The 72,089-nt window shown below is 38.4% G+C and overlaps 3 non-coding genes across 3 annotated transcripts; 1 reads left to right on the top strand and 2 right to left on the bottom strand.

Annotated features, from left to right (window-relative positions):
• The first annotated feature begins 32,835 nt into the window (after positions 1 to 32,835).
• Positions 32,836 to 32,943, top strand: LOC148568134 (small nucleolar RNA R71). The gene has a single exon (XR_015882176.1). It is a non-coding gene; the product is annotated as a small nucleolar RNA R71 (small nucleolar RNA).
• Positions 32,944 to 50,744: 17,801 nt separating this feature from the next.
• LOC148568133 (small nucleolar RNA R71) lies at positions 50,745 to 50,852 on the bottom strand. The gene has a single exon (XR_015882342.1). It is a non-coding gene; the product is annotated as a small nucleolar RNA R71 (small nucleolar RNA).
• Positions 50,853 to 61,928: 11,076 nt separating this feature from the next.
• LOC148568132 (small nucleolar RNA R71) lies at positions 61,929 to 62,036 on the bottom strand. Its single transcript, XR_015882090.1, has one exon. It is a non-coding gene; the product is annotated as a small nucleolar RNA R71 (small nucleolar RNA).
• Positions 62,037 to 72,089: the final 10,053 nt, after the last annotated feature.

The raw sequence follows: 72,089 nt of genomic DNA, 5'->3' as shown, positions 1-72,089 counted from the left end.
TCCAACCATATTCTAGCTCTGTCTCTTACAGCAAATGGGAAAAGCATAAGCCTGTAGACCTCAAGATCAACCCCATTGGTCTTAACAGTATCACAGATCTGCAAGAATTCAGTCAAGAACTGAAAAGGATCTTCAGATGGAAGTCCATAAAACTTGTAGTTCTGTTGCATTAGAGAAACTAATTGAGGTTTAAGCTCAAAATTGTTTGCTCCAATGGCAGGAATTGAGATGCTTCTTCCATGTAAATTAGAATTAGGTGCAGTGAAGTCACCAAGCATCCTCCTTGCATTGTTATTATTTTCGGCCATATCTTCTTCTTTTTCGAAAATTTATGTCATATTTTCTCTAAAGAGTTGTGCTTTAGCTTCCCTTAGCTTCCTCTTCAGAGTTCTTTCAGGTTCAGGATCAGCTTCAATAAGAATGTTCTTATCCTTGTTCCTGCTCATATAAAAAAGAAGAAAACAAAAAATAATAGGGATCCTCTTTGCCTCAGTAGAGAGAGGTTCCTTTATGTGAGTAGAAGAAAGTAAGAATAGAAGAAGGAAAAGATGAGAATCCAAACACAAGGGTGAGGATAGAAGTGTTAACGGATGAATAAATAAATAGAAGGAGATTACAGATGAGAGAAGAATTCAAAAATTTAACAAAATAAAATAAAAATATTTTAAATTTAAATTTAAAATTCGAAAATTAAAATTGAAATTAAATTAAATTAAAATTAAAACAATTAGTTAATTAAAACGAAATTTTGAAAAAGAGGGAAGGGATTTTCGAAAATTAAAGGTAGAGAGTTAGTTGGGCAGTTTTGAAAAAGATATGATTGAAACAAAAAGATATGAATGAGTAAAAGAGATTTGAAATTTGTTTTTGAAAAAGATATGATTGAAATTGAAAATCATATGATTGAAACAAAAAGATAAGATTGATTGAAAAAGATTTGAAAGTCAATTTTAAAAAGATAAGAGGTTAGGGGAGAAGTTAGAAAGAATTTTGAAATTGATTTTGAAAAAGATATGATTGAAATTGAAAAAGATTTAATTTTTGAAAACTAAAGTTGATTACTTGACTAACAAGAAATAAAAAGATATGATTTTAAAATTTAAAGATTGAACCTTTCTTAATAGACAAGTAACAACTTAATAGTTTTGAATCAATCAAATTAAATGCTAATAAGATTTTCGAAAATTATGAAAAAGATTTTTGAAAATTAATTTTGAAAATTTCGAAAGTTATGAAAGACAAATGAAAAAGATTTAAAAAAGATAAGATTTTTAAATTGAAAATTTGATTTGACTCATAAGAAATAACTAAATTTTAAAATTTTTTGACTAAATTAAATCAAATTTTCAAAATTATGAGTGAAATAAGAGAAAGATATTTTTTTTTATTTTTGAATTTTAATGATGAGAGAGAAAAACAAAAAAAAGACTCAATGCATAAAAATTTTGGATCAAAATATGTGATGCATGCAAGAACACTATGAATGTCAAGATGAACACCAAGAACACTTTGAATGCCAAGATGAACACCAAGAACTTATTTTGAAAAATTTTCAAGAAAAGAAAACATGCAAGACACCAAACTAAAAAAATTTTTTATTCTTTAGACATTAACAAATTGAAAATGCATATGAAAAACAAGAAAAGACACAAAACAAGAAAATATGAAGATCAAACAAGAAGACTGGCCAAGAACAACTTGAAGATCATGAAGAATGCAATGCATGAAATTTTCGAAAATAATTTTTAGAAAATTAAAAAGATGCAATTGACACCAAACTTAAAAGTTGACTCTAGATTCAAACAAGAAACACAGAATATTTTTGGATTTTATGATTTTGTTAATTTTTTTTATTTTTCGAAAATTAATTGGGAAAGACAAAAAAGAAGAAAAAAATATTTTTTATTTTTTTGTATTTTTTGAAAACAAGAAATAAAAAGCTTAAAATTAAAATAAAATTACCTAATATGAGCAACAAGATGAACCATCAGTTGTCCAAACTCGAACAATACCCAACAGGCACCAAAAACTTGGTGTGCGAAATCGTGATCATTTCTTCCTTGGTAACGGCGCTACAAACTCAATACGCATGTTCATGTTCTTAATTCTGTTTCACAACTTCGTACAACTAACCAGCAAGTGCACTGGGTCGTCCAAGTAATAAACCTTATGTGAGTAAGGGTCGATCCCACGGACATTGTCGGCTTGAAGCAAGCTATGGACCTTGTAAATCTCAGTCAAGCGGATTCAACTGATTTTATGAATTGATAAGTAAAAGATAAATAAAATATAAAATAGGATAGTGGTACTTATGTAATTCATTGGTGAGAATTTCAGATAAGCGTATAGAGATGCTTTCGTCCATCTGAACCTCTACTTTCCTGCTGTCTTCATCCAATCCTTCCTACTCCTTTCCATGGCAAGTAGTATGTTAGGCATCACCGTTGTCAATGGCCACCTGTCCACTCAGTAAAAATGGTCCAATGTGCTGTCACTGTATGGCTAATCATCTGTCGGTTCTCGATCATACTGGAATTGGATCCATTGATCTTTTTGCGTCTGTCACTACGCCCAGCACTCGCGAGTTTGAAGCTCGTCACAGTCATTCAATCCCTGAATCCTACTCGGAATACCACAGACAAGGTTTAGACTTTCCAAATTCTCAAGAATGGTCATTTATCCTTAATCAAAGTATGGACTATTATATATTGCTGGAAAACCCTGGATGTCTACTTTCCAACGCAATTGAGAGCGCGCCATTTGGAGTTCTGCAGCTCCAGACAATCCACTTTGAGTGCAGGGAGGTCAGAATCCAACAACATCTACAGTCCTTCTTCAACCTCTGAATCTGATTTTTGCTCAGGTCCCTCAATTTCAGCCAGAAAACACCTGAAATCACAGAAAAACACACAAACTCATAGTAAAGTCCAAAAATGTGAATTTTAATTAAAAACTAATAAAAATATACTAAAAACTAACTAAATTTCACTGAAAACTATGTAAAAACAATGCCAAAAAGCGTATAAATTATCCGCTCATCAATAACTAAATAGAACAACCCCCAATTATCAGTTAATCTTGAAAGTACTGCAACAAGAATAGGGCTTCCAACTAATCTACTCCCAGTCAAGGCTTTTATTTAAATTACATTAATTCTCTGATTTAATTTCCTGTCATTCAACTCAAATCTTTTTGAAAACCATCTGATTAATAAAATAGCACACTTACCTACAACTCATTGGGAGACGACCTAGGATTCATACTCCCAATATTTTAATTTTAATTTTTATGACATCCTTTTTAAATTGATAAGCGGATTTCTGGTTGGTTGAGGACTATACTTGCAACGCATATCTTATAACAATTCTTCACTCGCCAATTTTCGCCACGTCAATTTTTGGCGCCGTTGCCGGGGAGTTGCAATAGAGTGCTAAAGTTATTAATTGGAATTTATTTATTTGCATTTTATTTTATTTTGCTACTATGAGATGCTTGTTTCTTTCGCTAGATGACGCGTTCACTTCCTGATCCAAGCTTGCCAGTATTCGATCCTGAGATTGAAAGAACTATTTCATGAATAAGGCAAGCTCGGCGTCGGTTAGTCCTCTCTGAGGGCGGATCTGAAACGTCATTTGAGGAAGAAACCAGCCCCCGTTCTACTGATTTGGTTGATTTACGTATAGGTGACATGGCAGCACCTAGGAGAGTTACTATCCAGGAGGCTGGAGCCCCTGATTTTACAATGCAACCGTTTCAAGCGCATCATCCAGCGGTGGCTACAGACTTTGAAATAAAGACCGCACTGCTCAATTTGATGCCCAAGTTTCATGGCTTACCTGCTCAAGAGCCTATTAAGCACCTAAGAGATTTTCAAGCAGCTTGTTCTACTGTCAGGCGTGATGGTGCAGATGAAACTTCAATTTTGCTGAAAGCCTTCCCGTTTTCTCTTGAGGAAAAGGCAAGAGAGTGGTACTACACTCAACCCGCTGCAACTGTATCCAACTGTGATACACTCAGAAGAGAATTTTCGAAAAAGTTCTTTCCAGCTAAAGTTACTGATAAACTGAGGAAGGATATTTCTATGATTGTTCAGGATGAATCTGAAACTCTCTATGAGTACTTGGAGCACTTCAATAATCTTCTGGAAGCTTGCCCCCGCCATATGATTGACAAGATAGTGTTACTCGGCTACGTCAAACAGGGCATGAGGCCCCAAGATAAGACCACATTGGAAAGTGCTAGCAATGGGTCTATGAAAAAGTACAAGACCACTGTGAGGTATGACAATTGATCAGCGACTTAGCTGAATCTACTAAGAATCACAGGCAAAAACAAGGTCGTGCAAAAGCCGTTGTAAAAGTATCCTCTAGCAGAGAGACTACTGCTTTAACTCAGAGTATCTGTGAAATGACCAACTTGCTGAAGCAGATGCAATTAAACCAACAACAAGTTCAGCAAGCTCAACCTTCTCCACCACAGCAAAACCAACAGTTAGTCCCACAGAGAGTTTGCAGAATCTGTACTGATTATAGCCACTATACTGATGAATGTTTGCAGCTCCAGCAGGAAGACAACACCATGGCAGCCACTCATAATTTCTATGACTGCCCCAACCAAGGATACAATCAAAGTGGCAATTACAACCATAGATGGCAGGACAATTCTAGCCAGAATTGGAGGGACAACAACAACAGAAGAGGCTGAGATAATCAGGAAAATCAGAGGTGGAATAACAACAACAACAGGCAGCAGAACCAGTACTAGCCTTACAGAGAACCTCACCTGAGGCAATCCCAAGGACCAAAGAATACCCAATAGCAGACCTCTCAAATTACCTATCCTTCTTCTTCTGCTAATGATGACTTACTACAATCTATTGATCGAAGACAACAGACCATAGAAAATAACATTAATGCCACTCTGAATGGTCTGAACGCTACTTTGCAAGCTCTTGTCTCCCAGATTGGATTAATGAATAACTCCAATAACCAACCTTTGAGCTCCAGTGGAATTCCCTCTCAACCATTACCCAATCCCAAGGGCGGTATTAATGCCATCACCCTAAGGTCCAGAACCACACTGCAGGAGAGGACACAGGAGGAGCCAAGCCCACCAGAACACACCTCAGCCGAAGAGGTAGTGGAAATAGAAGATGTTGAAGAGGAAGAAGATACAGGACATAACTGAAAAAGAAGAAGTTCAACCACAGGAGGAAGCATCAAAAGGCGCAGACACTGCAGAAGACACCACTCCTATTCCATTTCCACAACTTGCAAGGAAGCCCAGGAAGCAGCTGGAACCTGATCCAAAAATGGTAGAGATATTCAAAAAGGTTGAGGTAACTGTTCCTCTATGTGATGTTATTCAATAGGTACCTAAGTATGCAAAGTTTCTAAAAGATTTATGTATACATAAGGACAAAATTAATGAATTAGAAACTATTCCTTTAGGAAGTTCCATATCTGCTTTAATGGGTGGTTTACCTGAAAAGTGTAGTGACCCAGGTCCTTGTATGGTTAATTGTACTATTGGTGGTGTAGTATTTTCTGATTGCATGTGTGATTTAGGAGCATGTGTGAGTATAATGCCTTTGTCTATATATGATATTTTGAGGCTTCCCCCCCTAAAAAGGTCGGCAGCTCGTTTTGTGTTAGCAGATAAAAGCATTATTACAGTGGCTGGAGTTGCTGAAGATGTATTAGTGGCTGGAGTTGCAGATAAAAGCATCATCAATCCTACTCGGAAGGCCATTCCTGAAGACCTCAAAGTTTAAATTAGATGCTTTTTCAGGAACATACTCTTTTGAAATAGATGGCCAAGTAGTGATCTTCAATCTGAATAGAGTTATGAAGCATCCTCCAGAGGATCACTCTATCCTCAAGTGTGACATTATAGATGAAACCGTGGCTGAAGTCCATCAGGAGGAATTTGAAGAGAAGCACGCAGGACAAGGTCCAAGTGTGGGGACATTCTTAGAGGACAATGACAGTGCTCTACCACTGTTACCAGCTGCAGACAACCCAGAGCCTGACCATGATCAGAAGTTAGAATTAAAACCCCTTCCTCAACACCTCAAATATGCTTACCTTGAAGATGAGCAGAGGTTTCCAGTTATCATTGCAAGGAAACTTACTTCTCAACAAGAAGAGCAATTACTTAGTGTGCTGAGGAAGTACAAGAAGGAAATTGGTTGGAGTTTGGCTGACATAGTAGGCATAAATCCTCAAGTCTGTGAGCATAGAATATTTTTAGAAGAGAGAGCAAGACCTGTCCGTCAACCCCAGAGGAGACTGAACCCCACTATCTTAGAGGTTGTCAAAAAGGAAGTGACCAGACTACTAGAGGCAGATATCATCTATTCCATCTCAGACAGTGAATGGGTAAGCCCAGTACAAGTGGTGCCAAAGAAGTCTGGAGTCACTGCAGTGAAGAATAAGCATGGAGAGCTCCTGACAACCAGAGTTCAGAACGCCTGGAGGGTCTATATTGACTACAGGCGCCTCAACCAAGCAACCCGCAAGGATCACTATCCTCTTCCATTCATTGATCAAATGCTGGATCACCTATCAGGTAATTCACATTATTATTTTTTTGATGGGTATACAGGTTATTTCCAGATTCATATAGCTCCTGAGGATCAGGAAAAGACCACTTTTACATGTCCTTTTGGGACTTATGCTTACAAGAGAATGCCCTTTGGCTTGTGCAATGCACCAGCTACTTTTTAGAGGTGCATGATGAGTCTTTTCTCTGATCTTATTGAGGACTGTATGGAGGTTTTTATGGATGATTTTAGTGTATACTGCGATTCCTTTAGCCTTTGCTTAGATGGACTATCTAGAGTATTAGATAGATGTGTCAGTACAAACCTTGTATTAAATTTTGAGAAATGTCACTTTATGGTAAAACAAGGTATTGTACTAGGACATGTTGTGTCTAATACTGGCATTTATGTAGATCCAGCAAAGGTGGATGTTATTTCTAGTTTACCTTACCCCTCTTCTGTGAGGGAAGTCCGTTCGTTCCTTGGCCATGCAGGTTTTTACAGGAGATTCATTAAGGACTTCAGTATGGTAGCACTTCCCTTATCCAGGCTACTGTAGGAAGATATTTAGTTCGAGTTCAGTGAAAATTGCAAACAAGCGTTTGATAAGCTGAAAACCGCCCTGACTCAAGCTCCAATTGTGAGAGGACTAGACTAGAGCCAACCATTTGAAATAATGTGTGATGCTTCCAACCATGCCGTAGGAGCAGCACTGGCTCAGCGTGAAGGTAAGGATCCTTTTGTTATTGCTTATGCGTCTAAAACTTTAGATGCCGCTCAGTCCAATTACACTACTACTGAGAAAGAGCTTCTTGCTATTGTTTTTGCTCTGGATAAATTCCGAGCCTATTTACTTGGTACTAAAGTAGTAGTGTATTCAGACCACGCAGCTCTAAAGTATTTATTAGATAAAAAGGAGTCCAAACCAAGACTTATACGTTAGATACTGCTATTACAAGAATTTGATTTGGAAATTAGGGACAAGAGTGGTAACCAAAATTTAGTCGCAAACCACTTGAGTCGCCTTGAACATATTACAGATGACTCCACTCCTATAGCTGATAATTTCCCATTTGATAACCTGCAAGTAGTATCTGAGATAGTCCCTTGGTATGCACCTGTAGCTAATTATCTAGTTAGCCGCACCTTTCCTCCAAACTTTTCTAAGCATCAAAGAGACAAGCTGAAAAGCAAGTCTAAATTTTATATATGGGATGACCCATATTTATGGAGATGTGGTGCTGACCAGGTAATTAGACGGTGTGTGCCTCAATCAAAATTCCAGTCCATCTTAGAGGCCTGTCACTCATCTGAAAGTGGAGGATATTTTGGCCCTCAAAGAACTGCTAGAAAAATCATAGACTGTGGATTCTGGTGGCCTACTCTTTTTAGAGACGCTGCTGAATTTTGTAGATCTTGTTTCCCATGCCAGAAATTTGGTAATATATCCAGGAGGGATGAAATGCCTCAACAAATTATGCTTTTCTGTGAAATTTTTGATGTTTGGGGCATTGACTTCATGGGTCCATTTCCAAATTCTAATGGTTATTTTTATATATTGTTAGCTGTAGATTACGTTTCCAAATGGGTGGAAGCAATTCCTACCCATACTGATGATGCTAACACTGTTGTTTCCTTTGTGAGAAACCATATTATTTGTCGCTTTGGATCACCACGAGCAATCGTGAGCGATCAAGGCACCTATTTTTGTATCAGGAGACTAACCTGATTAATGAAGAAGCATGGGATAATTCATAAGGTTGCAACAGCATACCACCCACAGACTAATGGGCAAGCTGAGGTGTCGAACAGAGAAATAAAGCGTATCTTGCAGAAGATAGTCAAACCTCATAGAAGAGACTAGAGCACCAGGCTACATGATGCACTTTGGGCGTACAGAACCGTATACAAAACACCCATTGGGATGAGTCCTTTCCACTTAGTTTATGGAAAAGCTTGTCATCTCCCTGTTGAAGTAGAGCACAAAGCCTTCTGAGCAGTAAAGGAGTGCAACATGGGAATTGAGAAAGCCGAAGCGGAAAGGAAATTGCAACTGCAAGAATTGGAAAGCCTTCGCCTGGAAGCTTATGAGAACTCAAGACTATACAAGGAGAAGATGAAGGCTGCACATGATCAGCACATCAGGAGGAAAGAGTTCCAACCTGGAGATTTAGTCCTCCTTTACAAATCTCGACTGAGGCTCATGCCAGGCATGTTGAGATCAAGATGGGAAGGTCCATACAGAGTAGAGAAGGCCGAACCGTACGGAGTTTATCACCTAAGCCATCCTTCAAGCTCTGAACTTATTAAAGTTAATGGACATCGTTTAAAGCTGTACCGTGGCGAGCAGCTGAAGAAAAACAAGGAGCTCGAGATCTTCCTCTTGGAAGATCCCCATATAGCCGAAGACTGAGCTAGTAGAGCATCCAACTTACGAACGTTAAAGCAAAGTGCTAGGTGGGAGACAACCCACCATGGTATGATCGTTCTCTTCTTTATTTTTAATTTTCCTATTCAATAACTCTTCTCTTTATTAGTACATTTCGTGCATCTGCATTTACATACCTTTAAAAAAAAAAAAGTTACGCGACGCGACCGCATCGCAAAGAGATGAGAGAAAATAATAAACGAACAGAGAGTCACGCAGGAGCGTGGCTGGAGGCGTGCCAATGGCACAAATTGCCTCACGCGACCGCGTCACCGATGCGTCCACGTCGAGTGGGAATACCGGCCTCCCATGCGACCGCGTGCCCCACGCGACCGCGTGCTCCACACGGCCACGTGACCTGGACTTCGACATAAAAAGGGTGCACGACTGAAAGTTGTGCTAGAGTGGTGCTGGATTGGTGCTGAACGCATAATTCTTTCCACGCGGCTGCGTGACCGACACGACCGCGTCACCTCGCAACAATTGACCACTCACGCGATCGCATGTCCTACCCGATCGCGTCACCCAATATTTGGCAATTAATGATTTTGAACAGAGAGTTGTGCGAGCGTGAGGCTGCCCTCGCGCCATTAGCCTAAAACGGGTCACGCGACCGCGTGACCGACGCGACCGCGACAATTAGTTTCAACGCAAGTTGTGCGACTGCGTGCCTCACGCGACCACGTCACTTGCGCCGCACAGTTTTCCTGATTTGCCAATTATCTTATCTTTTTCTCCCCCAATCCTATTTTCTTTTTTCCCTCCTTATTTCTTTTTCTTCCCTTCCCCCCTTCTTCCTTCTTTCTCACTTTTTACACTTTCTCTCTCTCTCTCTCTTACCCCATTAACAAGGTTTTTCTTTTTCTCTTTTCCCCCTTAATTTTCTATTATTCCTCTTATTTTTATATGTTATCTTCTTTTCTTTTCGTTTTACCTTCACTATTCATATTTTCTTTTTCCTTTCTTTTTCCTTTTTATTTGGTGTTATAAATTTATGTGAGTCATTATATGCTTGTGGATTGTTATAAATTTGTTTGACAATTATATATTACTTTTTCAAGGGATGCTTGCATGTTCAAATTCATGCTTTCAATAACTTAACTATCATGCATGCTATGTCTTTGTGAAAAGGCCCATATGGCATTAAGCATTTTTTTCTACTTTATTCTACTTTTCAATGCTTGCTTTTCACAAAACCCTTTTTATATTTTATTAATTTAATATAATTGTTATTACAAATAAATTGTTAGTTTGAAAGACTTGGTAATCTCACTTGGACATTGAATGCTTGATCTATGCTACTTATGCCTTTGCTTGCATGCCAATAAACCCCTTGCATTTAATTGTCCCCACATGCACTTGCTATATTTTCATTGATGAACTTTTCACATGTAGTCATGACCATGTGTTAACGTCGTTCTTCTTTATTGTGCATTGATTACCAACCCTGCAGTCTGTCTACATCCACCAGAAGCAAGTCCCCATTACAGAAGAGGCCATTCAAAAAGCTCTAGGTTCCCCCTATTCTAGCAGGATTGGACGCCTTTCAAAAAGCCGCACTCAAGCGCCAGATGTACCAATTTGACTGGGACGCTGTTCTCAGAGTTATCGCACTACCTGGCAGCCGTTGGATCTACGGATACCATCGCACCCGCCCTAAGGGAATATCGGCTTCAGCACTTACCATGGAGGCTCGCGTATGGGCACAGATCATGTCCCATTACATCTTTCCGAGCACTCACGAATCATCCTTCACTGCGGACATGGCCGTTCTTCTATGGTGCATCCTTACAGACCAACCTCTGAATCTACCTAGACATATCCAGAATGCCATGGGACATGTACAAATCGCGGGCAACTTACCTTTCCCCGCCCTGGTCTCAGATCTTGTCTCAGCAGCCGGAGTCTCCTACAGAGCTGGGAACACCAAAGCCATACTTCCACGGGATGATCAATACGTCCCTAATAGGAAATATATCAGACCTCCAGCCACCACTATCAGCTAGCCTACTGAACCAGTTGAAGATATTCCTTCTTCAACACCACAAGCACCTACTACAGACCAACTGCTCCAGCAGATACTTGCAAGGTTGGATCGACAAGAACAGAAAGCTAAGATGAGAGAGCGCCGTAACAAGCGTCGATTCACATACCTCAAGGAGCTGATTTTGGGAAAATTCAAAGACTCAGACACCCCGGACTCCACTTCCTTTACCAGTACAGGGAGCCATGATGGCTCCGACGATGGAGATACTGCTACCAACCCACCTTTGTTCCTGACAGATGGCACCGAGAACGGTGGAAAGCCTTAAGTGTGGGGAGGCCGGTCAGTACCTGACTTCCGGAGGTAATTTCTCTTCCCTAAACACCAATAAATTAGGATATTTAGTTAGATTTTTCTTATGTAGAATAGGATAAATTGCATAGTAATAGGTTAGTTGCATGCATGTTCTGGTTGATTGAAAAGGCAATAAGTTTCTTCTAAGACCCTATCTTTGGAACAAAACTTCACTAATTTTAATTAAAACTTTTATGTTAAATTTGCTTGAAGTTGTATTTGGAACATGATTTTTGAGCTAAAGAACACACAACCTGTGAGAATTGAGCCTTTATGAATGGTTACATTATTTAACCATAATTGTTTTATTCATGTGTGTTTACTTCTCTATGATTGTAATCTATATTTTGTTTCATCCTCTATGTCCAATGTTTATTATATTTATATGTTTGCATATGATTGAGGCTATTATTTGTTTATCCCACTTATCCAAATTAAGCCTACCCTCTCAATTACCTTTGTTAGCCACTTTGAGCCTTTAAATCCCATTTGTTTTATATTTTACCACATTACTAGCCTTAAGTGGAAAAATAATTATATATCCCAAATTGAATCTTTGGTTAGCTTAAGATAGAATTGCGTGTGTCAATCAAGTATGGGAAATTGTGGGAACAAAAGATAATAAGGGAATGTGTTATGATAATATAATGGGAATTTGGGTACCTACTCATGTGAAACTATAAGAATTAAAAATCTATGTGCATTGATAAGCTATGTTATTTTTATGTTTTTATGTTTATCAAAAAAAAAATTTTAAAAATAAATAAGGGGACAAAATTACCCCAATGTTAAGTTAAGAATTCAAGGATCAATGCATGTATGATAAAATTAAAATAAAAAGTTGAAACATGAGTATGGAATGTGAAAGAGATTTCTGGGTAGCTAGGTATGAATTCTAAAGTTATATAGAATATACATAGAGGTTAGGTGAAAGCTTGGGTTAAATAAAGATTCAATTTATAAGCTTACTTAGCCATATATACATCCTCACCCTTACCTTGGCCCCATTACAACCTTGAAAAGACCTCATGATGTTTGCATTGGTATATTAAATGTTGTTGATTGGTTAGGAGAAGAACAAAAATTAGAAAGCATCATTAGAGAAGAATAGAGTAATAACCCTATACACTAGAAAGACTAGAGTGTACATACATCTTCAGTGAGGGTTCAATGCTTGAAATTCTATGTTCCCTGCTTTCATGAGCTATCTTCTTGCATTTTTAGCTGTTCTTACTATATAAGAATTGAATTAGTGGAATTTGATTTGTAATTGTTTTGAAGAGCTTATTTACTTTTGATCAAGTGGACAAGAATCATATAGTTGCATTCACATATATAGGTTGCATTGCATTGCATGAGTTCTACATGTTCCTACTCGTTCATATTATCTCCTTCAACTAAGCATGAGGACATGCTAATGTTTAAGTGTGGGGAGGTTGATAAACCACTATTTTATGGTTTATAATGTGTTTAATTGTGTGGTTTTATCATGATCTTTACCCACTTATTCTTATAATTAGCATGCATTTATATTTCCTTCCTAAAATTATTACATGATTGAAAACTTGCTTCCTAGAGACTTTTAATTATGTATTTTAATTCTCCTTTATTCCATTCGATGCCGTGATCTGTGTGTTAAGTGTTTCAGGCTTTATAGGGCACGAATGAGTTGGAGATTGGAAAGGAAGCTTGCAAAAATAGAAGGAACACAAGAAATTAAGGAGATGACCAGTGAGAAATGACACGGCCGCATGGCTCACGCGACCGCGCGGATGGAATAGCACAAGCGACGCGGAGGCGTGGACGACGCGCCCTCGTGGAGAAGCAAAATGCCGAATGATGCGTCCGCATGAATGACGCGATCGCGTGACGTGCGCGATCTGCATAATCTGCAGAATCGCTGGGGGCGATTTTGGGCCCTGTTTTGACCCAGTTTTCAGCCCAAAAAAGCATACTAGAGCCAGAGAACATGCAGAAACTAACAACAACATTCATTCAGCAGAGTTTTAGTTTTTTAGATCTAGTTTTTCTCTCCTCTAGGTTTTCTTTTCTCTCTACACATTCATAGTTCTTAGGATTTTTATTTCTATTGCTTTTTGCATTGGGATTTTGAGAAGAGTTATCACCTCATCAAGACTTCGTCATTCTAGTTCGTTTTCTTTACTTGGATTTACTCTTCCTTGTCCTTTAATTTACTTAATTTTACTATTAAATTATTTTAGAATTTATCAATACAAGAATTACTTTTATCTTTAATTGATTCCTCGAGTTTTATTTATCATGTCTTTCTTTAATTCCCTTTCCTATGTTATGAATTCCACATTCACAATGAGTGAGTAGTTTCCTAACTTGATAGGGAGTTGATTGAAAGGAACCCTTGAGTTGGAATGCTCAAAGGAGAAATTGTAATTGGGTTTATTGTTGGATTGCTCTCTAGTCACTAACGCTAGTCCTTCCAAGTAAGCGGACTGGGACTTGTGAATAGAAATAGCATTCCAACTTGTTTGACTTTTCCTTACCTAGTAAGGGATAACTAAACAGAACAACCCCCAATTATCAGTTAATCTTGAAAGTACTACAACAAGAATAGGGCTTCCAACTAATCTACTCCCAGTCAAGGCTTTTATTTAAATTACATTAATTCTCTGATTTAATTTCCTGTCATTCAACTCAAATCTTTTTGAAAACCATCTGATTAATAAAATAGCACACTTTCCTACAACTCGTTGGGAGATGACCTGGGATTCATACTCCCAGTATTTTAATTTTAATTTCTATGACATCTTTTTTAAATTGATAAGCGGATTTCTGGTTGGTTGAGGACTATACTTGCAATGCATATCTTATAACAATTCTTAACTCGCAAATTTTCGCCACGTCAGCGGTTCAGATTTTCCCTCAGATGAGACTGGTGAATCGATAACAATCACTTCACCACCCTCAGAGGCTAACCGACGCCGAGCTCGCCTAATACATGAAAGAGTTCTTTCAATTTCAGGATCAAATGCGGCTAAGCTCGGATCAGGCAGTGAACGCGTCATTCAATGAGAGAAACATATAGTTCATGGTAATAAAATAAAATAAAATACGCAAATAAATAAAATTAAAAATATTCACACCAACTAATAATTTAGCACATAATTGCAACTCCTCGGCAACGGTGCCATTTTGACGAACGGGATTCTCTGCTAGTAAAGAATTTCACAATATATTCTCGTTGTACGTATAGTTTCTAAACCAACAGAGAATCCTTTTGTACAAAATTTTTTGTTGTCACTAAAGCAAACCCAATAAAATTGATAACCGAAGTATTTAAACCTCGGGTCATCTCTCAAGGAATTACAGGGAAGTATGATTTATTATTGGTTATGGAAAAGTATCTTTTTGGGTTTTTGAAATTGGGAACAAGGAAATAAATTGGCAAGAAAGTAAATTAATAATCATGAAAACCCTTGCAAGGTATAAGAACTGGAAATCCCATCCTAGTTATCCTTATCATTTGTGATTAGATTTTTTTATTGCTCCCACTTAGTTAACCCTTACTAAATAAAGGAAAGTCAAGTGGACTAATTAATGGGATTCCTTAAGTCCTAGTCAACTCCTGAGAAAAGACTAGCTTTAGAGGGATCCGAATCAACCAGCAAATTCCAATTATCAATCAACAAAGGAGTTTGATAACTCATGTGTCACCAATTACTCAACCAAAGCCATAAGGGGAGAAATCTAAATTAAATTGAAAGCATCAATAATATAAATTGAAGAAAACAATCATAAATTTGAAATACCACAAATTGCATTAAATATAAAATCAAATCTAACATTGTAAGGTTCATAAACCAAATTAGGAAAATAAGTAATTAACAAGTGACATAGATAAACCAAAGTGCTAGAATAAATAAAAGGAGAAGAGAAATTAAATTAAAGGAACATTGAACCTGGAATGGAGAAGAAGTAAACCTAACCTAAGAAAAATCCTAAATCCTAAAACCTAGAGAGAGGAGAGAGCCTCTCTCTCTAGAAACTACATCTAAAACCTAAATTGTGAATGAATGTTGTGTGTATGAATGAATTGATTTTCCCACTTTGTAGCCTCTATTCTGTGTTTCCGGGCTTAGGTTTGGGCCGAAAAGGAGCCCAGAAATTGCTGGGGGCGAATTCTGCAACTTTCTGCACATGGCGTCTATCACGCGTATGCGTAGGTCATGCGTGCGTGTCATTTGGCAATTTTCCTTGTCACGCGTATCGTCACTCATGTTCTGCGCTAGGCACGCATCTGCGTCGTCCATGCCTGCGCGTCGCTGCTCGTTTCTCAAATACTTCATTTTTCTCGTTCCTTCCACTTTTGCATGTTTCCTTTCCATCCTCTAAGTCATTCATGCCCTATAAAGCCTGAAAATACTTAACACACAGATCACGGCATCGAATGATAATAAAGGATAATTAAAATTAACAGTTTTAAGGCCTAGGAAACATGTTTTCTACTATATCACAGAATTAGGAAGGATTTGTAAAAATCATGCAAATTATATAAATAAGTGAGTGAAGAATTGATAAAAATCACTCAAATTAACACAAGATAAACTATAAAATAGTGGTTTATTAGTCTTCTTCCGGAGAAAGATGTTGGATATATCCAATCAAGCTCTAGAAGCTGTTAGGGACATCTCCCATATTCCACTTAGAAAGATGAATATTCCAAGATAAAGGTGGATGTCTTCAAAGGAAGAGTATCTCTGACTCCCATTCTTGAGAGAATAGGCCGTCCTAGTGCATCTTGGGAGTATAGCAACGGGAGAAATTCTGTTCCCACTAGTATTGCATACTCTGATTTGAATGTTGAATCGCGTATATGGCATCAGATTATGGTGGACTACATCATCCCGAGCACCGGCACTACCCATGTGAGATTTAGAACTGCTTTGCTACTTTGGGCTATTATGCAAGGGAAGCATATAGCCATCTTGCCTTTATTGCACAAATCGATTTGGAAATTGGTTGAGAAGAAGAATATCAACATTTTATTTTCATCGATGGTGATGCGCTTAGCAAACGCAGCGGGGGTAGAAAGGCGACCAATGGACATTATGTTCCGGATTCCTAGAGGCAACAAGTTCATTTCGAGGGGAGATTTAGAAAGATCGACGAATATTACACCCTCCAAGAGGAAGACACCCACAACACTACCATCAACTCTACCAACTTCATCAACTGCTTTACCCTTTCTCCAACCTCTTCTGGATTTATTCTGAGACATCTTGCACGATATCCACCATATGGAGCATTTGGAGCACAAACGTTTTGAGTGGATAGCGGCAAAGCTAGAAGGAAGAGACCCTGGCCCGATTCCTAGAGCTTCATTCGAGCTAGCTGGGGAAGAGCATGATGTAGTTAACCATCCCACTCCTGAGTCCACCAGCTGAAGGTGGCCCCTCTTCATCCTCCCAGATTGTGAGCATGCACGGAGGACCGTGTACAAATTAAATGTGGGGGAGGATCGATGACTTCAAGCGGGGTAAAAATTTCTCTCTTAAAGACACTTTGCAATGTTTCTTGTAGTACTTTTTCACCATTTTGAGTAGTTTTATTTCTATTGTATCTTGTTTGGTTTGCTATAAATATTTCTTTATCGTTTATGGATATTTAGTAGTTAATATTTGCATGTTGCATGATAGAACAAATAAGTTGGTGAAATACCAAGGAATTTCCATGAAACCTTTTTAGGGGCATACCATTGATTGAATTGAAGAAAAATTATGTTTACGAACTTGCTTGGAGTATTTTGTTTGTAGAACATGGAAACGAGCTAGAACAACATACCTCGTGAGATTTGAGCTTTAATAGATGGTTGCACTTTTCAGCCATAATGTTGTTCTTGTGTGTGATTATACTCTTTTTTTATTGTGATCATTGATTTACATGATTCTTTATGTCCTGTATTTGTGTTTGGATGCATTTAGTATGATTGAGGCAATCCTTGATGATAAACTCACTAACCTATATGGCCAACCCTTGCATTCACCTTTGTGAACCCCTTTGAGCCTATGAATCCCCTTTTGTTCTGATGATAGCACATTACTCCCCTTAAGCAAAAAACCATTGATGTCCCTGAATTACTCTTTGATTAGCTTGGGTGGATTAGTGTGTAAATTCTAAGTGTAGGGAAATTTTGGGAAGCATTGGTGATAAAGGCATGAACTCTTTGTGAAAAATCTTTTGGGCAATTAGGTAATGCTCATGCATTTCACTAATTAAAACATATGCATTCATAGTAAAAAAAAATTATGCATAACAAAGTATGAATAAAAAGAGTAAATAAAGGATGCATATGCCATGCTTGAAAAGAAAATGCATGAGTGAAGTGAGATAAAAAAATGAAAATGGGTAGAAAGGTTGTATTGTTATGTGTACATAGGTGATGTAGGATTAGGTGGACACTCAAGCTAATCAAAGAACTAATTCTTTAAGTCCACTTAACCATATTTCATCCTACCTAACTGATGATCAAATTTTTGCTAGTATAGAATTCACAATAAATTCTCGTTGCTAGTATAGTCTCTAAACCAACAAAGAATCCTTTCATACAAAAATTTAGTTGTCACCAGTAACAAACCCAATAAAAGTAATAATCGAAGTATTCAAGCCTCGGGTCATCTCTCAAGGAATTGCAGGGAGGTGTAGTTATTATTGGATATGGAAAAGTATCTTTTGGGGGTTTTAAATAAGGAACGAGGAAAGTAAATTGCAAAAATTAAACTAATAGCTAATAAAGCTCTTGGCAAGGTATGAGAACTAGAAGTCCTATCCTCATTATCCTTATCAATTGTGATGAGAATTGTCCATTGCTCCCATTTAGTTAACCTCTAACTATGAAGGAAAGTCAAGTGGATAAATTAACCTGATTCCACAGTTCCTAGCCAAATCATGATGAAAGACTAGCTTTAATGGCATTCAAATCAATTAACAACTTCTAATTATCAATCAACAAAAGAGTTTGATAATTCAAGAGTCTCCAATTACTCAACCAAAGCCAAGAGGAGAAAAATCTACTCTAACATGAGAATTCATAAACTAAAGTGGATAAATAAATAAATCACATGGGAAATAGATAAACTAAGGTGCTAGAAATAATAAGAATAGAAGAAAACTAAATTAAAGCAAAGTAGAAATTTGAGATTAAGAAAGCTAAACCTAAAATCCGAAAACCTAGAGAGAGGAGAGAGCCTCTCTCTCTAAAAACTACATCTAAAACCTAAAATTATGTGTGTGAAAGTTGTATGAATGAATGAATGATTCCCCCCACTCTGCAACCTCTATTCTGTGTTCTCGGGCTTGGAACTGGGCCAAAAAGGAGCCCGAAAATCGCTCCCAGCGCTTTTTGCAATTTCTGCACGTGGCGCATGTCACGCGTATACGTAAGTCACGCGTACGTGTTGCTTCGCAAAATTCCTTGTCACGCGTACACGTCAGTCATGCGTACGCATCGCCCATGCATACGCGTCACTGCTAGCTTCTCAAAACTTCATTTTCTCACGTTCCTTCCCCTTTTGCATGTTTCCTTTCCATCCTCTAAGTCATTCCTGCCCTATAAAGCCTGAAAACACTTAACACATAGATCACGGCATCGAATGGTAATAAAGGGTAATTAAAATTGACAGTTTAAAGGCTCAGGAAACATGTTTTCAACTATATCACAAAATTATGAAGGATTTGTTAAACCATGCAAATTATATGAATAAGTGTACAAAGACTTGATAAAAACCACTCAATTTAGCACAAGATAAACCATAAAATAGTGGTTTATCAATTTCCCCACACTTAAATATTAGCATGTCCTCATGCTAAGCTCAAGAGAACCAAAAGAGTGAAGGCAGAATGGTGGAACTTATGCAATGCAACCTATTTAGGTGTGAGCCACCTACATGCATCATGCTATTCTAATTACTATATATATATATATATATATATATATATATATATATATATATATATATATATATATATATATATATATATATATATATATATATATATATATATATATATATATATATAAGCATACATGTGGTCAAATTGAGTCAAATCTCCAAGAAATCATATACGCACAATCAAGGGCTAAATCAATCTATCAAAACACATTCACAATTGAGTTGAGTTATTCAAAAGAGTTCACAAACTTGCAAGATAAGCAATGATCAAATATGGACATATGGAAATGAGCCATTGAACACTCATTGGATTTGTATATGCACTCTAAAAACTCAAGTGTTTGGGGTTAAACAATTCAAATCTCCTCTGGTTATGCTTTCTAGAACTTTGTTCTTCATCTAACTAATCAACAATTATCAAGTATACAAATGCAAATATCATGAGGGCTTTTCAAGGTTGTAATGGGGCTAAGGTAAGGGTGAGGATATATATATATATATATATGGCCAAGTGAGCTATCATATGAACCTTTGACTTACCTAAGTTCTCACCTAACATACACACATACTCTATACAATTTTTAAAATTAAGCTTAGCTACCCAAAATATCACCTTTACATATTTTCATACATTCATGTATCAAAATTTTTTTTCATCACATATGCATTGATCTTTTATTAAACTTAATATTGGGGTAATTTTATCTCCTATTTATTTATTTATTTATTCATGTATATTGTAATAATAAAGTTTTTTTCATTATTATCAATGCATATGTTTCTCTAATTTCACATGAGTAGACACCCAAATTTCCAATAGTTGTCAATATAAGCAAAAACACATTCTCATTAACCATAGGTCCCACATTTTTCCACACTTAGTTGACACACAATCTCTATCTTAAGCTAATCAAAGATTCAAATAGGGTAATTAATTATTTTTCCACTTAAGACTAGTGATGTGGTAATATAAAGAACAAAAAGGGGGTTAAGAAGGCTCAATGTGGCAAACAAAGGTAAATAGAATGGTAGGCTATTTGGGATAAGTGAGCTAATATCAAATGATGGCCTCAATCACATATAAACATGAACATACACTAAAAAATGGACATATAGAATGGAACAAAGCAAAGATTTCAATCATAGAGAGGGAAACACATAAGAATAAAATATTATGGTTCAATAATGCAACCATGCAATTAAGCTCAAAAACTCATGGGTTGTGTGTTCTTAGCTCAAGACCATATTCCAACTATATATGTATCATGCAAGTTACAAAAGGTTTTAACTCAAATCAATGTGAATCTTAAATGCCCTTTCTAAGAAAAAGATACATTCCTTGAAATTTCATCAATTGACCAACATTTATTATATATATATATATTAAATGAGATGTTGTGATTACGAAAAGCCAAAATATTTTAGTTTATCCCTATTTTCAATCAAACCAAATGCTCATATGCAAAAGGGTAAACTAAGCTCAATAATCCACATTTTTCCATATCACAACTAATAGACTAAAAGTGCAATTCAAGCTGAATATCTAAGATATATACAAGCCCAAAGTGCAAAATGCAACAAAGTAAAAATAAACAAGAGTACAATAAAATAGAAATGTGCAAGTACTAAAAGAAAGATAAAATAAAATAAAGCAAAATACAAAATAAAGCAAAATAGGATAAAAAGTCTGAAATGGTTCACCAAAATATAATCCGCCAGAGAGAGCGACCTCCCCACACTTATATCATAGCATCGTCCTCGATGCTCTAGTCAAGCCGGGTGTGAAGGGTCATCACCTACTGAAGGGTGTGCTGCTGGCTCTGTCGGCGGTAGCTGTGCAGGTGCCTGAGGCTCTGCAGGCTGCTCAGGTTGAGTCTCCTCGTGCTGTGCCTGCTGTTGGTCCTCGTCCTGTGCATCCTCATCTTGCTCATCCTCCTCCTCCTCAGAGTGCTCCGAGGGTGTATCAGGCTCAGAAGGGATGTCAGTACGCTCAGTAGTCACAATCAGATTCAGATGAGAATAGCGTCGCTTGTTGCGACGCTCCAACTGCTCATAACGCCGCTGATTGCAGTGTTCCATCTGATCAAGGCGCTCAAAGAGGCGGTGCACAAGATGGTAGACTGGCTGAGAAGCGGATGACGGTGCTACGGAAGTAGGTGGTACTGCAGGTGTTGAAGGTGCTGCTGAGGATGTGGCTGCATTAGTAGAGGTGGTAATAGCAAGTAGTTTGTGCCCTAGAGGTCCGAACCGCTTGCCGTACGGAATAACCTTTTTAAAGTTGGCAAGCGGTGGTCTCTCATCCTCTAGTTCCCATGGCACCTCAGCTCGGCGAGCCATCTGGGTGATCAAATAAGGAAATGGCAGGGTGCCTCGAACATGAACTATAGCCATGTACTTTCTGATGAACTGTGGAAGGTACAGTTCCATCCCTTCCATAACGCACCAAATAAGGATGATCATGGCAGTTGGCACTTCAGACTCATGAGTACTAGGCATAACATAATTACTCAGTATCTGTTGCCACAGTGGTGCACGAAATTGTGATGTCAATGTTCACATTACTCTCTCACAACTTCGCACAACTAACCAGCAAGTGCACTGGGTCATCCAAGTAATACCTTACGTGAGTAAGGGTCGATCCCACGGAGATTGTTGGCTTGAAGCAAGCTATGGTTATCTCGTAACTCTTAGTCAGGATATAATATCAATATTAATTTTTTTAGTTTGAATTGTAAAAAAGTAAAAAGGGCAGAACATAAGTTATACTTGTATGCGGTAATGGAGAATATGTTGGAGTTTTGGAAATGCTTTGTCTTCTGAAATTCTGCTTTCCTCTGTCTTCTTGTTCACGCACGCACGTCCTCCTATGGCAAGCTGTGTGTTGGTGGATCACCGTTGTCAATGGCTACCATCCTTCCTTTCAGTGAAAAAGGTCCAGGTGCGCTGTCACCGCACGGCTAATCATCTGCAGGTTCTCAATCGTACCAGAATAGGATTTACTATCCTTTTGCGTCTGTCACTACGCCCAGCACTCGCGAGTTTGAAGCTTGTCACAGTCATCCAATCCCTGAATCCTACTCGGAATACCACAGACAAGGTTTAAACTTTCTGGATTCTCTTGAATGCTGCCATCAATCTAGCTTATACCACGAAGATTCTGATTAAGAGATCTAAGAGATATTCATTCATTCTACGGTGGAATGGAAGTGGTTGTCAGGCACGCGTTCGTGGGGGAATGATGATGATTGTCACGTTCATCACATTCATGTTGAAGTGCGAATGAATATCTTAGATAGGAACACGCATGTTTGAATGGAAAATAGAAATACTTACATTAATTCATCGAGACACAGCAGAGCTCCTCACCCCCAACAATGGAGTTTAAAGACTCATGCTGTTAAAGAGTACAAAGTTCAGATCTAAAATGTCATGAGATTCAAATTAAATCTCTAAAAGTTGTTTTTATACTAAACTAGTAACCTAGGTTTACAGAAAATGAGTAAACTATGATAGATAGTGCAGAAATCCACTTTTGGGGCTCACTTGGTGTGTGCTGGGGCTGAGACTAAACCTTCTCACATGCCTGGGCTGTTTTGGGTGTTCAACGCCAGGCTGTAACCTGTTTCTGGCGTTGAACTCCAACTTGTAATGTGTTTCTGGCGCTGGACGCCAGACTGCAACATGGAACTGGCGTTGAACGCCAGTTTACGTCGTCTATCTTTGAGCAAAGTAAGGACTATTATATATTTCTGGAAAGCCCTGGATGTCTACTTTCCAACGAAATTGGAAGCGCATCAATTGGACTCTAGTAGCTCCAGAAATTCCATTCCGAGTGCAGAGAGGTCAGGATCCAACAGCATCAGTAGTCCTTTTTCAGCCTGAATCAGATTTTTGCTCAGCTCCCTCAATTTCAGTCAGAAAATACCTGAAATTACAGAAAAATACATAAACTCATAGTAAAGTCCAGAAATATGAATTTTTCCTAGAAACTAATGAAAATAAACTAAAAACTAACTAAAACATACTAAAAACTATATGAAATTAACCCCAAAAAGCGTATAAAATATTCGCTCATCACAACACCAAACTTGAACTGTTGCTTGTCCCCAACAACTAGACAAATAAAATATAATACAAATGAGTCAAGAGACAATAATATCTCAGAGTTTTTGAGTGAAGCTCAGATTCTAATTAAATGAGCGGGACTAGTAGCTTTTTGCTTCCGAACAGTTTTGGCATCTCACTTTATCCATTGAAGCTTAGAATGATTGGCATCTATAGAAACTTAGAATTCAGATAGTGTTATTGATTCTCCTAGTTCAGTATATTGATTCTTGAACACAGCTACTTTTATGAGTCTTGGTCGTGGCCCTAAGCACTTTGTTTTCCAGTATTACCACCGGATACATAAATGCCACAGACACATAATTGGGTGAACCTTTTCAGATTGTGACTCAGCTTTGCTAAAGTCCCCAATTAGAGGTGTCCAGGGTTCTTAAGCACACTCTTCTTTTTGCTTTGGACCTTGACTTTAACCGCTCAGTCTCAAGTTTTTACTTGACACCTTCACGCCACAAGCACATGGTTAGGGACAGCTTGGTTTAGCCGCTTAGACTAGGATTTGATTCCCTTAGGTCCTCCTATCCACTGATGCTCAAAGCCTTGGATCCTTTTTATTACCCTTGCCTTTTGGTTTTAAGGGTTATTGGCTTTTTCTATTTTTTTTTTGCAAGCTTTGTATTCACTGCTTTTTCTTGCTTTAAGAATCATTTTTATGATTTTTCAGATTACCAATAACATGTCTCATGTTTATCATTCTTTCAAGAGCCAACATATTTAACATTCAAGAACATCAAATTCCAAAGACATATGCACTATTCAAGCATTCATTCAGAAGGCAGAAAGCATTGCCACCACATGTAATTAATCAGAATTTCTTGTATTAAAAACTCGAGAAATATTGCCTCCTTATCCTAAAGAAAATCTTCTATTTTATTCATGTTTAATGATGATGAGAAAAATAAATTATAGCTTAATTGGAGATAAAATCAAAATATAGATACTAATTACTACTACTTATATGTAACTTCTAAGGTAAAGCACAAATAAGAGCAATTATCACAGGGTTAAGGCTAAGATTAGAACTCAACAACCTTGAGGTTGGGAAGTGGATGTTCCTCTACTCTGTGGGGTGCTTGGTCCTTCAAGAGATAACTTCTGACGCTTCAGTTCCTTGAAGTCACGCCCTTGCTCTTCTTGTTCCCTGAGCAGTTTGCAGAGCATGCTATGTTGATTTTGCTGTTCTTCTTTTATTTGGTCCATAGCTTCTTGCAACTTAGTAACAGATGCTTCAAGATGTTCCCAGTATTCAAATTGAGGGAGTTCTGGTAGAAATTCTTGCGCCCTCCTCTTGATGGGGTCATCCTGCATTTGTTGTTTTTCCATTGTGATTTTAGTGATTGGTTGCTCCACTGAGATATACTCTGTTATTCCCATCTTTACTCCAGCATCTTTGCAGAGCATAGAGATTAGGCTTGGATAAGCCAACCTAGCATCCTTGGAGTTCTTGTTTGCGAGTATGTAGAATTCAGATGGAATCAGTTGATGAACTTCTACTTCTTTTCCTAACATAATGCAATGGATCATCACTGCTCTTTTAACATTGACTTCAGAACGGTTGCTGGTGGGCAATATAGAACGCCCAATGAAGTCTAGCCATCCTCTGGCGACTGGTTTGAGATCTTCTCTCTTGAGTTGATTTGGGACACCCTTCGTGCTGGTGGTCCACCTGGCTCCAGGGATGCATATATCCTCTAGAATCTTATCCAGGCCCTTGTTTGTTCTCATCATTCTCCTATTGAAGGAGTCTGGGTCATCTTTCAGCTGAGGTAGCTTAAAGATCTCCCTGATTTTGTCAGGGTGGATGTGAACAATCTTTCCTCTGACCGCAGTCCTATAGTCATAGAGGGCAGTTCCAGATATTCTCTTCCTGTCTGTTTGCCACAGATTAGCGTAAAATTCCTGAACCATATTCCTTCCCACTTTCGTTTCAGGATTAGCTAGGACTTCCCAGTTCCTGTTTCGAATCTGCTCTTGGATCTCCGGATATTCATCTTCTTTCAGATCGAACTTGACTTCCGGGATCACTGATCTTAGACCCATTATTTTGTAGTAATGGTCTGAATGTTCTTTGATTAAGAACTTCCCTTGATTCCAAAGTGGTTTTGGAACACTCTCTTTCTTGCCTCTTGGAGTGGGTTGTTTTTCTTTAGGAGCCATGATCTTAGTGGGTATGGTTTAGTGATCACGGATAAACACACCAAACTTAGAGGTTTGCTTGTCCTCAAGCAAAAGAAAGAAAGGAGAGGGATAGAAGGAGAGCGAGTGTTGAATGGTGGATGAGAGGAAGGAGGCCGAATGTGTTTTTTAAAAGGGAGGGGGTGGGTTTTTTTCGAAAATAGGGAGAAAGATAAGATAGAAGATATGATTTAAAAAGAAATAAGTATGATAAGAAAATATATAATTTAAAATTGAAGAGATATGAAAGATATTTGAAAAAGATAAATTTGGATTTTTGAAAAAGATAATATGAAGATTTAAAAAAGATATTGATTAGTTGAAAAGATTTTAGAATGAAAAGAGATAGATTTGTTTTGAAAATTTGAAAAAGAGTTGAATTGGATTGAAAAAAAAAAAGGATTTGTGCTTATGGATTAAGATACATTTGATATTTTTAAAGTAGGGTTTTTAGAAATTAGGGATTTTAGAAATCAGGGTTTGTAACATGTTTATGCAAGAAATCATGAATTGAAACATGAAAATTAAAATTAAAATGAAAGATATGAAGTAAAAACGAAATTACCTCCTCCCCACTATCCTGGCGTTTGAACGCCCAAACGCTGCATATTTTGGGCGTTCAACGCCCAACTGCTGCTTCTTCTGGGCGTTCAACGCCCAGCTGTTGCTTCTTTCTGGCGTTGAACGCCAGAAACTCTTTTGTCACTGGGCATTTTTCTGAACGCCCAGGACGCTGTAATCCTGGCGTTAAACGCCCAGATGGCTATCCTTACTGGCGTTTTCTTGCCAGTGAGCTCTTTTTCTCTATTTTGTGTGCAGAATCCTTTTGTAACCCTGTAAACTTATACAATTGACTCTTTACCTTAGTATCAATGAACTCTATATAAATAAATAAAATCAAGAATAGGGCAAAATGCTTAGAGGAAGTGATAACCATGGCTGGGTTGCCTCCCAGCAAGCGCTTCTTTATTGTCTTTAGCTGGACCTTGCTGAGTTTTTAATCTAGTCTCAGCCTTGAGCACTCTTGCTCAACATTGCCTTCAAGATAGTGCTTGATTCTCTGTCCATTAACAATGAACTTCTTATCAGAATCAATATCTTGAAGTTCCACATAACCATATGGTGATACACTTGTAATCACATATGGTCCCCTCCACCGGGACTTCAGTTTCCCGGGGAATAGTCTGAGCCTAGAGTTAAACAACAAAATCTTTTGTCCTGGTTCAAAGATTCTAGATGACAGCTTTCTGTCATGCCACCTTTTTGACTTCTCTTTATAAAGCTTGGCATTTTCGAAGGCAGTGAATCTGAATTCCTCTAGCTCATTCAGCTGGAGCAATCTTTTTTCTCCAGCTAGTTTGGCATCAAAGTTTAAGAATCTGGTTGCCCAGTAGGCCTTATGTTCCAGTTCCACGGGCAGGTGACAAGCCTTACCATACACAAGTTGGTACGGAGAGGTCCCTATAGGAGTCTTGAATGCTGTTCTGTAAGCCCACAGAGCATTGGTGCACGAAATTGTGATGTCCAGGCTCGAACAATCCCTGGCAACGTGAGCAACTTGGTACGCGTAATCGTGATTACACTTTAATTATGTAAAATTCATGGCTCCTTCTTTCCCTGGCATTGGCGCCAAGAACATGGTGCCAATACGATGGTTCACAACTTCGATACAACTAACCAGCAAGTGCACTGGGTCGTCCAAGTAATACCTTACGTGAGTAAGGGTCAAATCTCACGGAGATTGTTGGTATGAAGCAAGCTATGGTCACCTTGTAAATCTCAGTCAGGCAGATATAAAATAATTATGGAGTTTTCGATTAATAAATAATAGAATAGGGATAGAGGTACTTATGTAAATCATTGGTAGGAATTTCAGATAAGCGAATGGAGATGCTTTTCGTTCCTCTGAACCTCTGCTTTCCTGCTCTCTTCATCCAATCAGTCTTACTCCTTTCCATGGCTGGCTTTATGTGATACATCACCACTGTCAATGGCTACTTTCGGTCATCTCTCGGGAAAATGATCCAATGCCCTGTCACGGCACGGCTAATCGTCTGGAGGCATCACCCTTGCCAATGGCTTCATCTTATCCTCTCAGTGAATAATATGTTCACGCACCCTGTCACGGCACGGCTATTCATCTGTCGGTTCTCGATCATGCTGGAATAGGATTTACTATCCTTTTTCGTCTGTCACTAACGCCCTGCAATCGCGAGTTAGGAGCTCGTCACAGTTATTCAATCATTGAATCCTACTCGGAATACCATAGACAAGGTTTAGACTTTCCGGATTCTCTTGAATGCCGCCATCATTCTAGCTTATGCCACGAAGATTCTGGTTAGGAGATCTAAGAGATATTCATTCTAGCTTATTTCATGTAGAACGGAAGTGTTTGTCAGGCACGTGTTCATAGGGGAGAATGGTGATGAGCGTCACACATAATCATCACCTTCATCACGTTCTTGGGTGCGAATGGATATCTTAGAAGCGAAATAAGATGAATTGAATAGAAAACAGTAGTACTTTGTATTAATCTTTGAGGAACAGTAGAGCTCCACACCTTAATCTATGGAGTGTAGAAACTCTACCGTTAAAAATACATAAGTGAAAGGTTCAGGCATGGCCGAGATGGCCAGCCCCCAAAACGTGATCACAGGATCAAAATACAATCCAGGATGTAGTATACAATAGTGAAATGTCCTATTTATAATAAACTAGCTACTAGGGTTTACAGAAGTAAGTAATTGATGCATAAATCCACTCTCAGGGCCCACTTGGTGTGTGCTTGGGCTGAGCTTGAGTGTTACACGTGTAGAGGTCCTTCTTGGAGTTGAACGCCAGTATTTGTGCCAGTTTGGGCGTTCAACTCTGGTTTTGGATCCTTTTCTGGCGCTGGACGCCAGAATTGGGCAGATAGCTGGCGTTAAATGCCAGTTTGCGTCGTCTATTCTTGGTCAAAGTATGGACTATTATATATTGCTGGAAAGCCCTGGATGTCTACTTTCCAACGCAATTGGAAGCGCGCCATTTCGAGTTCTGTAGCTCCAGCAAAATCCACTTTGAGTGCAGGGAGGTCAGAATCCAACAGCATCAGCAGTCCTTCTTCAACCTCTGAATCTGATTTTTGCTCAAGTCCCTCAATTTCAGCCAGAAAATACTTGAAATCACAAAAAAAACATACAAACTCATAGTAAAGTCCAGAAATGTGAATTTAACATAAAATCTATTAAAAACATCCCTAAAAGTAACTAGATTCTACTAAAAATATACTAAAAACAATGCCAAAAAGCGTATAAATTATCCGTTCATCACAAAACCAAACTTAAATTGTTGCTTATCCCCAAGCAACTGAAAATCAAAATAGGATAAAAAGAATAGAATATACTATAAATTCCAAACTATCAATGAAACATAGCTTCAATCATATGAGCGGGACTTATAGCTTTTTACCTCTTGAATAGTTTTGGCATCTCACTTTATCCATTGAGGTTCAGAATGATTGGCATCTATAGGAACTCAGAGTTCAGATAGTGTTATTGATTCTCCTAGTTCAGTATGATGATTCTTGAACACAGCTATTTTATGAGTCTTGGCCGTGGCCCTAAGCACTTTGTTTTCCAGTATTACCACCGGATACATAAATGCCACAGACACATAATTGGGTGAACCTTTTCAGATTGTGACTCAGCTTTGCTAAAGTCCCCAATTGGAGGTGTCCAGGGTTCTTAAGCACACTCTTTTTTTGCTTTGGACCTTGACTTTAACCGCTCAGTCTCAGGTTTTCACTTGACACCTACACGCCACAAGCTCATGATTAGGGACAGCTTGGTTTAGCCGCTTAGACCAGGATTTTATTCCTTTAGGCCCTCCTATCCACTGATGCTCAAAGCCTTGGGATCCTCTTTATTTGCCCTTGCCTTTTGGTTTTAAGGGTTATTGGCTTTTTGCTCTTGCCTATTGGTTTTAAGAGCTTTTGGCTTTTTCTGCTTGCCTTTTTTTTTTTATTTTTTTTCGCCTATATTTATTTTTTTTTCTGCAAGCTTTGTTTTTTGCTCCTTTTTCTTGCTTCAAGAATTATTTTTATGATTTTTCAGATTATCAAATAACATGTCTCCTAGTCATCATTCTTTCAAGAGCCAACATATTTAACATTCTTAAACAACAACTTCAAAAGACATATGCACTGTTCAAGCATTCATTCAGAAAACAAGAAGCATTGTCACCACATCAATATAATTAAACTAAGTTCTAGGATAAATTCGAAACTCATGTACTTCTTGTTCTTTTGAATTAAAACATTTTTCATTTAAGAGAGGTGATGGATTCATAGGACATTCATAACTTTAAGGCATAGTTACTAACTACTAATGATCATGTAATGAAGACACAAACATAGATAAGCACATCACATAGAAAACGAAAAACAGAAGAAATAAGAACAAGGAATGAATCCACCTTAGTGATGGTGGCGTTTCCTTCTTGAGGAACCAATGATGTCCTTGAGCTCTTCTATGTCTCTTCCTTGTCTTTGTTGCTCCTCCCTCATTGCTTTTTGATCTTCTCTTATTTCATGAAGGATGATGGAGTGCTCTTGATGTTCCACCCTTAGTTGTCCCATGTTGGGACTTAATTCTCCTAGGGAGGTGTTGATTTGCTCCCAATATTTATGTGGAGGGAAGTGCATCCCCTGAGGTATCTCAGGGATCTCTTGATTTGCAGCCACATGTTCTACCACTGAACTATAGACCCTTGAGATGAATCTTTCCATCTCTCATGACTCAGAGGTGGAAGCAATTGTCTTCTCTTTCCTCTTTCTTGAGGTTTCTCTGGCCTTAGGTGCCATTAATGGTTATGGAAAAACAAAAAAGCTATGCTTTTACCACACCAAACTTAGAATGTTGCTCGCCCTCGAGCAAAAGAAGAAACAATAGAAGAAGAAGAAGATATGGAGGAGATGGAGGGATGTGTATATTCGGCCATATGGGTGGGATTGGGTGGGAAAGAGATGTTGAATTTTGAAGATAGGTGGGTGTATGGATGTGAGTGGTAAATGGAAAACAGAAGGGATGACCATGAATGGAGAGAGAGAGGGTGAGGAGAAGTGAGTGGAAGTAGGTGGGGATCCTGTGGGGTCCACAGATCCTGAGGTGATCCTGTGAGGTCCACGGATCTTGAGGTGTCAAGGCATTTACATCCCTGCACCAATTTAGGCATGCAAAATGCCCTTGCACACAACTCTGGGCGTTCAGTGCCAGGTTGGTGCCCATTTTGGGCGTTCAACGCCCATTTGTTGCCATTTCTGGCGTTGAACGCTAGAACCATGTTTGTTCTGGGCGTTCAGTGCCAGAATGCTGCCCATTTTGGGCGTTCAGCGCCAGAACCATGCTCTGTTCTGGCGTTGAACGCCAGGCAGATGCTCCTCCAGGGTGTGATTTTTCTTCTGCTGTTTTTGACTCCATTTTCAATTTTTATATTTATTTTGTGACTCCACATGATCATGAACCTAAGAAAACATGAAATACAAGAATAATAGAGTTAGATAAATAAACATTGGGTTACCTCCCAACAAGCACTTCTTTAATGTCAATAGCTTGACAGTGGGCTCTCATGGAGCCTCACAGGTGTGCAGAGCTTTGTTGAGACTCCCCAACACCAAACTTAGAGTTTGGATATGGGAGTTCAACACCAAACTTAGAATTTGGTTGTGGCCTCCCAGCACCAAACTTAGAGTTTGACTGTGGGGGCTTTGGTTGACTCTGCTTTGAGAAAAGCTTTTCATGCTTCCTCTCCATGGTTGCAGAGAGAGATCCTTCAGTTTTTTAAACACAAGGGAGTCCTCATTCATTTGGAGGACTAATTCTCCTCTGTCAACATCAATCACAGCTCTTGCTGTGGCCAGGAAAGGTCTTCCTAGGATAATGGATTCATCCTCTTCCTTTCCAGTATCCAGGACTATGAAATCAGCAGGGATGTAAAGGCCCTCAACCTTTACTAACACGTCCTCTACTTGTCCATAAGCCTGTTTTCTTGAATTGTCTGCCATCTCTAATGAGATTTTAGCAGCTTGCACCCCATGGATTCCCAGTTTCTCTATTACAGAGAGGGGCATGAGGTTTATTCCTGAACCAAGGTCACACAGAGCCTTAAAGATCATGGTGCCTATGGTACAAGATATTATGAACTTTCCAGGATCCTGTTTCTTCTGAGGTAATGTCAGTTGATCCAGATCACTTAGTTCATTGATGAACAAGGGAGGTTCAACTTCCCAGTTATCAATACCAAATAATTTGGCATTCAGCTTTATGATTGCACCAAGAAACTTGGTAGTTTGCTCTTCAGTAATATCCTCATTCTCTTCAGAAGAGGAATACTCATCAGAGCTCATGAAGGGCATAAGGAGGTTCAATGGAATCTCTATGGTCTCTAGATGAGCCTCAGAGTCCTTTGGTTCCTCAGAGGGAAGCTCCTTATTGGTCACTGGACGTCCCAGGAGGTCTTCCTCCTTGGGATTCACGTCCTCTCCTTCCCCTACAGGTTCGGCCATGGTGCTTATGTCAATGGCCTTGCACTCTCCTTTTGGATTCTCTTCTGTATTGCTTGGGAGAGTACTAGGAGGGATTTCAGTGATCCTTTTACTCAGCTGGCCCACTTGTGCTTCCAGATTTCTAATGGAAGATCTTGTTTCATTCATGAAACTTACAGTGGCCTTAGATAGATCAGAGACTAAGTTTGCTAAGCTAGATGGGTTCTGCTCAGAATTCTCTGTCTGTTGCTGAGTGGATGATGGAAAAGGCTTGCCATTGCTAAACCTGTTTCTTCCACCATTATTAAAGCCTTGTTGAGGCTTTTGATCCTTCCATGAGAAATTTGGATGATTTCTCCATGATGAGTTATAGGTGTTTCCATAGGGTTCACCTAAATAATTTACCTCTGCTATTGCAGGGTTCTCAGGATCATAAGCTTCTTCTGCATAAGAAGCCTCTTGAGTACTGTTGGATGCAGCTTGCATTCCATTCAGACTCTGAGAAATCATATTGACTTGCTGAGTCAATATTTTATTCTGAGCCAATATGGCATTCAGAGTATCAACTTCAAGAACTCCTTTCTTCATAGGCGTCCCATTACTCACAGGATTCCTTTCAGAAGTGTACATGAACTGGTTATTAGCAACCATGTCAATGAGTTCTTGAGCTTCTGCAAGCGTTTTCTTTAGGTGAATGGATCCACCTGCAGAAGTGTCCAGTGACATCTTAGATGGCTCAGATAAACCATCATAGAATATATCTAGGATGGTCCATTCTGAAAGCATGTCAGAAGGACACTTTTTGGTCAACTGTTTGTATCTTTCCCAAGCTTCATAGAGGGATTCACCTTCTTTCTGTCTGAAGGTTTGAACATCCACTCTAAGCTTGCTCAGCTTTTGAGGAGGAAAGAACTTGGCTAAGAAAGCCGTGACCAGCTTATCCCAAGAGTTCAGACTGTCTTTGGGTTGAGAATCCAACCATAATCTAGCTCTGTCTCTTACAGCAAAAGGGAAAAGCATGAGCCTGTAGACTTCAGGATCTACTCCATTAGTCGTAACAGTATCACATATCTGCAAGAATTCAGTTAAGAACTGAAAAGGATCTTCAGATGGAAGTCCATGAAACTTGCAGTTCTGCTGCATTAGAGAAACTAATTGAGGTTTCAGCTCAAAGTTGTTTGCTCCAATGGCAGGAATGGAGATGCTTCTTCCATGTAAATTGGAATTAGGTGCAGTAAAGTCACCAAGCATCTTCCTTACATTATTATTATTTTCAGCTGCCATCTCCTCTTCCTGTTCGAAAATTTCTGAAAGGTTATCTCTGGCTTGTTGTAATTTAGCTTCTCTTAATTTTCTCTTCAGAGTCCTTTCAGGTTCTGGATTTGCTTCAACAAGAATGTTCTTGTCCTTGCTCCTGCTCATATGACAAAGAAGAGGGCACAAAAAAATAATAATAATAATATGGATCCTTTATATCACAGTATAGAGGTCCCAGTGTGAGTGGAAGAAAAGAGGGGGAGACAAAGAATGTAATATAATAGAAGAAACACAACTGTGAGGATGGCAGAGATGTGAGATGAGATGTTAGTAGATGAATAAATAAATAGAATAAGATGAGAGAGAAGGGATTTTCGAAAATAGTTTTTGAAAAAGAGTTAGTGATTTTTGAAAATAGTTTTTGAAAAAATGTTAGTAATTTTCAAAAATTAAGATTTAAAAATTAAAATAATTAATAAATTAAAAAGAAATTTTGAAAAAGGGGAAAGATATTTTCGAAAATGAGAGAGAGAGAGTTAGTTAGGTAGTTTTGAAAAAGTTAAGAAACAAACAAAAAGTTAGTTAGTTAGTTGAAACAAATTTTGAAAAGATAAGAAGTTAGGAGGTTAGAAAAGATATTTTGAAATCAAATTTTTGAAAAAGATAAGAAGATATTTTTGAAAAGATATGATTGAAATTATTTTTGAAAAAGATTTGATTTTTTAAAATCACAATTAATGACTTGATTCACAAGAAATCACAAGATATGATTCTAGAACTTCAAGTTTGAATCTTTCTTAACAAGCAAGTAACAAACTTCAAATTTTCGAATCAAAACATTAATTGATTATGTTATTTTCAAAAATTTGATATAAAAATAAGAAAAAGAGTTTTGAAAAATATTTTTGGAATTTTCGAAAATAACTAAGAATTTTGAAAAAGATTTGATTTTTGAAAAAGATTTTGAAAAAGATAAGATTTTCAAATTGAAAATTTGATTTGACTCATAAGAAACAATTTGATTTTAAAAATTTTTTGAAAAAGTCAATCAAATTGTTGAATTTGATGAGAGAAAAAGGGAAAGATACTTTTTTTTTTGATTTTTTTTATGATGCAAGAGAGAAACAAGAAAAATGATGCAATGCATGGCAATTTTAGATCAAAACTATGAATGTGTGCAAGAATGCTATGAATGTCAAGATGAACACCAAGAACACCGTGAATATCATGATGAACATCAAGAACATATTTTTGAAAAATTTTATATGCAGAGAAAACATGCAAGACACCAAACTTAGAAATCTTTCATGTTTAGACTCTAATAAATAAAAAATGTACATGTAAAACAAGAAAAGACACAAAACAAGGAAAACATCAAGATCAAACAAGAAGACTGACAAAGAACAACTTGAAGATCATGAAGAACACTATGAATGTTTGAAATTTTCGAAAAATGCAAGATGCACATGCAATTGACACCAAACTTATAACATGACACATGACTCAAACAAGAGACACAAAAATATTTTTGATTTTTATGATTTTCTAATTTTTTTTGTATTTTTACTTTTATTATTTTTTTTTTCAAAAATTATTTTGAAAAATAAAAATAAGGATTCCAAAATCTTTAATATGAATTCCAGGAATCTTGTCATGTTAGTCTTAAAGCTCCAATCAAAGGGTCAGGCATGGCTTAATAGCCAGCCAAGCTTTAATAAAAATATGAGTGTAATTCAGACATGACAAGCCTGACATACCCTATCCAGAAGGATTGGGCATGACTCCACTGAGGTGATTAGCCAATCCCAAAGCAGTTTGGGTATAGCTTTACAGCCAGATAGGCTTCAACATACTTCATGAAACACTAGAATTCATTCTTAAAAATTTTGAAGCCATAGAATAATTTATTTTTGAAAACATTATTTTTAGTAAAAAAATTTTTTTTTTTCGAAAACAAAAGAAAAATTTTTTTGAAAGATTTTTGAAAATTTTTTGAAAAGAAAACAAAAAGAAAATTACCTAATCTGAGCAACAGGATGAACCGTCAGTTGTCCAAACTCGAACAATCCCCGGCAACGGCGCCAAAAACTTGGTGCACGAAATTGTGATGTCCAGGCTCGAACAATCCCTGGCAACGTGAGCAACTTGGTACGCGTAATCGTGATTACACTTTAATTATGTAAAATCCATGGCTCCTTCTTTCCCTGGCAATGGCGCCAAGAACATGGTGCCAATACCATGGTTCACAACTTCGATACAACTAACCAGCAAGTGCACTGGGTCGTCCAAGTAATACCTTACGTGAGTAAGGGTCGAATCCCACGGAGATTGTTGGTATGAAGCAAGCTATGGTCACCTTGTAAATCTCAGTCAGGCAGATATAAAATAATTATGGAGTTTTCGAATAATAAATAATAGAATAGGGATAGAGGTACTTATGTAAATCATTGGTAGGAATTTCAGATAAGCGAATGGAGATGCTTTTCGTTCCTCTGAACCTCTGCTTTCCTGCTATCTTCATCTAATCAGTCTTACTCCTTTCCATGGCTGGCTTTATGTGATACATCACCACTGTCAATGGCTACTTTCGGTCATCTCTCGGGAAAATGATCCAATGCCCTGTCACGGCACGGCTAATCGTCTGGAGGCATCACCCTTGCCAATGGCTTCATCTTATCCTCTTAGTGAATAATATGCTCACGCACCCTGTCACGGCACGGCTATTCATCTGTTGGTTCTCGATCATGCTGGAATAGGATTTACTATCCTTTTTCGTCTGTCACTAACGCCTTGCAATCGTGAGTTAAGAGCTCGTCACAGTCATTCAATCATTGAATCCTACTCGGAATACCACAGACAAGGTTTAGACTTTCCGGATTCTCTTGAATACCACCATCACTCTAGCTTACGCCATGAAGATTCTGGTTAGGAGATCTAAGAGATATTCATTCTAGCTTATTTCATGTAGAACGGAAGTGTTTGTCAGGCACGTGTTCATAGGGGAGAATGGTGATGAGCGTCACACATAATCATCAACTTCATCACGTTCTTGGGTGCGAATGGATATCTTAGAAGTGAAATAAGATGAATTGAATAGAAAACAGTAGTACTTTGTATTAATCTTTGAGGAACAGCAGAGCTCCACACCTTAATTTATGGAGTGTAGAAACTCTACCGTTAAAAATACATAAGTGAAAGGTTCAGGCATGGCCGAGATGGCCAGCCCCCAAAACGTGATCACAGGGTCAAAATACAATCCAGGATGTCAAATACAATAGTGAAATGTCCTATTTATAATAAACTAGCTACTAGGGTTTACAGAAGTAAGTAATTGATGCATAAATCCACTCCCGGGGCCCACTTGGTGTGTGCTTGGGCTGAGCTTGAGTGTTACACATGTAGAGGTCCTTCTTGGAGTTGAACGCCAGTATTTGTGCCAGTTTGGGCGTTCAACTCTGGTTTTGGATCCTTTTTTGGCGCTGGACGCCAGAATTGGGCAGATATCTGGCGTTGAACGCCAGTTTGCGTCATCTATTCTTAGCCAAAGTATGGACTATTATATATTGCTGGAAAGCCCTGGATGTCTACTTTTCAACGCAATTGGAAGCGCGCCATTTTGAGTTCTGTAGCTCCAGAAAATCCACTTTGAGTGCAGGGAGGTCAAAATCCAACAGCATCAGCAGTCCTTCTTCAACCTCTGAATCTGATTTTTGCTCAAGTCCCTCAATTTCAGCCAGAAAATACTTGAAATCACAGAAAAAACACACAAACTCATAGTAAAGTCCAGAAATGTGAATTTAACATAAAATCTATTAAAAACATCCCTAAAAGTAACTAGATTCTACTAAAAATATACTAAAAACAATGCCAAAAAGCGTATAAATTATCCGCTCATCAAGCATCATCCAAGCTTCGTGCCCAATCCTTTCTACGGGTACTTACAGTTCGTTCCAGGATTCTTTTTAGTTCTCTGTTAGAAACTTCAGCTTGCCCATTTGTCTGTGGATGATATGGAGTCACCACTTTGTGGCGAATCCCATACCGGACCATGGCAGAGTAAAGCTGTTTGTTGCAGAAGTGAGTGCCCCCATCACTGATTAGTACCCTAGGGACACCAAACCTGCTGAATATATGTTTCTGGAGGAACTTCAACACTGTTTTAGTATCATTGGTGGGTGTGGAAATGGCCTCAACCCATTTTGATACATAGTCAACTGCCACCAGAATATAAGTGTTTGAGTATGATGGTGGGAAAGGCCCCATGAAATTAATACCCCATACGTCAAACAACTCAATCTCCAAGATTCCTTGTTGAGGCATGGCGTAACTGTGAGGCAAATTACCAGCTCTCTGGAAACTGTCACAGTTACGTACAAACTCTCGGGAATCTCTGTAAAGTGTAGGCCAGTAGAAACCACATTGGAAGACCTTGGTGGGTGTTCGCTCACCTCCGAAATGACCTCCATATTGTGACCCATGGCAATGCCATAAGATCCTTTGTGCTTCTTCCTTAGCCACACACCTACGGATTATGCCGTCTGCACATCTCTTAAAGAGATAGGGTTCATCCCACAAGTAGTACTTTGCATCAGTAATTAATTTTTTCTTTTGTTGCCTGCTGTACTCCTTGGGAATGAACCTTGCAGCTTTGTAGTTTGCAATGTCTGCAAACCATGGTAATTCCTGAATGGCGAACAATTGCTCATCCGGAAAGGTTTCAGAGATCTCAATAGAGGGGGAGGACGCCCCTTTCACTGGTTCTATCCAGACAGATGGTCAACCACTTGGTTCTCTGTCCCTTTTTCTGTCTCTTATTTCTATATCAAACTCTTGCAGAAGCAATACCCATCTTATGAGTCTGGGTTTTGAATCCTGCTTTGTGAGTAGATATTTAAGAGCAGCATGATCTGTGTACACAATCACTTTTGATCCTACTAAGTATGATCTAAACTTGTCAATGGCATAAACCACTACAAGCAATTCTTTTTCTGTGGTTGTGTAATTTTTCTGGGCATCATTCAAAACACGGCTAGCATAATAAATGACATGCAGAAGCTTGTCATGCCTCTGCCCCAGTACTGCACCAATGGCGTGATCACTGGCATCACACATTAATTCGAATGGTAATGTCCAGTCTGGTACAGAGATAACTGGTGGTGTGACCAGTTTAGCTTTTAGAGTTTTAAACGCTTGCAGGCACTCTGTGTCAAACACAAATGGCGTGTCAGCAACTAGCAGGTTGCTTAGAGGTTTTGCAATTTTTGAAAAATCCTTTATAAACCTCCTATAGAATCCTGCATGCCCCAGAAAGCTTTTGATTGCCTTAACATTGGCAGGTGGTGGTAATTTTTCAATTACCTCTATTTTAGCTTGATCCACCTCTATTCCCTTGTTTGAAATTTTATGCCCAAGGACAATCCTTTTAGTCACCATAAAGTGACATTTTTCCCAGTTTAAAACCAGGTTGGTCTCTTGGCATCTTTTCAAAACCAGTGTCAGGTGATCAAGACAGGAGCTGAATGAGTCTCCATATACTGAGAAGTCATCCATGAAGACTTCCAGAAATTTTTCCACTATATCAGAGAAAATAGAGAGCATGCATCTCTGAAAGGTTGCAGGCGCATTACACAGCCCAAAAGGCATCCTTCTGTAAGCAAATACTCCAGATGGACATGTGAATGCTATTTTCTCTTGATCCTGGGGATCTATTGCAATTTGGTTGTAGCCTGAATAGCCATCCAAAAAGCAGTAATAATTATGACCTGCTAGTCTTTCTAGCATCTGGTCTATGAATGGTAAAGGGAAATGATCCTTTCTGGTGGCTGTATTGAGCCTTCTGTAATCAATACACTTGCGCCACCCTGTAACTGTTCTTGTAGGAATCAGTTCATTTTTTTCATTATGAACCACTGTCATGCCTCCCTTTTTAGGGACAACTTGAACAGGACTCACCCAGTGGCTATCAGAAATAGGATAAATAATTTAGTGACCTCATTCTGCACCACTTCCTTCATGGCTGGATTTAGCCGCCTCTGTGGTTGAACCACTGGCTTAGCATCATCCTCCAATAGGATTTTATGCATGCATCTCGCTGGGCTTATGCCCTTAAGGTCACTTATGGACCACCCAAGAGCTGTCTTGTGTGTCCTTAGCACTTGAATTAGTGCATCCTCTTCCTGTGGATTTAAAGCAGAGCTTATGATCACTGGAAAAGTATCACCTTCTCCCAGAAATGCATATTTCAGGGATGGTGGTAATGGTTTGAGCTCGACTTTAGGAGGTTTTTCCTCTCCTTGAGGAAATTTCAGAGGCTCTTTCAATTCCTCTGAATCCTCTAGGTCAGGCGGAACATCTTTAAAAATGTTTTCCAGCTCTGATTCGAGACTCTCAGCCATGTTGATCTCCTCCACTAGAGAGTCAATGAGATCAACTTTCATGCAGTCTTTTGGTGTGTCTGGATGCTGCATGGCATTGACGGCATTCAACTTAAACTCATCCTCATTGACTCTCAGGGTTATTTCCCCCTGTTGGACGTCAATGAGAGTTCGTCCAGTTGCTAGGAAAGGTCTTCCTAGAATAAGAGTAGCACTCTTGTGCTCCTCCATTTCCAGCACAACAAAGTCAGTGGGAAAGGCGAATGGCCTAACCCTGACAATCATGTTCTCAATCACGCCTGATGGGTATTTAATGGAGCCATCAGCAAGTTGGAGACATATCTGGGTTGTTTTAACTTCTCCAGTTAAACCAAGCTTTCTGATGGTGGATGCAGGTATTAGGTTGATTCTTGCTCCAAGATCACATAGGGCTGTCTTGGTGCAATTACCCTCTAATATGCATGGTATCAGAAAGCTTCCGGGATCTTTAAGCTTTTCAGGAAAGCTTTTCAGAATGACTGCACTGCATTCTTCAGTGAGGAGAACTCTTTCAGTTTCTCTCCAATCCTTCTTATGACTTAAGATCTCTTTCATGAACTTGGCATAAGAAGGTATTTGCTCAAGTGCCTCTGCAAACGGAATCTTAATTTCAAGAGTCCTGAGATAATCTGCAAAGCGAGCAAATTGCTTATCCTGCTCCTCTTGGCGGAGTTTTTGAGGATAAGGTATCTTAGTTTTATATTCCTCAACCTTGGTTGCTGCAGGTTTATTTCCTATAGAAATGGTTGAAGAAGCCTTTTTAGAGGGGTTGTCATCAGCAGTTGTGTGTGTCTGATCCCTCATTGGCATTTGAGTACCAGAGTTAGGAGTTGGAGTGACGTTAGACGCCAACTCCTCATCTGTTCCTGGCGTCTGAACGCCAGAACTGTGCTTCTTTTGGGCATTCAACGCCAGTTCCTTGCTTGTTTCTGGCGTTGAACGCCAGTCCTGAGCATGGTCTGGGCGTTTAGCGCCAGCCTTCTACCCAATTTCTGGCGTTTTAACGCCAGAAGTAATTTTCCCCGGGCTCTTACTGTCCTCAGATGGATTTTGGGTGGTTTGCTCATTTCTTGGCTTCCTGCTGCCTTGAGGTAGGATATTTAATGTTTTCCCACTTCTTAATTGAACTGTTTGGCATTCTTCTGTTATTTGTTTTGATAGCTGCTGCTTTGTTTGCTTCAATTGTTCTTCCATATTTATATTAGCCATCCTTGTCTCTTGTAGTCTATTTTTAAATTCGGCTAACTACTGTGTTAGAAAATCCAATTGCTGATTGAATTCAGTAGCTTGTTCTACAGAACTGAATTCAGCAGTTACTGTTTTGGCCTCTTCTTTCATGGAAGGGTCACTGTTTAGGTACAGATGCTGATTTCTGGCAACTGTATCAATGAGCTCTTGAGATTCTTCAATTGTCTTTCTCATGTGGATAGATCCACCAGCTGAGTAATCTAGAGAGATCTAAGCTCTTTCTGCAAGCCCATAATAGAAGATGTCTAGCTGAACCCACTCTGAAAATATTTCAGAAGGGCATTTTCTTAGCATCTCTCTGTATCTCTCCCAGGCATCATAAAGAGATTCATTATCTCCTTGTTTAAAACCTTGGATGTCCAGCCTTAGCTGTGTCATCCGTTTTGGAGGAAAGTATTGATTCAGGAATTTTTCTATCAGCTGTTTCCATGTCTTTATGCTAGCCTTAGGTTGGTTATTTAACCACCTATTAGCTTGGCCTTTTATAGCAAATGGGAACAGTAATAATCTGTAGAAATCCTGATCCACTTCCTTATCATGTACTGTGTCAGCAATCTGTAAAAATTGTTCCAGAAACTCTGTAGGTTCTTCCTGTGGAAGACCGGAATACTGGCAACTTTGCTGCACCATGCCAATGAGCTGAGGATTCAGCTCAAAGCTACTGACTCCAATGGAGGGTATACTGATACTACTCCCATATGAAGCAGTAGTGGGGTTAGCATAAGACCCCAGAGTCCTTCTGGACTGTTCATTTTCACTTAGATCCATGATGGAGAAAGGGAGATGATGTAAAATAGAGAAAAAAATATTTTTATTTATTTAATTAATTTATTTTATTTTTGAAATAAATAAATTAAAATAAAATAAATAAAAATAAGTGAAGATTTTCGAAAAATGAGGAGAGAGAAAGTGGTTAGGAAGTTTTGAAAAAGATATGATTTTTTTTTTGAAAAGGGTTTTAAATTTTGAAATAGAAAAAATCTGAATTTTAAAATTGATTTTCGAAAAATTACTTTAAAATAGAGGGAGAAAATATTTTTGAATTTAATGAGGAAAGAGAAAAACAATAAAATAACACAAGATCTAAAATTTTTAGATCTAATGCTCCTTGTTTTCGAAAATTTTGGAGGGAAAACACCAAGGAACACCAAACTTAAAAATTTTAAGATCAAGACACAGGGAAAACTCAAGAACACCTTGAAGACTCACAAGAACAACAAGAACATGAAGAAGGAACACCAAACTTAAAATTTTTAGAAAACCAAACTAAAATTTTCGAAAAACAAAGGAAAATCAATAAGAAAACACCAAACTTAAAGTTTGGCACAAGATTTAATAGAAAAATTATTTTTGAAAAAGAAGATTTTGAAAAGAAAATAAAAGACTCTGACCCAAAAGACAAAAATTTCCCAATCTAAGCAACAAGATTCACTGTCAGTTGTTCAAACTCAAACAATCCCCGGCAACGGCGCCAAAAACTTGGTGCACGAAATTGTGATGTCAATGTTCACATTACTCTCTCACAACTTCGCACAACTAACCAGCAAGTGCACTGGGTCGTCCAAGTAATCCCTTACGTGAGTAAGGGTCGATCCCACAGAGATTGTTGGCTTGAAGCAAGCTATGGTTATCTCGTAACTCTTAGTCAGGATATAATATCAATATTAATTTTTTTAGTTTGAATTGTAAAAAAGTAAAAAGGGCAGAACACAAATTATACTTGTATGCAGTAATGGAGAATATGTTGGAGTTTTGGAGATGCTTTGTCTTCTGAAATTCTGCTTTCCTCTGTCTTCTTGTTCATGCACGCACGTCCTCCTATGGCAGGCTGTGTGTTGGTGGATCACCGTTGTTAATGGCTACCATCCTTCCTTTCAGTGAAAAGGGTCCAGGTGCGCTGTCACCGCACGGCTAATCATCTGCAGGTTCTCAATCGTACCGGAATAGGATTTACTATCCTTTTGCGTCTGTCACTACGCCCAGCACTCGCGAGTTTGAAGCTCGTCACAGTCATCCAATCCCTGAATCCTACTCGGAATACCACAGACAAGGTTTAGACTTTCCGGATTCTCTTGAATGCTGCCATCAATCTAGCTTATACCACGAAGATTCTGATTAAGAGATCCAAGAGATATTCATTCATTCTACGGTGGAACAAAAGTGGTTGTCAGGCACGCGTTCGTGGGGGAATGATGATGATTGTCACGTTCATCACATTCATGTTGATGTGCGAATGAATATCTTAGATAGGAACACGCATGTTTGAATGGAAAACAGAAATACTTGCATTAATTCATCGAGACACAGCAGAGCTCCTCACCCTCAACAATGGAGTTTAGAGACTCATGCTGTTTAAGAGTACAAAGTTCAGATCTAAAATGTCATGAGATTCAAATTAAATCTCTAAAAGTTGTTTTTATACTAAACTAGTAACCTAGGTTTACAGAAAATGAGTAAACTATGATAGATAGTGAAGAAATCCACTTCTGGGGCCCACTTGGTGTGTGTTGGGGCTGAGACTAAAGCTTCTCACGTGCCTGGGCTGTTTTGGGTGTTCAACGCCAGGCTGTAACCTGTTTCTGGCGTTGAACTCCAACTTGTAACGTGTTTCTGGCGCTGGACGCCAGACTACAACATGGAACTAGCGTTGAACACCAGTTTACGTCGTCTATCCTTGAGCAAAGTATGGACTATTATATATATCTGGAAAGCCCTGGATGTCTACTTTCCAACGAAAATAGAAGCGCGTCAATTGGACTCCTGTAGCTCCAGAAATTCTATTCCGAGTGCAGAGAGGTCAGGATCCAACAGCATCAGCAGTCCTTTTTCAGCCTGAATCAGATTTTTGCTCAGCTCCCTCAATTTCAGCCAGAAAATACCTGAAATTATAGAAAAACACAAAAACTCATAGTAAAGTCTAGAAATATGAATTTTTCCTAGAAACTAATGAAAATAAACTAAAAACTAACTAAAACATACTAAAAACTATATGAAATTAACCCCAAAAAGCGTATAAAATATCCGCTCATCACACAGCCTAGCCTCATCATTGAGATAGCTAATATTTATACCCCGTGGAGTTAACTTTGACTTTCCCATAGCCCATGGAACATTAGGATCAATGGCTATGGTACGCCTGACAGTATTCCAGTCAAAACTCATCAATCTAATAGACTCCCCAGCCTTCTAATAACCATCTGTATCATCTGGTTTAGGCTGGAAGTGGAGGATATCCTCTATCGCCTCCTCAGTGACTAAGATTTGCTTTCCCCTATGCTGCACTGCATCAAGGGTCGTCTTATATAGTTACAATAGAACTCACGGACCCAGGATACGTTTACCTCTGTCATATCTCTCTCTAGAAATACCCAACCTATCTGTTTGATCTGATCTTCAGTGTACTTCTTTAATTCGGTTGGTATTTTTAGCGTTCTTTCCAAGTAGATGTGCCATTTCTCTGCAAAGACTGGAAACATGAGTTCACAGTAAAGATTTGGAAATTTAACTTGGTCAGTAGCAGGCACAATTTGATCAGCTTTTTCTTGATCAGTAAAGTTCTTCTCACGCCAGGATTCATCCGATAGAACATCCGATAGAGTAAAGGATGATTGGCCTCTCTTCCTCTTACCGGAGCTGGCCGTAGCCTTGCCTTTTCCTTTCCTATCAGACATCCTGAAAAATAGAGTTGATAGGATACAGATTATCAACTATAGCAGAGAGACAAGAAAAGTAAGTAAGAAGCAAGCAGATAGGAAGCTAGAAACAAAAGGAGATAGAGACACACTTAGGATTTAACTTAAAGAAATGAACTCTTGGAATGCAAGAAAATAGAATTCAGAGAATATTCAGAATAAAAACCAAGAATTCCTATAACAATAGTGAGAAGCTTGTTTGTTGAGCAACAACAATTATCATGCCTTAAAAGGAACCTAAAAGAGTTAGTGTAAAACTAAAAAAAAAAGTTATAAAGTCAGGGAAGTCAAGAGTTAGAAAAGTGGGTTAGAAGTAGTGGCATGGTAATGTAGTTCCTAACTAAATGAAGTTCAAAAGATTGAAGAACAAGCAAGCTCACATTCAAGCATACAATGCAAATCATTGATGATAAAACATGTAATGAAAGAAGCATCAAGAAGAATAACATCATCAATAATGCATTTCAAGTAGAAAGGGAACCAAAAAGGTGGAAATGCAAACCCATCATCCCATGAATTGGCTTTGGTTTAAGACAAATAAATCACAATTCAAAAGTACTAAAGTCAATTCATGAGTGGAAGTTGAGTAAAACAGTTTTCAGAAAAATTTGGGCAGCATTCCGGTAGTAATGTGAGCGTTCCCGGAGTAAATAAATAGTAGCAAAGCAACAATTCAAGTAAAACTCATATGAAGTTCAATATTTGTCAGGTAAAACAGAACCATATAACAATTCAAGCAAAACAAAACAGCTGGCTATATCCCAAAGTCAATCAAACAATTTGGATTTCCTATGAATTCATTAACAGTTAAAAGCACCAAAACCATATATAAATTCACAGGGAATAAGCAAATGAGCCAATAAAATAGCAATAAGCAATGATTCCAAAACCAATTAAGCACAGGAAGCATGCTTTCCTTGATCAATGAACAAAAGAATGGCTGAACCATGGCACTAATGCAGCAAAAATTATTCAAAATGAAGATATGCAGTCAGCCTTCCTTTATTAAATTCAGTAATCAATCATTAATATGGAATATTGATTCAAAGAATTAAGCTCTACTGAATTAACAATGAAGATGAAAACGCAACAAGAATTCAACAAGAGTTGTAACCTAACTTGAACAATTCAAACATAGAAGAGGTTCCGAATTCATTGGTCAACAAGGTTCTAATTGACACAGAATTTCGTCTATTAGTTCTTTGATTCCATCAATGACAAATGCACACGAGAGGGAACCAAAAGAAAGACGGAGATGTTGACCGGATGAATTATGAATTGAACTCGATCAAAATAAAGTGTACCAAGGTAAAAACAGTACCAAATTCAATTCACAATTTCGGCAGCATCCTGGCAGTAAATTGGGCGTTTCCGAATTAAAACAAGCAGCAAAAACTCAGTTCATATGGATCCAAAGCAGTTCAGAAAAAAGCAGCAATCATCATGTCATAGGAACTCAGACAAGAGCAACAATTTCAATCAACAGTAACAGTTGCAACTCTTGTGAAATTACAGCATTAAGTAAAACAACATCAAACAACAGTCAAATAACATATCAGTAACATCAAAAGCAGTTTTAGGATCATCCAATTCAGATAGTAGGAATATATCACTTATCAGACCTAAATCCACTAACCACATCCTAGCTACCTAACCACCTAAATCAACTAATAACATGCATTTCTAATCTAACTAAACCACGAAGAAATTAAACAAAGCTAATAGAATTATCTAAACGGGGTGATAAAGTAAGAAAAGGAAAGCAAAGGAAGACAAGGGAACTTGGGTCAAATAGAAATAAAATTGGAAGAGGAAGGGGAGGGAGGGGTGGTGCAAAGTGCTACCAGCGTCGAGGTGGCGGCGGCACAGCGGTGCGGTGGTGTCGACGGTGGTGCTTGGTGAATGCGGGAAGAGAGGATAGAGAAGAGGAAGAAGAAGAAAGGAGGGAGTGGGATGATCGGCAGTATCGACGGTGGTTCGGGGTTGCCGGACTGGGCAACGGTGTGAGGGTGATGGTGTTGAGTGGTGGATGGTGCAATGGAGGGAAGAGAGGGAGAGAAAGGGACGTTGGGGTGAGAGGGGTAGGGTTACGTGAGTGAAGAGGGGTGCTTCGCGTGAGGGTTAATAAAATTTTAATCCACGCGTACGCGTGGGTCACGCCTGAGCGTGTGATGAGCGGATAATTTATACGCTTTTTGGCATTGTTTTTAGTATATTTTTAGTAGGATCTAGTTACTTTTAGGGATGTTTTTATTAGTTTTTATGCTAAATTCACATTTCTAGACTTTACTATGAGTTTGTGTGTTTTTCTGTGATTTCAAGTATTTTCTGGCTGAAATTCAGGGACTTGAGCAAAAATCAGATTCAGAGGTTGAAGAAGGACTGCAGATGCTGTTGGATTCTGACCTCCCTACACTCAAAGTGGATTTTATGGAGCTATAGAAATTCAAATAGCGCGCTCTCAATTGCGTTGGAAGGTAGACATCCAGGGCTTTCCAGCAATATATAATAGTCCATACTTTGATTAAGGATAGACGATATAAACTGGCATTGAACGCCAGTTCCATGCTACATTCTGGAGTCAAACGCCAGAAATAGGTTGCAAAGTGGAGTTAAACGCCAGAAACAGGTTACAAACTGGCGTTCAACTCCAAGAAAGACCTCTACATGTGTAAAGCTCAATGCTCAGCCCAAGCACACACCAAGTGGGCCCCAGAAGTGGATTTCTGCATCATTTACTCATTTCTGTAAACCCTAGTAACTAGTTTAGTATAAATAGGACTTTTTACTATTGTATTTAGATCTGAGGATCAGATCTTTGATAAGTTTTATGCTATCTTAGACTTTTGTAAGGGCTGGCCTCTCGGCCATGCCTGAACCTTCATCACTTATGTATTTTCAAATGGTAGAGTTTCTACACACCATAGATTAAGGTGTGGAGCTCTGCTGTTCCTCATGAATTAATACAAAGTACTACTGTTTTTCTATTCAATTCAACTTATTCCGCTTCTAAGATATCCATTCGCACCCAAGAACATGATGAATGTGATGATTATGTGACGCTCATCATCATTCTCATTTATGAACGCGTGCCTGACAAACACTTCCGTTCTACATGCAAACAAGCTAGAATGAATATCTCTTAGATATCTAATACAGGGGACCGAGTCCGAGATATTAGAATCTTCGTGGTATAAGTTAGAACCCATGGATGGCCATTCCTGAGATCCGAAAAGTCTAAACCTTGTCTGTGGTATTCCGAGTAGGATCTGGGAAGGGATGGCTGTGACACACTTCAAACTCGCGAGTGCTGGGCGTAGTGACAGACGCAAAAGGATAGTAAATCCTATTCCAGTATGATCGAGAACCGACAGATGATTAGCCGTGCCGTGACATAGCATTTGGACCTTTTTCACTGAGAGGATGGGATGTAGCCGTTGACAACGGTGATGCCCTACATAAAGCTTGCCATGGAAAAGAGTAGGATTGATTGGATGAAGACAGCAGGAAAGCAGAGGTTCAGAGGAACGAAAACATCTCTATACGCTTATCTGAAATTCTCACCAATGAATTACATAAGTATCTCTATCTTTATTTTCTATTTATTTATTATTATTATTATTCGATAACTCCATAACCATTTAATATCCACCTGACTGAGATTAGCAAGATGAGCATAGCTTGCTTCATACTGACAATCTCCGTGGGATCTACCCTTACTCACGTAAGATTTATTACTTGGATGACCCAGTGCACTTGCTGGTTAGTTGTATCGAAGTTGTGAATGAGAAAGAATTTGAAATTAAGAATGTGCGTACTGAGTTTTTGGCGCCGTTGCTAGAGATCACAATTTCGTGCACCAAGTTTTTGGCGCCGTTGCTGGGGATTGTTCGAGTTTGGACAACTGACGGTTCATCTTGTTGCTCAGATTAGGTAATTTTCCTTTCAAAATGTTTTCAAAAATATTTCAAAAATTATTCCTTTTGTTTTCGAAAATCATTCTAAATTTTTAAGAATGAATTCTAATGTTTCAAAATGGTATGTTGAATCTTGGCTGGCCATCAAGCTTTAGACTAACCTGGTATGATTCCTGGAATCTTGATTGAGGACTTTGAATTCATTACTTCCTTTTTCCTATATGTTTTCGAAAAAATATACAAAAATCCAAAAAAAAAAATAATAAAATCGTAAAAATCAAAATATTTTATGTTGTCTGTTTGAGTCTTGAGTCAATTTTTTAGTTTGGTGTCAATTGCATTTTTCTAAAAATTTATGTATTTTTCGAAAATTCATGCATTGCATTCTTCATGATCTTCAAGTTGTTCTTGATGAACTTTCTTGTTTGATCTTCATATTTTCTTGTTTTGTGTCTTTTCTTGTTTTTCATATGCATTTTTCGTTTGTTAGAGTCCAAGCATTAAAGATTTCTAAGTTTGGTGTTTTACATGTCTTCTTTGCATCAAAAATTTTTTCAAAAATATGTTCTTGATGTTCATCATGATCTTCAAAGTGTTCTTGGTGTTCATCTTGACATTCATAGTGTTCTTGCATGCATCATTGGTTTAGATCCAAAATTTTCATGCATTGAGTCTTTTTGATGTTTTTCTCTTTCTTCATTAAAAATTCAAAAATAAAAAAATTTATCTTTCCCTTTTTATCTCATAAATTTCGAAAAGTTGGATTGACTTTTTCAAAAAATTTTAAAATCTAGTTGTTTCCTATGAGTCATATCAAATTTTCAATTTAAAAATCTTGTCTTTTTCAAAATCTTTTTCATTTTTCTTATTTATTTTCAAAAATTTTAAAAATATTTTTCAAAAATCTTTTTCTTAATTTTATCTCATAATTTTCGAAAATATTATCAACAATTAATGTTTTGATCCAAAAATTTCAAGTTTGTTACTTTCTTGTTAAGAAAGATTCAAACTTTAAGTTCTAGAATTATATCTTGTGATTACTTGTTAGCCAAGTCATTAATTTTGATTTTAAAATTCAAATCTTCTTCAAAACTAATTTTAATCATATCTTTCTATCATATCTTTTTAAATCTTATCTTTTTCAAAAATTTAGTTTTAAAATATCTTCTCTAACTTCTTATCTTTTTATCTTTTCAAAATTGATTTTCAAATCTTTTTCAACTAACTAATTGATTTTTTGTTTGTTTCTTATCTTTTTCAAAACCACCTAACTACTCTTCCCTCTCTAATTTTCGAAAATACCTCCCTCTTTTTGAAAAATTCTTTTTAATTAATTAATTATTTTAAATTTTAATTTTAATTTTATTTCCCCTTTAATTTTCAAAAATCATCAACTCCTTTTCAAAAATTATTTTCGAAAACTTCTCTCTCTCATCTCCTTCTATTTATTTAATTACTTACTAACACTTCTCTTCATCTCATATCTCTGCTCTTATCCTCACCCTTGTGTTTGGATTATCCATTCTTCTTCACTCTAATTCCCTTTCTTCTTCTACTAACAATAAGGAACCTCTTTACTGTAACATAGAGGATTTCTCTTCTTTTCTTATTCTCTTCTCTTTCATATGAGCAGGAACAAGGAAAAGGGCATTCTTGTTGAAGCTGATCCAGAACCTGAAAGGACTCTGAAGAGAAAACTAAGAGAAGCTAAATTACAATAATCCAGAGACAACCTTACTGAAATTTTCGAACAAGAAAAGGAGATGGCAGACGCACCTAACAACAATAATGCAAGGAGGATGCTTGGTGATTATACTAAACCTACCTCCAAGTTTGATGGAAGAAGCATCTCAATCCCCACCATTGGAGGAAACAATTTTGAGTTGAAACCTCAATTAGTTGCTCTAATGCAACAGAACTGCAAATTCCATGGACTTCCATCAGAAGATCCCTATTAGTTTTTAACTGAGTTCCTGCAGATCTGTGAGACTGTTAAGACTAATGGAATAGATCCTGAAGTCTACAGGCTCATGCTTTTCCCTTTTGCTCTAAGAGACAGAGCTAGAACATGGTTGGACTCACAACCTAAAGATAGCCTGAACTCTTGGGATAAGCTGGTCACGGCCTTCTTGGCTAAGTTCTTTCCTCCTCAAAAGCTGAGCAAGCTTAGAGTAGATGCTCAGACCTTCAAGCAAAAAGATGGTGAATCCCTCTATGAAGCTTGGGAAAGATACAAGCAGATGACTAAAAGGTGTCCTCCTAACATGCTTTCAGAATGGACCATTCTGGATATATTCTATTATGGTCTGTCTGAGTTCTCCAAGATGTCACTGGACCATTCTGCAGGTGGATCCATTCACCTAAAGAAAATGCCTGCAGAAGCTCAAGAACTTATTGACATGGTTGCAAATAATCAATTCATGTATACTTCTGAGAGAAATTCCGTGAATAATGGGACGCCTCAGAAGAAGGGAGTTCTTGAAATTGATACTCTGAATGCCATATTGGCTCAGAATAAAATGTTGACTCAGCAAGTCAACATGATTTCTCAAAGTCTGAATGGATGGAAAAATGCATCCAACAGTACTAAAGAGGCATCTTCTGAAGAAGAAGCTTATGATCCTGATAACCCTGCAATAGCAGAGGTAAATTACATGGGTGAACCTTATGGAAACACCTATAATTCATCATGGAGAAATCATCCAAATTTCTCATGGAAGGATGAACAAAAGCCTCAACAAGGCTTTAATAATGGTGGAAGAAACAGGCTCAGCAATAGCAAGCCTTTTCCATCATCTTCTCAGCAACAGACAGAGAACTCTGAATAAAATACCTCTAATTTAGCAAACTTAGTCTCTGATCTGTCCAAGGCCACTCTAAGTTTCAGGAGTGAAACAAGGTCCTCCATAAGAAATATGGAGGCACAAGTGGGCCAGCTGAGTAAGAAAATCACTAAAACACCCCCTAGTACTCTCCCAAGCAATACAGAAGAGAATCCAAAGAGAGAGTGCAAGGCCATTGATATAACAATCATGGCCGAACCCATAAAAGAGGAAGAGGACGTGAATCCCAGTAAGGAAGACCTCCTGGGACGTCCAGTGATCAACAAGGAATTTTCCTTTGAGGAACCAAAGGACTCTGAGGCTCATATGGAGACCATAGAGATCCCATTAAACCTCCTTATGCCATTCATAAGCTCTGATGAATATTCTTCTTCTGAAGAGAATGAGGATGTTACTGAAGAGCAAGTTGCCAAGTACCTTGGTGCAATCATGAAGCTATATTCCAAATTATTTGGTAATGAGACTTGGGAAGATGAACCTCCCTTGCTCGTCAATGAACTAAGTGATCTGGATCAACTAACATTGCCTCAGAAGAAACAGGATCCTGGAAAGTTCTTAATACCTTGTACCATAGGCACCATGACCTTTGAGAAGGCTCTGTGTGACCTTGGGTTAGGGATAAACCTCATGCCACTCTCTGTAATGGAGAAACTAGGAATCTTTGAGGTGCAAGCTGCCAGAATCTCATTATAAATGGCAGACAACTCAAGAAAACAGGCTTATGGACAAGTAGAGGACGTGCTAGTAAAGGTTGAAGGCCTTTACCTCCCTGCTGATTTCATAATCCTAGACACTGGGAAGGATGAGGATGAATCCATCATCCTTGGAAGATCTTTCCTAGCCACAGCAGGAGCTGTGATAGATGTTAACAGAGGAGAATTAGTCCTTTAATTGAAGGGAGACTACCTTGTGTTTAAGGTCCAAGGCTATCCTTCTGTAACAATGGAGAGGAAGCTTAAAAAGATTCTCTCAATGCAAAGTCAAACAAAGCCCCCAAAATCAAACTCTAAGTTTGGTGTTGGGAGGCCCCAGCCAAACTCTAAGTTTGGTGTTGAATCCCCACATCCAAACTCTAAGTTTGGTGTTGGGAGTCTATAAAATTGACCTGATCACCTGTGTGGCTCTGTGAGAGCCCACTGTCAAGCTGTTGACATTAAAGAAGCGCTTGTTGGGAGGCAACCCAATTTTTATTTATTTAGTTCTCCTTTTATTTTTATTGTTCTTTTATATTTTATTAGGTTTATGATCATGTGGAGTCACAAAATAAATACAAAAATTAAAAACAGAATCAAAAACAGCAGAAGAAAAATCACAACCTGGAGGAAGGACTTACTGGCGTTTAAACGCCAGTAAGGAGCATCTGACTGGCGTTCAACGCCAGAACAGAGCATGGATCTGGCGTTGAACGCCAGAAACAAGCAACATCCTGGCGTTTAAACGCCAGGAATACACCTTGAGAAGAGCTGGCGCTGAACGCCAGAAACAACCATGAAGCTGGCGTTCAACGCCAAAAACATGCTGCACATGGGCGTTGAACGCCCAGAACAAGCATCACTTCGGCGTTTAAACGCCAGAAATGTATGCAAAGGCATTTTGCATGCCTAATTGGTGCAGGGATGTAAATCCTTGACACCTCAAGACATGTGGACCCCACAGGATCACTTCAGGATTTGTGGACCCCACAGGATCCCCACCTACCTCCATTCATATTCTCCCCTCTTCTCATTCATCCTCTCTTCCCAATAAACACCATTCCCCAAAACCCTTTACCAATCACCTCAATCTCTCTTCCCTATTACCACCTACCACCACTCACATCCATCCACTCTTCCCCACAAACCCCACCTACCTTCAAAATTCAAAATCACTTTCCCACCCAAACCCACCCACTATAGCCGAACCTACTCCCTCCCCCCTCACTATATAAACCCCTCCATCCCTCCTTCATTTTCATACAACACAACCCTATCTTCTATACCTTGGCCGAATACACCTCCCCCTCACTCTCCTCCATATTTTCTCTTCTCCTTCTTCTTTTCTTTCTTCTCTTGCTCGAGGGCGAGAAATATTCTAAGTTTGGTGTGGTAAAAGCATATGCTTTTTGTTTTTTCTATTACCATTGATGGCACCTAAGACCGGAAAAACCTTTAGAAAAGGGAAAGGGAAGACAAAAGCTTCCACCTCGAGTCATAGAAGATGGAAAGATTCATATCCAAAGCCCATCAAGACCACTTATATGATGTTGTGGCCAAGAAGAAGGTGATCCCCGAGGTCCCTTTCAAACTCAAGAAAAATGAGTATCCGGAGATCCGACATGAGATCCAAAGAAGAGGTTGGGAAGTTCTAACCAACCCCATTCAACAAGTCAGAATCCTAATGGTTCAAGAGTTCTATGCAAACGCATGGATCACTAGGAACCATGATCAAAGTGTGAACCCGAATCCAAAGCATTGGCTTACCATGGTTCAGGAGAAATACTTAGATTTTAGTCCGAAAAATGTAAGGCTGGCGTTCATCTTGCCAATGATGGAAGAAAACGCACGCCCCTACACAAGAAGAGTCAACTTTGATCAAAGGTTGGACTAAGTCCTCATGGACATATGTGTGGAAGGAGCTCAATGGAAGATTGACTCAAAAGGCAAACCGGTTCAACTGAGAAGATTGGACCTTAAGCCTGTAGCTAGAGGATGGTTGGAGTTCATTCAACGCTCAATCATTCTCACTAGCAACCGGTCTGAAGTTACTATAGACCGGGCCATCATGATCCATAGTATCATGATTGGGGAGGAAGTGGAAGTTCATGAGATTATACCTCAAGAACTCTACAAGGTGGCTGACAAGTCTTCCACTATGGCAAGGTTGGCCTTCCCTCACCTCATTTCCCATCTATGCAATTCGGCTGGGATTGACATAGAAGGAGATATCCTCATTGATGAGGACAAGCCCATCACTAAGAAAAGGATGGAGCAAACAAGAGGGCCTATTCATAGATCTCAAGAGACGCATGAAGAAGCTCATCACCAAGAAATCCCTGAGATGCCTCAAGGGATGCACTTTCCTCCATAGAATTTTTGGGAAAAAATCAACACCTCCCTAGGAGAATTAAGTTCCAACATGGGACAACTAAGGGTGGAACATCAAGAGCACTCCATCATCCTCCATGAAATTAGAGAAGATCAAAGAGCAATGAGGGAGGAGCAACAAGGACAAGGAAGAGACATAGAAGAACTCAATGACATCATTGGTTCCTCAAGAAGAAAACGCCACCATCACTAAGGTGGACTCATTCCTTGTTCTTAAATTTTCTGTTTTTTTGTTTTTATGTTAAATGTTTATCTATATTTGTGTCTTATTACAGGATCATTAGTATTTAAGTGTCTATGCCTTAAAGTAGTGAATATGAATCCATCACCTCTCTTGAATGAAAAATGTTTTAATTACAAAAGAACAAAAAGTACATGGTTTTGAATTCATCCTTGAAACTAGTTTAATTATTTTGATGTGGTGACAATACTTTTTGTTTTCTGAATGAATGCTTGAACAGTGCATATGTCTTTTGAAGTTGTTGTTTATGAATGTTAAATATGTTGGCTCTTGAAAGAATGATGAACAGGAGACATGTTATTTAATAATCTGAAAAATCATAAAAATGATTCTTGAAGCATGAAAAAGCAGTGAATACAAAGCTTGCAAAAAAAAAAAGAAAAAGAAAAAGAAAAAGCAAGCAGAAAAAGCCAGTAGCCCTTAAAACCAAAAGGTAAGGGTAAATAAAAAGGATCCAAGGCTTTGAGCATCAGTGGATAGGAGGGCCTAAAGGAATAAAATCCTGGTCTAAGCGGCTAAACCAAGCTGTCCCTAACCATGTGCTTGTGGCGTGAAGGTGTCAAGTGAAAACTTGAGACTGAGCGGTTAAAGTCAAGGTCCAAAGCAAAAATAAGAGTGTGCTTAAGAACCCTGGACACCTCTAATTGGGGATTCTAGCAAAGCTGAGTCACAATCTGAAAAGGTTCACCCAGTTATGTGTCTGTGGCATTTATGTATCCAGTGGTAATACTGGAAAACAAAGTGCTTAGGGCCACGACCAAGACTCATAAAGTAACTGTGTTCAAGAATCAACATACTGAACTAGGAGAATCAATAACACTATCTGAATTCTAAGTTCCTAATGATGCCAATTATTCTGAACTTCAATGGATAAAGTGAAATGCCAAAACTATTCAAGAGGCAAAAAGCTACAAGTCCCGCTCATCTGATTGGAGCTAAGTTTAATTGATAGTCTGGAATTTATAGTATATTCTCTTCTTTTTATCCTATTTGATTTTCAGTTGCTTGGGGACAAGAAACAATTTAAGTTTGGTGTTGTGATGAGCGGATAATTTATACGCTTTTTGGCATTATTTTTAGTATATTTTTAGTAGGATCTAGTTACTTTTAGGGGTGTTTTTATTAGTTTTTATGCTAAATTCATATTTCTGGACTTTACTATGAGTTTGTGTGTTTTTTTGTGATTTCAGGTATTTTCTGGCTGAAATTGAGGGACTTGAGCAAAAATCAGATTCAGAGGTTGAAGAAGGACTGCAGATGTTGTTGGATTCTGACCTCCTTGCACTCAAAGTGGATTTTCTGGAGCTACAGAACTCAAAATAGCATGCACTCAATTGCGTTGGAAAGTAGACATCAAGGGCTTTCCAAAAATATATAATAGTCCATACTTTGATTAAGGATAGAAGACGTAAACTGGCGTTGAACGCCAGTTCTATGCTGCATTCTGGAGTCAAACGCCAGAAACAGGTTGCAAAGTGGAGTTAAACGCCAGAAACAGGTTACAAACTGGCGTTCAACTCCAAGAAAGACCTCTACACGTGTAAAGCTCAATGCTCAGCCCAAGCACACACCAAGTGGGCCCCGAAAGTGGATTTCTGCATCATTTACTCATTTCTGTAAACCCTAGTAACTAGTTTAGTATAAATAGGACTTTTTACTATTGTATTTAGATCTGCGGATCAGATCTTTGATCAGTTTTATGCTATCTTAGAATTTTGTGAGGGCTGGCCTCTCGGCCATGCCTGAACCTTCATCACTTATGTATTTTCAAACGGTAGAGTTTCTACACACCATAGATTGAGATGTGGAGCTCTGCTATTCCTCATGAATTAATACAAAGTACTACTGTTTTTCTATTCAATTCAACTTATTCCGCTTCTAAGATATCCATTCGCACCCAAGAACATGATGAATGTGATGATTATGTGACGCTCATCATCATTCTCACTTATGAACGCGTGCCTGACAAACACTTCCGTTCTACATGCAAACAAGCTAGAATGAATATCTCTTAGATATCTAATACAGGGGACCGAGTCCGAGATATTAGAATCTTCATGGTATAAGTTAGAACCCATGGATGGCCATTCCTGAGATCCGGAAAGTCTAAACCTTGCTGTGGTATTCCGAGTAGGATCTGGGAAGGGTTGGCTGTGACGCGCTTCAAACTCGCGAGTGATGGGCGTAGTGACAGACGCAAAAGGATAGTAAATCCTATTCTAGTATGATCGAGAACCGACAGATGATTAGCCGTGCCGTGACAGAGCATTTGGACCTTTTTCACCCAGAGGATGGGATATAGCCATTGACAACGGTGATGCCCTACAAAAAGCTTGCCATGGAAAGGAGTAGGATTGATTGGATGAAGGCAGCAGGAAAGCAGAGGTTCAGAGGAACGAAAACATCTCTATACGCTTATCTTAAATTCTCACCAATGAATTACATAAGTATCTCTATCTTTATTTTCTATTTATTTATTATTATCATTCGAAAACTCCATAACCATTTAATATCCACCTGACTGAGATTAGCAAGATGACCATAGCTTGCTTCATACCGACAATCTCCGTGGGATCGACCCTTACTCACCTAAGGTTTATTACTTGGACAACCCAGTGCACTTGCTGGTTAGTTGTATCGAAGTTGTAAATGAAAAAGAATTTGAAATTAAGAACGTGCGTACTGAATTTTTGGCGCCGTTGCTAGAGATCAAAATTTCGTGCACCAGCGTGGATGAGAGAAAAGTGCATCGATTCGTACGCGTCATAGATGCGAACGCATGAGAAGAGATAAATGAAGATGACGCGTACGCGTGAAGCACGCACACACGTCGGCCGAAATTGTGCTAAACGCACAATTCCAGCGTCATTTTCGCGCAACTCTCTGTGCAGATTGATTGGGGCAAGATTATACTAGCGACGCGTGCACGTCGCGCACGCCCATGCGTGGTGTGCTAAAAATGAATTTGACGCATACGCTTGGCTCGAGTTGTGCCTCTAGCATACCAGCCGCACGATTCCATCACAACTTTCTATTCGTTGGATGGGAGAACCCAATTTGTTTCAACGCCCACGCGTGGCCTATGCGCATGTGTGGTTTGCCCCTTTTTCTTATATGTGCATAATGCAGAATGCAGAATGAATATGCAAAAAATATGAATGAATACTGGGAAAAATAAAATAAAATAAAACTAAGAAAGAAAAAGGGACGATCATACCATGGTGGGTTGTCTCCTACCTAGCACTTTTAGTTAAAGTCCTTAAGTTGGACATTTGGTGAGCCCTGTGTCATGGTGGCTTGTGCTTGAAATCATCTTGAAACTACCACTAATGCTTAGACTTCCAATAAGCTCTATCTATTTGATGAGCGGATAATTTATACGCTTTTTGGCATTGTTTTTACATAGTTTTCAGTATAATTTAGTTAGTTTTTAGTACATTTTTATTAGTTTTTAAATAAAAATCACATTTGTAGACTTTACTATGAGTTTTTGTGTTTTTCTATGATTTCAGGTATTTTTGGCTGAAATTGAGGGACTTGAGCAAAAATCAAATTCAGAGGTTGAAGAAGGACTGCAGATGCTGCTGGATTCTGACCTCCCTGCACTCAAAGTGGATTTTCTGGAGTTACAGAACTCCAAATGGCGCGCTCTCAATTGCGTTAGAAATTTGACATCCATGGCTTTCCAGCAATATATAATAGTCCATACTTTGCCCGAGTTTAGACAACGCAAACTGGCGTTCAACGCCAGTTCCATGCTGCATTCTGGAGTTAAACGCCAGAAACAGGTTGCAAAGTGGAGTTAAACGCTAGAAACAGGTTACAAACTGGCGTTCAACTCCAAGAGAAGCCTCTACACGTGTAAAGCTCAATGCTCAGCCTAAGCACACACTAAGTGGGCCCCGGAAGTGGATTTCTGCATCATTTACTCATTTCTGTAAACCCTAGTAACTAGTCTGATATAAATAGGACCTTTTACTATTGTATTAGACATCTTTTGTTAATCTTTTGTTCATCTTTGGATTATCCTTTGATCCTTGGATCACGTTTGGGGGCTGGCCATTCGGCCATGCCTGAACCTTCATCACTTATGTATTTTCAACGGTAGAGTTTCTACACACCATAGATTAAGGTGTGGAGCTCTGCTGTTCCTCATGAATTAATACAAAGTACTATTGTTTTTCTATTCAATTCAAGCTTATTCCGATTCTAAGATATTCATTCGCACCTCAATATGAGTGTGATGATCGTGACAGTCATCATCATTCCCAACCTATGAACGCGTGCCTGACAACCACTTCCGTTCTACCTTAAATTGAATGAGTATCTCTGGGATTCCTTAATCAGAATCTTCGTGGTATAAGTTAGAATCCATGGACGGCCATTCTTGAGATCCAGAAAGTCTAAACCTTGTCTGTGGTATTCTGAGTAGGATCTGGGAAGGGATGGCTGCGACGAGCTTCAAACTCGCGAGTGCTGGGCGTAGTGACAGACGCAAAAGGATCAATGGATCCTATTCCAGCATGATCGAGAACCGACAGATGATTAGCCATGTAGTGACAGCGCATTGGACCATTTTCACTGAGAGGACAGGATGTAGCCATTGACAACGGTGATGCCTAACATACAGCTTGCCATAGAAAGGAGTATGAATGATTGGATGAAGACAACAAGAAAGCAGAGATTCAGGAGGAACGAACGCATCTCTATATGCTTATCTAAAATTCTCACCAATGAATTACATAAGTATCACTATCTTTATTTTATATTTTATTTATCTTTTAATTATTAAATCTCCATAATCAATTCAATCCGCCTGACTGAGATTTGCAAGATGACCATAGCTTGCTTCAAGCCGACAATCTCCGTGGGATCGACCCTTACTCACGTAAGGTTTATTACTTGGACGACCCAGTGCACTTGCTGGTTAGTTGTGCGAAGTTGTGACAAAGAACTAAGATTATGAATGTGCATATTGAGTTTTTAGCACCGTTACCAAGGAATGGAACAGTCACGATTTCTGCGCACCAAGTTTTTGGCGCCGTTGCCGGGGATTGTTCGAGTTTGGACAACTGACGGTTCATCTTGTTGCTCAGATTAGGTAAATTTTATTTTAATTTTAAGCTTTTTGTTTTTATTATTTTTACTTTTGTTTTCGAAAAAAAAAATTTCTTCTTTTTTGTTTTTCCAAAATAATTTTTGAAAAATCCAAAAAAAATTATAAAATCATAAAAACCAAAAATTTTATGTTTCTTGTTTGAGTCTAGTGTCAATTTTTAAGTTTGGTGCCAATTGCATTCTTTTATTTTTCTTAAAAATTTTTCGAAAATTCATGCATGATGTTCTTCATGATCTTCAAGTTCTTCTTGATAAGTCTTCTTGTTTGATCTTTAAAATTTCTTGTTTTGTGTCTTTTCTTGTTTTTCCTATGCATTCTTGAATTCTTAGTGTCTAAATATTAAAAATTTCTTAGTTTGGTGTCTTGCATGTTTTCTTTTATTAAAAAATTTTCAAAAATAAGTCTTGATGTTCATCTTGATCTTCAAAGTGTTCTTGGTGTTCATCTTGACATTCATAGTGTTCTTGCATCTTTCCTTTGTTTTAATTCAAAATTTTCATGCATTGAGTCTTTTTGATGTTTTTCTCTCTCATCATTAAAAATTCAAAAATAAAAAAAATATCTTTCCCTTTTTCTCTCATAAATTTCCGAAAATTTTAGTTGACTTTTTCAAAACTTTTTAAAATTTAGTTGTTTCTTATGAGTCAAATCAAATTTTCAATTTAAAAATTCTATCTTTTCAACTCTTTTTCAAAAATCAAATCTTTTTCATTTTTTTTCATATTTTCGAAAACTTTATGATTGATTTTCAAAATATTTTTCTTATTTTGTTCTATAATTTCAAAATATTTACTAACAATTAATGTGATTGATACAAAAATTTTAAGTTTGTTACTTGCCTATTAAGAAAGATTCAATCTTTAAAGCTTAAATCATATCTTTTTGTTTGTTGCTAGTCAAGTAATCAACTTTAATTTTCAAAATCAAAATCTTTTTTTTTTAAATTTCTTTTTCAAATCTTTTTCAATTATATCTTCTTCAATGTCAATCACATCTTTTTCAAAATCAATTTCAAAATCTTTTCTAACTTCTTCTCTAACTTCCTATCTTTTCAAAATTTGATTTTCAAATCTTTTTCAATTAATCACTTAACTTTTTGTTTGATTTTAAAAGTTTACTATTTCAATCATATCTTTTTTCAAAACTACCTAACTAATTCTATCTCTAATTTTTGAAAATCACCTTCATATTTTTCAAAATTCCTTTTTGAATTAACTAATTATTTTAAATTTAATTTAATTTAATTTAATTGTTCCGTTCTTAATTTTCAAATTTTTTATTTTAATTCTAATTTAAAAACAAAAATACTTTTATTTTATTTTATCTAATTTTTGAAAATTCTTCTCCCTCACCTCCTTCTATTTATTTATTTATTTACTAACACTCCTCTTCATCTAAGAATTCGAACCTACTCCTCACCCTTATGTTTGGATTCTCCTTCTTCTATTCATATCTTCTTCTGCTCACATAAAGGAATCTCTATCCTGTGACATAGAGGATTCTATATTTTCTGTTCTCTTCTTTTTCATATGAGCAGGAACAAGGACAAGAACATTCTTGTTGAAGCTGATCCTAAACCTGAAAGTACTTTAAAGAGGAAGATAAGGGAAGCTAAAGCACAACTCTCTGGAAAAAATCTGACAGAAATTTTTGAAAAAGAAGGAGACATGGCCGAAAATAATAACAATGCAAGGAAGATGCTTGGTGACTTTACTGCACCAAATTCCAATTTACATGGAAGAAGCATCTCCATCCCTACCATTGGAGCAAACAATTTTGAGCTGAAACCTCAATTAGTTTCTCTGATGCAACAGAATTGCAAGTTTTATGGACTTCCATCAGAAGATCCTTTTCAGTTTTTAACTGAATTCTTGCAAATCTGTGATACTGTTAAGACCAATGGGGTTGATCCCGAGGTCTACAAGCTTATGCTTTTCCCGTTTGCTGTGAGAGACAGAGCTAGAATATGGTTGGACTCTCAACCTAAAGACAGCCTGAACTCTTGGGATAAGCTGGTCACAGATTTCTTAGCAAAGTTCTTTCCTCCTCAAAAGCTTAGCAAGCTTAGAGTGGATGTTCAAACCTTCAGACAGAAGGAAGGCGAATCCCTCTATGAAGCTTGGGAGAGATACAAGGAACTGACCAAAAAGTGTTCTTCTGACATGCTTTCAGAATGGACCATCTTGGATATATTCTATGATGGTCTGTCTGAACTATCTAAGATGTCACTGGACCATTCTACAGGTGGATCCATTCACCTAAAGAAAACGCTTGCAGAAGCTTAAGAACTCATTGACATGGTTGCAAATAACCAGTTCATGTACACTTCTGAAAGGAATCCTATGAATAATGGGACACCTCAAAGGAAGGGAGTTCTTGAAATTGATACTCTGAATACCATCTTGGCTCAGAATAAAATATTGACTCAGCAAGTCAATATGATCTCTCAGAGTCTGAATGGATTGAAGGAATCATCCAACAGTACTAAAGAGGCATCTTCTGAAGAAGAAGCTTATGATCCTGAGAACCCTGCAATAGCAGAGGTGAATTACATGGGTGAACCCTATGGAAACACCTATAATTCCTCATGGAGAAATCATCCAAATTTCTCATGGAAGGATCAACAAAAGCCTCAACAAGGCTTTAATAATGGTGGAAGAAACAGGTTTAGCAATAGCAAACCTTTTCTATCATCCACTCAGCAACAGACAGAGAATTCTGAGCAAAACCATCTAGCTTAGCAAATATAGTCTCTGATCTATCTAACTGTAAGTTTCATGAATGAAACAAGGTCCTCCATTAGAAATCTGAAGGCACAAATGGACCAGCTGAGTAAAAGGGTCACTGAAACTTCTCCTAGTACTCTCCCAACCAATACGAAGAAAATCCAAAGAGAGAGTGCAAGGCCATTGATTTGACCATCATGGCCGAACCAACAAGGGAGGAGGAGAACATGAATCCTAGTGAGGAAGACCTCCTAGGACGCTCAGTGACCAATAAGGAGTTTTCCTTCGAGGAACCAAAGGAATCTGAGGCTCAATTAGAGACCATAGAGATTCTATTGAACCTCCTTCTGCCCTTCATGAGCTCTGATGAGAATTCTTCCTCTGAAGAGGATGAAGACATTACTGAAGAGTAAGTTGCTAAATACCTTGGTGCAATCATAAAGCTGAATGCCAAACTATTTGGTAATGAGACTTGGTAAGATGAACCTCCTTTGCTCACCAATAAACTAAATGCATTGGATAGGCAGAAATTACCTCAAAAGAAATAGGATCCTGACAAATTCTTAATACCCTATACCATAGGCACCATGACCTTTGAGAAGGCTCTGTGTGACCTAGGGTCAGGAATAAACTTAATGCCACTATCTGTAATGGAGAAACTAGGGATTTTTGAGGTGCAAGCTACTAGAATCTCATTAGAGATGGCAGACAACTCAAGAAAACAGGCTTATGGACAAGTAGAGGACGTGTTAGTAAAGGTTGAAGGCCTTTACATCCCTACTGATTTCATAATCCTAGACACTAGGAAGGAAGAGGATGAATCCATCATCCTTGGAAAACCCTTTCTAGCCACAGCAAGAGTTCTGATTGATGTGGACAGAGGAGAGTTGGTCCTTCAACTGAATGAAGACAACCTTGTGTTTAAAATTCAAGGATCTCCTTCTGTAACCATGGAGAGGAAGCATGAAAAGCTTCTCTCACTGAAGAGTTAACCAGAGCCCCCACAGTCAAACTCTAAGTTTGGTGTTGGGAGGCCACAATCAAACTCTAAGTTTGGTGTTGAACCCCCACATTCAAACTCTAAGTTTGGTGTTGGGAGGTTCCAACCTTGCTCTGATTATCTGTGAGGCTCCATGAGAGCTCACTGTCAAGCTATTGACATTAAAGAAGCGCTTGTTGGGAGGCAACCCAATGTTATTTAATCATATCTATTTTATTTTCTTTTTGTTATTTCGTGTTTTATTAGGTTGATGATCATGTGAAGTCACAAAAACTACTGAAAAATCAAAAACATAATGAAAAATAGCATTGAAAACAGCACACCCTGGAGGAGAGCAGTCTGGCGTTTAAACGCCAGAAACAAGCATTTGTCTGGCGTTTAATGCCAGAAACAGGCACCAAGCTGGCATTTAACGCCAGAAACAAGCATCTGCCTGGCGTTAAACGCCAGAAACAGGCTATATTTGGGCATTAAACGCCAGAAACAAGCTACATTTGGGCGTTTAACACCAGAAACAGGCAGCAGTCTGGCGTTAAACGCAAGGATAGCACAACAAGGGCATTTTACACGCCTAATTGGAGCAGGGATGTTAAGTCTTTGACCCCACTTGATCTGTGGACCCCACAGGATCCCCACATTTTCTTCTCTCCTCTTCACACCTTTTCATAACTCTCTTCCCCAAATACCCTTCACCAATCACCTCAATCACTCTTTCCCATCACCTCTTCACCACTCACATCCATCCTCTCTTCCCCATAAACCCCACCTACCTTCAAAATTCAAACTAATTTCCCTCCCAAACCCAACCCTAATGGCCGAACCCTAACCCTCTCCCCACTCCTATATAAACCCGTCATTCCTTCTTCATTTTCACACAACACAACCCTCTCTTCTTCTCTTTGGCCGAATACATCTTCTTCCCCCATCTCCTCCATTTTCTTCTTCTTCTACTACTTTCTTTCTTCTTTTGCTCGGGGACGAGCAAACATTTTAAGTTTGGTGTGGTAAAAGCATAGCTTTTTGTTTTTCCATAACCAATTATGGCACCTAAGGCCAGAAAAACCTCTAGAAAAAGGAAAGGGAAGGCAATTGCTTCCACCTCTGAGTCATGGGAGATGGAAAGATTCATCTCAAAGGTCCATCAAGACCACTTCTATGAAGTTGTGGCCAAGAAGAAAGTGATCCCTGAGGTTCCTTTTAAGCTCAAAAAGAATGAGTATCCGGAGATCCGACTTGAGATCCAAAGAAGAGGTTGGGAAGTTCTCACCAACCCCATTCAACAAGTCGGGATCTTAATGGTTCAAGAGTTCTATGCAAATGCATGGATCACTAGGAACCATGATCAAAGTGTGAATCCGAATCCAAAGAATTGGCTTACCATGGTTCGGGAGAAATACTTAGATTTTAGTCCGGAAAATGTAAGGCTGGCGTTCAACTTGCCAATGATGGAAGAGAATGCACGCCCCTACACAAGAAGGGTCAACTTTGATCAAAGGTTGGACTAAGTCCTCATAGACATATGTGAGGAAGGAGCTCAATTGAAAATTGACTCAAGAGGCAAGCCGGTTCAACTAAGAAGGCATGACCTCAAACTAGTGGCTAGGGGATGGTTAGAGTTCATTCAACGCTCAATCATTCCTACTAGTAACCGGTCTGAAGTTACTATAGACCGAGCCATCATGATCCATAGTATCATGATTGGAGAGGAGGTGGAAGTTCATGAGATTATACCTCAAGAACTTTACAAGGTGGCTGACAAGTCCTCCACTTGGGCAAGGTTAGCCTTTACTCACCTCATATGCCACCTCTGCAATTCGGCTGGAATTGACATAGAGGGAGACATCCTCATTGAAGAGGACAAGCCCATCACTAAGAAAAGGATGGAGCAAATAAGAGATCATGGACCTCAGCAAGAGCATGAGGAAATTCCCCACCATGAAATCCCTGAGATGCCTCAACTGATGCACTTTCCTCCACAAAACTATTGGGAGCAAATCAACACCTCCCTAGGAGAATTAAGTTCTAACATGGGACAACTAAGGATGGAGCACCAAGAGCATTCCATCATCCACCATGAAATTAGAGAAGATCAAAGAGCTACGAGGGAGGAGCAACAAAAGCAAGGAAGAAACATAGAGGAGCTCAAAAGCACCATTGGTTCTTCAAGAAGAGGAAGATGCCACCCTCACTAAGGTGGACCCGTTCCTTAATCTCCTTGTTCTTATTTTCCTGTTTTTCGTTTACTATGCTTTATGTTTATGTTTGTGTCTTATTACATGATCATTAGTATTTAAGTGTCTATGCCTTAAAGTTATGAATGTCCTATAAATCCATCACCCATCTTAAAGGAAAAATGCTTTAATTACAAAAGAACAAGAAGTACATGGTTTCAAATTCATCCTTGAAACTAGTTTAATTATTTTGATATGGTGACAATACTTTTTGTTTTCTGAATGAATGCTTGAACAATGCATATGTCTTTTGAAGTTGATGTTTATGAATGTTAAATATGTTGGCTCTTGAAAGAATGATGAAAAGGAGACATGTTATTTGATAATCTGAAAAATCATAAAAATGATTCTTGAAGCAAGAAAAAGAAGTGAATACAAAAGCTTGCAGAAAAAAAAAGAGAGAAAAGAAAAAAATGGCGAAAAAAGAAAAAGAAAAAGAAAAAGAAAAAGCAAGAGTAAAAAGCCAATAGCCCTTAAAACCAAAAGGCAAGGGTAAATAAAAAGGATCCAAGGCTTTGAGCATCAGTGGATAGGAGGGCTTAAAGGAATAAAATCTTGGCCTAAGCAGCTAAACCAAGTTGTCCCTAACCATGTGCTTGTGGCGTGAAGGTGTCAAGTGAAAACTTGAGACTGAGCGGTTAAAGTCGAGGTCCAAAGCAAAAGAAGAGTGTGCTTAAGAACCCTGGACACCTCTAATTGGGGACTTTAGCAAAGCTGAGTCACAATCTGAAAAGGTTCACCCAATTATGTGTCTGTGGCATTTATGTATCCGGTGGTAATACTGGAAAACAAAGTGCCTAGGGCCACGGCCAAGACTCATAAAGTAGTTGTGTTCAAGAATCAACATACTGAACTAGGAGAATCAATAACACTATCTGAATTCTGAGTTCCTATAGATGCCAATCATTCTGAACTTCAATGGATGAAGTGAGATGCCAAAACTATTCATGAGGCAAAAAGCTACAAGTCCCGCTCATCTGATTGGAGCTAAGTTTCATTGATATTTTGGAATTTATAGTATATTCTCTTCTTTTTATCCTACTTGATTTTCAGTTGCTTGGGGACAAGCAACAATTTAAGTTTGGTGTTGTGATGAGCGGATAATTTATACGCTTTTTGGCATTGTTTTTACATAGTTTTAAGTATAATTTAGTTAGTTTTTAGTACATTTTTATTAGTTTTTAAATAAAAATCACTTTCTGGACTTTACTATGAGTTTGTGTGTTTTTCTGTGATTTCAGGTATTTTTTGGCTGAAATTGAGGGACTTGAGGAAAAATCAGATTCAGAGGTTGAAGAAGGACTGCAGATGCTGCTGGATTCTGACCTCCCTGCACTCAAAGTGGATTTTCTAGAGCTACAGAACTCCAAATGGCGCGCTCTCAATTGTGTTGGAAAGTAGACATCCAGGTCTTTCCAGCAATATATAATAGTCCATACTTTGCCCGAGTTTAGGAGACGCAAACTGGCGTTCAACTCCAAGAGAAGCCTTTACACGTGTAAAGCTCAATGCTTAGCCCAAGCACACACCAAGTGGGCCCCGGAAGTGAATTTCTGTATCATTTACTCATTTCTGTAAACCCTAGTAACTAGTCTGATATAAATAGGACCTTTTACTATTGTATTAGACATCTTTTGTTCATCTTTTGTTCATCTTTGGATTATCCTTTGATCCTTGGATCACGTTTGGGGGCTGGCCATTCGGCCATGCCTGAACCTTCATCACTTATGTATTATCAACGGTAGAGTTTCTACACACTATAGATTAAGGTGTGGAGCTCTGCTATTCCTCATGAATTAATACAAAGTACTATTATTTTTCAATTCAATTCAAGCTTATTCCGATTCTAAGATATTCATTCGCACCTCAATATGAATGTGATGATCGTGACAGTCATCATCATTCCCAACCTATGAACGCGTGCCTGACAACCACTTCCGTTCTACCTTAGATTGAATGAGTATCTCTGGGATTCCTTAATCAGAATCTTCGTGGTATAAGTTAGAATACATGGACGGCCATTCTTGAGATCCGAAAAGTCTAAACCTTGTGTGTGGTATTCTGAGTAGGATCTGGGAAGGGATGGCTGCGATGAGCTTCAAACTCGCGAGTGCTGGGCGTAGTGACAGACGCACAAGGATCAATGGATCCTATTCCAGCATGATCGAGAAGCGACAGATGATTAGCCATGCAGTGACAGCGCATTGGACCATTTTCACTGAGAGGACAGGATGTAGCCATTGACAACGATGATGCCTAACATACAGCTTGCCATAGAAAGGAGTATGAATGATTGGATGACGACAACAGGAAAGCAGAGATTCAGGAGGAACGAACGCATCTCTATACGCTTATCTGAAATTCTCACCAATGAATTACATAAGTATCACTATCTTTATTTTATATTTTATTTATCTTTTAATTATTAAATCTCCATAATCAATTGAATCCGCCTGACTGAGATTTGCAAGATGACCATAGCTTGCTTCAAGCCGACAAACTCCGTGTGATCGACCCTTACTCACGTAAGGTTTATTACTTGGACGACCCAGTGCACTTGCTGGTTACTTATGCGAAGTTATGACAAAGAACTAAGATTATGAACGTGCGTATTGAGTTTTTAGTGTCGTTACCAAGGAATGGAACAGTCACAATTTCTGCGCACCACTATTCCAAGTAAATTCTCCAAGCTTTGATGGAGTTCTACACAAGCTCTGAGCTCCCAAAATTGATCCTCATATATTCCTGGGTCCCAAATCTCGTTTCTACACTCGTCTTGAAGTGGATCACCATTGTTCCAATCGAGTGACAGACAGTCTGAATTCTCTAGGCAATACCAAACTCTTCTTTTAGATCCAACCAAATGTTCACTAGCTCCACCCTTGCATCTAGCTCTTGAAGTATCGACCTTAATGAGCCTTGATTTGCAACTCCAACCACTAAACATCCTTCTCTTACGCTTAATGCCACAAAGCTTCCTAAGTTGGCCATCCGTTTCAAGAATACCGTACTCAAGTGGGATAGAAAGGCGAATAGAGATAAGTCTTACCCACTCAAATGATGTAGTAGACGGCAACCTAGGTAGAGAAGTCTCCAACGTTCTTAACAAAGCATGTTCAACTCCCATCCAACCCTTTCGAAGGACTTCTACTTCCACTTCATTCTCAGACTCAATCAAAGATGGCTCTTCATTTTCAAAGAGTTCATTTGTGGCTGTAGATTTATCACTAGGAGGACTTGATTCATGATCCTCATCACCAAGGGAACTTGCTTCTTGATCTATCCCATCCAAGTCTTTATAAGGAATATGCCATGGAGGTTGCGCACTGGCTTCCTTGACATCAATTTCAATCTTCTTGGAGGAATACTCTGCAACTCTAGATTCGCATGGAGGTTCAGCGTCTCCCAAGTCTTCAATCACATCTTCCTCTTCAACCATTACGGCTTCCTCCACTTGTTCAAATACAAAGTAATATTCCTTATTGTCCACCAAATTTTCTAGTGTCTCCATCATGCTACACTCTTCTAATGATTCTCCGCATGTAGCCATAGGAGTGCTTTGAGTATCCAAGCACAGAGAGGCTAAATTACCTACTACCTCAGTCAAGGTATCTATGAACTCTTGTGTCGTGCTTTGCATCTCTCTTTTCCCTTGAAGAAGAACACTTAGAGTGTCATTCATTGGGGATTGGGGTGGATATGAGGATGCATTATTTGGGAGAAAAGGTTCATGATATGAGGGTGGTTCATCATAATAAGGGTGTGGTGGTTCAACACTCTCCATCTTTTCCACTTGTTGCACAACACAATGTAATCCTTGGCTCTCAAGTTAAGATTCTTTAGCCATGAGAGCTTCGTGTGCTTTCCGGCTTCCCACTTGCTCTAATTGATGAAGGATTGCTTGAAATCGATCCAGTGTTTCCTTGAGACGATCCCTTGACTCTTGTTCCGCTTGGATAACTTGATTAGGATCATATGGCTCTTGGTTTGATAGATATGAACATGGTGTATATGGAGGTGGTAGTTCTGGGTATGGTTCATATGGTTCGTATGGTGGTTGGTGTGGTGGATAAGGGTTAGGGTGATATGGAGGTGAATGGTGGAAAGGGGCTTGTGAGTATGGTGGTTCAAAATTATGTTGAGGAAGGGGTACATAGATATTTTGTGGTGGGTGTTGATTGTCACGAAGAGGTCTACCATAATTATTGTCTTGGTACACATCATAGAATGGTTGTTGATAGTAACTTGGAGGTGGTTGTTGCCAAGAGGATTGATCAAATCCTTGTGGCTCCTCCCATCTTTGATTGTCCCATCCTTGATCCAAGCTTTCATTGTAATCTCCTCTTCCTACAACATGATTGTAACCAAACTCATAGGCAAAGGGGTGAGAATTCATAGTAGTAAGAGAAATAAAAACTAATAAAATTAATGAAAATAAACTCCTAAAACTAAAAACAGTAACAAAGAAACGAAAATGTAAAATTATTCACAATATTCACAATAAATTCTCGTTGCTAGTATGGAATTCACAATAAATTCTCGTTGCTAGTATAGTCTCTAAACCAACAAAGAATTATTTCATACAAAAATTTATTTGTCACAAGTAACAAACCCAATAAAAGTAATAACCGAAGTATTCAAATCTCGGGTCGTCTCTCAAGGAATTGCAGGAAGGTGTAGTTATTATTGGTTATGGAAAAGTATCTTTTTGGGGTTTTGAATAAGGAACAAGGAAAGTAAATTGCAAGAATTAAACTAATAGCTAATAAAGCTCTTGGCAAGGTATGAGAACTAGAAGTCCTATCCTTATTATCCTTATCAATTGTGATGAGAATTGTCCATTGCTCCCACTTAGTTAACCTCTAACTATGAAGGAAAGTCAAGTGGATAAATTAACCTGATTCTACAGTTCCTAGCTAAATCATGATGAAAGACTAGCTTTAATGGCATTCAAATCAATTAGCAACTTCTAATTATCAATCAACAAAAGACTTTGATAATTCAAGAGTCTCCAATTACTCAACAAAAGCCAAAAGGAGAAAAATATACTCTAACATCCTTTCAAACATTTAATCAAACACTTGGAAGGCACAACATAAAAATAGAGAAAAATAGCAAGGAATATTAAATCTAAACAACCAATTACAAGAATCAATGACAACAAATAAAGGAAGAAGCCATAAACATGAAATACCTCAAATTGCATTAAATAGAAAATCAAATCTAACATGAGAATTCCTAAACTAAAGTGGATAAATAAATAAATCACAAGGGAAATAGATAAACTAAAGTGCTAGAAATAATAAGAATAGAAGAAAACTAAATTAAAGCAAAGTAGAAATCTGAGATTAAGAAAGCTAAACCTAACATCCGAAAACCTAGAGAGAGGAGAGAGCTTCTCTCTTTAAAAACTACATCTAAAACTTAAAATTATGTGTATGAAAGTTGTATGAATGAATAAATGATTCCCCCCACTCTGCAGCCTCTATTCTGTGTTCTCGGGCTTGGAACTAGGCCAAAAAAGAGCCCAGAAATCGCTCCCAGCACTTTCTGTAATTTCTGCACGTGGCGCATGTCACACGTACGCGTAAGTCACGTGTACGCATCGCTTGGAAAAATTCCTTGTCACGCGTATGCATCGCTTGTCTTCTGTAGTAGTAACGCGTACGCGTCGCTGCTAACTTCTCAAAACTTCATTTTCTCGCGTTCCTTCCCCTTTTGCATGTTTCCTTTCCATCCTCTAAGCCATTCCTACCCTATAAAGCCTGAAAACACTTAACACACAGATCACGGCATCGAATGGTAATAAAGAGTAATTAAAATTGACAGTTTAAAGTCTCAGGAAACATGTTTTCAACTATATCAGAAAAATAGGAAGGATTTGTAAAACCATGCAAATTATATGAATAAGTGTGCAAAGACTTGATAAAAACCACTCAATTTAGCACAAGATAAACCATAAAATAGTGGTTTATCAATCTCCCAACACTTAAACATTAGCATGTCCTCCTGCTAAGCTCAAGAAAACCAAAAGAGTGAAGGCAGAATGGTGGAACTTATGTAATGCCACCTATTTAGGTGTGAGCCACCTACATGCATCATGCTATTCTAATTACTATATATATATATATATAAGCATACATGTGGTCAAATTGAGTCAAATCTCCAAGAAATCATACATGCACAATCAAGGGCTAAATCAATCTATCAAACACACATTCACAATTGAGTTGAGTTAATCGAAAGAGTTCACAAACTTGCAAG

Source organism: Arachis ipaensis, chromosome B4 (assembly GCF_059453495.1).
Source record: "Arachis ipaensis isolate K30076 ecotype BB chromosome B4, ASM5945349v1, whole genome shotgun sequence".
Taxonomy (NCBI): domain Eukaryota; kingdom Viridiplantae; phylum Streptophyta; class Magnoliopsida; order Fabales; family Fabaceae; genus Arachis; species Arachis ipaensis.
The sequence above is the reverse complement of the archived record's forward strand: the minus strand, read 5'-3'. Positions and strand labels throughout refer to the sequence as shown.